The following is a 60,948-nucleotide window of genomic DNA, read 5'->3' as shown; positions in this document are numbered from 1 at the left end:
CGTACCGACGAGGGAGCAGAAGCTGCAAATCCTTCACTCGTGCGTTGGCACCGCCATCTACACGCTCATCGAGGACACGACCGACTACGACACGGCCATGGACCTGCTCAAAGGACACTTCATCCGGCCGGTAAATCAGGTCTACGCTCGGCACTTACTAACCACAAGGCAGCAGATCCCTGGTGAGTCACTGGATGATATTTACCATGCCCTCCTCGTACTGGGGAGGAACTGCGGCTGCCCACAAGTGTCTGCAAATGAGCACACGGAACTCCTCATCCGAGACGCCTTTTGTGGTGAATGTAATATATATATGTATATATGATAATTCACACTGTCTTTGTAAGCGCAGTAGCGCTATCATACCACTAGGGGGAGTAGCTCTGGGAGTACTCAGGAACTTGTACTGGGCTCCACCCTTGGCTCCGCCCACGACTCCTCCCCCTAGTGCAGCTGTATAAATACCCTTGTCCAGAGTCAGCCTGAGTTCACTAAGAGTTCATCAACGGGTAACAGGCTGGCTCTGAAGTAAGTCGATTAAAGCCTAGATTCATATCGGAAACACGTGTCTGGTGAATTGATGGTTCCATCACCTTTGTTGCAGGCATGCTGTCCCCACAGATCCGCCAGAGACTATTAGAAAGAGAAACCTTGAGCCTCACGGAGGCACGGCCCCTTGCTCCCTCCCTAGATGTCGCGAACAGAAACGCACGCTCATATGCCCCCGACCGCATGGCGACCCCCTGGGCAGCGTGGAACTCAGCGTCTCTCTCCCCCATGGACCCGGACTCCCCCCAGGCCTGCGTCGCAGGGCGCCCCGAAAAACCCGCAGGGCCCCGCTGCTATTTTTGCGGCCAGGCAAAACACCCCCGACAACATTGCCCAGCCCGTTCTGCAACCTGCAAGGGTTGCGGGAAGAAAGGCCATCTGCCAGGCCAAGGCGGTCACTGCGGTTCCGGGCAGCGACCGCGGGACTCCCCCTTCTCTCTCTCCAGGGGCCCCGTGCAGCCCGCGGACCTCGCTGCCCCCATCCCCCAACGCCACTTTTGATCTCCGGGTGCCGCCATTTTATGCCTCCGACGCCACGTGCGACCCCCGGGTGCCACCATTTTGGACCTCCGCGCCAAGTGCGGGGGGATGGGTGCCACCACTTTGTTCACCCCCACCATGTGCGACCGACGGGCGCCGCCATCTTGGATCGGCTCCGAGGACCCCGCGGGTGACTACTCACTGCCCGATGAAGACTGCGACTATCTGCCATGACTTGCTTCAGTCACTCTGGACCAGTCTCGACCCCGCACCCTCTCTACGGGAACAACAAGGATACTGCTCAACGGGCACGAGACGACCTGCCTGCTGGACTCTGGGAGCACGGAGAGTTTTGTCCACCCCACCACGGTAAGACGCAGCGCTCTCCCTGTCTACCCGGTCAAGCAAAAAATCGCCCTGGCCTCTGGCTCCCATTCAGTGCAGATCACGGGGTGTTGTATAGCAGACCTCACGGTCCAGGGGAGGGAGTTTAAAAATTACAGACTCTACGTCCTCCCCCACCTCTGCGCGGCCGCACTCCTGGGGTTAGACTTCCAATGTAACCTCCAGAGTCTAACATAAAAATTCGGTACCTATGCCTCCCCTCACTGCCTGCAGCCTTGCGACCCTCAAGGTCGATCCCCCGTCCTTGTTTGCAAACCTCACCCCGGATTGCAAACCTGTCGCCACCAGGAGCCGACGGTACAGAACCCAGGACCGGACCTTCATCAGGTCCGAGGTCCAGCGGCTTCTGAAGGAAGGGGTTATCGAGGCTAGCAACAGCCCGTGGCGAGCACACGTTCTGGTGGTAAAGACCGGAGAGAAGAATAGGATGGTCATAGACTACAGTCAGACCATCAACAGGTTTACGCAGCTGGAAACGTACCCTCTCCCCTGTATATCCGACCTGGTCAACAGGATCGTGCAGTACAAGGTCTTCTCCACGGTGGACCTCATGTCTGCCTACCACCAGCTCCCCATCCGTGCAAGCGATCGCAAGCACACTGCGTTCGAAGCGGACGGGCGGCTCTACCACTTTTTAAGGGTTCCCTTCGGTGTCACAAACGGGGTCTCGGTCTTCCAAAGGGAGATGGACCGAATAGTCGACCGATACGGTTTACAGGCAACCTTCTCGTATCTCGATAATGTAACCATCTGCGGCCACGATCAGCAGGACCACGACACCAATCTCCGCAAATTCCTCCAAACCGCAAAGCTCCTGAATCTGACTCACAACAAGGACAAATGCGTGTATCGCACCGGCCGCCTAGCCATCCTCGGCTACGTAGTGCGAAATGGAGTGATAGGCCCCGACCCCGAACGCATGCGCCCCCTGATGGAGCTCCCCCTCCCCCACTGCTCCAAGACCCTGAAGCGCTGCTCGGTTTCTTCTCATATTACGGCCAGTGGGTTCCCAACTACGCTGACAAAGCCCGTCCCCTCATACAAACAGCCACGCTCCCCTTGTCAATGGAGGCCCGCCAGGCCTTCAGCCGCATCAAAGCGGATATTGCAAAGGCCACGATGTGCGCTATCGACAAGTCCCTCCCCTTCCAGGTCGAGAGCGACGCGTCCGATGTCGCCCTGGCAGCCACCCACAACCAAGCGGGCAGACCCGTGGCCTTCTTCTCCCGTACCCTCCATGCTTCCGAAATCTGCCACTCCTTGGTCGAGAAGGAAGCTCAGGCCATAGTAGGAGCTGTGCGACACTGGAGGCACTATCCGGCCGGCAGGAGGTTTACCCTCCTCACAGACCAACGGTCAGTAGCTTTCATGTTTGACAATGCACAGTGGGGCAAGATAAAGAACGACAAGATCTTGTGGTGGAGGATCGAGTTGTCCACCTACAACTACGACATCTTGTATCGTCCTGGGAAGCTAAACGAGCCTCCCGACGCCCTGTCCCGTGGCACCTGTGCCAACGCACAAATGGACCGCCTTCGAGCCCTCCACGCAGACCTCTGCCACCCGGAGGTCACCCGCTTCTTTCACTTTGTAAAGACCTACAGCCTGCCCTACTCCATCGAGGAGGTCAGGACAGTCACTAGGAACTGCCACATCTGCGCGGAGTGCAAGCCGCACTTCTACCGCCCCGAAAAAGCGCATCTGATAAAGGCTTCCCGTCCCTTTGAACGCCTCAGCATGGACTTCAAGGGTCCCCTCCCCTCTACCAACCACAACACGTACTTCCTCAACGTGATTGACGAGTAGTCCCGCTTCCCATTCGCCATCCCCTGCCCCGACATGACCACACCCACCATCATTAAAGTCCTCCACACCATTTTCTCCCTGTTCGGATTCCCCACTTACAATCACAGCTATAGAGGGTCCTCCTTTATGAGCGACGAAAACTGCATCAATTCCTGCTCAGCAAGGGCATTGCCTCAAGCAGGATGACCAGTTACAACCCCCGGGGTAACGGACAGGTCGAGAGGGAGAATGGTACGGTCTGGAAAACCGTCCTACTGGCCCTACGGTCCAGAAATCTCCCAGTCCCCCGCTGGCAAGAGGTCCTCCCAGACGCCCTCCACTCAATCCGGTCACGACTTTGCACATCTACCAATCAAACGCCTCATGAACGCCTTCTTGTCTTCCCCAGGAAGTCTTCCTCAGGGAACCGGCTCCCGACCTGGCTGGCTACCCCCGGGCCCATCCTGCTCTGGAAACACATGCGGGCGCACAAGTAGGACCCGTTGGTCGGGAGGGTCCAGCTGCTCCACGCTAACCCGCAATACGCGTATGTGGAGTACCCCGACGGCCGACAGGACATGGTCTCCCTACGAGACTGGAAATTGTTGCAAGTTTCTCTTTGAATCCACTAATTGCTTGACTGTTTCACAGTTAAGCCTACTCTTAGCCAACAATGCTCTGCCAAATAGAGTAGAAAAATTTCCGTGGACAACGTGAAGAGGCAACTTCGCTGTCTGCCCATTTGCTTCTACTTTCACTATAATGCACCTGTTCAATGGCACAATCTCTTTAATATACATCCTTAGGATCACATAGGTCCTTAGGTTTTACAGGCAGATGCTTCAGCTTTTGATGACAAATTGTCTCAGGTAATATTGATACTGCTGCATCCATATCCACTTCCATTTTAATTTCATGACATTCAAATTTTGGATAGGTCCAAAAATGTTGTTGATCTCCCTGCACAGACAAAACACCTACCATTCGCCTCGCTGTAGCTCAGTTTCTCTATCTTTTGATTGATCTTGAGCTTCATCCACAAATTTGTAGATATGACTTGAATGTTTACTTGTATTGTTCTTCTTGCACTTTCCTGATGTAAAAGAAGTTTGGCCCTTCGTATCACAGTTCTTGCAAGTATTTGATGTACTCCAGCATTCCCCCACTGAGTTTCCAACATGTGTAAGATGGTGACTTGGTTGCACCTTTGCAGCCCTGTACCTTGAGGTATCCTTTTTGTGGATCTTTGCTCCATAGATGTGGCAACTTCCACAACAGCTTTCAGAGTTAAATCACTGACAGTACGCACATTAAAGCCTATCTCGAAGAGTATCATCAAGCGTTGTACAAATTTACATTATTTAGCTAATCTCCTTAAAGTTCTGTAAACTATAAAATGGTTTCATCTTCTTGTCTAAGGTGGTGGAATCAGAACCTTTCTGCAATCAATAATGGTTGAGGAGAGAAATGTCTTCTAAAATTTTCATTAAGGACTTGTCTCCTGGTTTTGCTGGGTGAACGTGATTCTGCAGCAACATAAACATTTTACAGCCAACTATTGTGGTAGTATGGCGAGAGAGATCATATTACCGGAGAGCCAGGCTGCCATTGGTACAGCAGACCCGCTGCCCATTGGTCCAGGCAAGTCATGTGCCTCTCTGCCAATTGGTTGTGGCGGGTCATGTGACTCCCCGCCGATTGGCTGATAGGTTGGTAGCTCCGCCTACAAGGCGGGGTATAAGAGCTCGTGTTGGCTGGCAGTCGGCCTTTCTCTGTACGACCACTGCCGGGCTCACATCTAGCGTATTAAAGCCTGTTGTTTGGAACTTCACTACGACTCGAGTCCAATTGATGGTGCATCAATTTAATACGCTAGACTTTGAAAATGGAACTACGGATTAAACCAGAATGCCTCCGGCTCAGCCCGCATGCTGCAATAAAGTGTCAGTAACTTTTAAACATTGGCTGACATGCTTCAACAGCTACCTCTCTACTACTGAAAATCAACCAACAAGGAGCAGAAGGAGCAGAAACTCCACATCCTCCACTCATGCGTGGGCACCGCCGTTTACTCGATGATAGAGGACGAACTGGACTATGATGTCGCCATGGATCTCCTAAAAGGACACTTCATCAGGCCAGTAAACCAGGTCTACGCACGGCACCTCCTGGCAACAAGGCAACAATTCCCCGGTGAGTCCCTCAATGAATTCTATCGGGGCCTCATTGTCCTGGGGAGAAACTGCGCCTGCCCTCGGGTCACTGCTGCGGAGCACACCAAACTCTTGATTAGGGATGCCTTTGTGGCGGGCATGCAGTCACCCCAAATACGTCAGAGACTGTTAGTGAAGGACGCTCTCAACCTCACTGAGGCACGGACCCTTGCATCCTCTTTGGAGGTCGCTGACCGCAACGCGTGCGCATATGCCCCCGGCCGCACGGCAGCCCCTTGGGCAGCGTGGCACACCCCACTCGCCCCCGCCGACTCAGACCCCCAGACCTGCGCTGCAGGATGCCCAGACAAGCCCACGGGCCCCCGCTGCTATTTCTGCGGGCAGGCCAAGCACCCCTGCCCGCGCTGCCCGGCCCGCACCGCAGTCTGCAAGAGCTGTGGCAAAAAGGGCCATTTCGCAGCCGTCTGCCTCTCCAAGTTGGTCGCTGCCGTTCCAGACAGCAACCGCGGGGCACCCCCCCTGCACTGCTCTAGGGCCCCGTGCGGCCCGCGGACCTCGCTGCCTCCACCCCCCCACCGCCACGAGTGATCCATGGCCGCCGCTATTTTGGGCCTCCGACGCCACGTGCGAGCCCTGGGCGCCGCCATTTTGGGCCCCCGACTCCACGTGTGACCCCAGGGTGCCGCCATCTTGTTCATCCCCCACCACGTGCGGCTGATGGGCGCCGCAATCTTGGATTGGCACGGAGGACCCCGCAAGCGATTACTCCGTCCTGGATGATGACTCCGCGTTCTTGCCACGACTCGCCTCGGTGATATGGCCCCGCACACTTTCCACGGCGACCACACAGATCCACCTCAACGGTCGCGAAACAAGCTGCCTACTGGACTCCGGGAGTACAGAGAGTTTCGTCCACCCCGACACGGTAAGGCGCTGCGCGCTCCCCATTCTCCCAGTAAAGCACAAAATAGCTCTGGCATCTGGTTCGCACTCTGTCCAAATCACCGGGTGCTGCGTAGCGGACCTCACGGTCCAGGGGAGGGTTCTTAAAAATTATAAATTCCTCGTCCTCCCCCGCCTCTGAGCACCGGCAGTTCTTGGACTGGATTTTCAGTGCAACCTGCAGAGCCTAACTTTTAAATTCGGTGGCCCTATTCCCCCCCTTACTGTTTGCAGCCTCGCGTCCCTCAAGGTCGACCCCCCTTCCTTGTTTGCGAACCTCACCCCGGATTGCAAACCCATCGCCACCAGGAGCAGACGGTACAGTGCCCAGGACCGGACCTTCATCAGGTCTGAGGCCCAAAGGCTTCTGAAGGAAGGAATCATAGAGGCGAGCAACAGTCCCTGGCGAGCACAAGTGCTGGTGGTTAAGACTGGGGAGAAAAACCGTATGGTCATCGATTACAGTCAGACCATCAACAGGTTTACGCAGCTGGACGCGTATCCTCTCCCCCGTATCTCCGACCTGGTTAACAGGATCGCGCAGTACAAAGTCTTTTCTATGGTGGACCTTAAGTCCACCTACCACCAGCTCCCCATCCGCACGAGTGACCGAACGTACACTGCGTTCGAAGCGGATGGGCGACTCTACCACTTTTTAAGGGTTCCCTTTGGTGTCACGAATGGGGTCTCGGTCTTCCAAAGGGAGATGGACCGAATGGTTGACCAATACGATTTACGAACCACCTTCCCGTATCTCGACAATGTCAGCATCTGCGGCCATGACCAGCAGGACCACGACACAAACCTCTGTAAATTCCTCCGAACCGCAAAACTCCTTAACCTCACGTATAATAAGGATATGTGCGTGTTTAGCACTGATCGTCTAGCCATCCTCGGCTACGTAGTGCGTAACGGAATGATAGGCCCCGACCCTGAACGCATGCGCCCCCTTATGGAACTCCCCCTTCCCAACTCCCTCAAAGCCCTCAAACGCTGTCTGGGCTTCTTTTCTTATTATGCCCAGTGGGTCCCTAACTACGCCGACAAAGCTCGCCCCCTCATCCAATCCAACACGTTCCCCCTGTCGATGGAGGCCCGCCAGGCCTTTAGCCGCATCAAAACTGACATTGCGAAGGCCACGATGCGTGCTGTCGACGAGTCCCTCCCATTCCAGGTCGAGAGCGACGCGTCTGATGTAGCTCTGGCAGCCACCCTCAACCAAGCGGGCAGACCCGTGACCTTTTTCTCCCGGACCCTCCACGCTTCCGAAATCCGCCATTCCTCGGTGGAAAAGGAGGCACAGGCCATAGTAGAAGCTGTGCGACATTGGAGGCACTATCTGGCCGGCAGGAGGTTCACCCTCCTCACAGACCAACGGTCAGTGGCCTTTATGTTTGATAATGCACAGAGGGGCAAGATCAAGAACGACAAGATCTTGCGGTGACGGATCGGGTTGTCCACGTATAACTACGATATCTTGTATCGTCCTGGGAAGCTCAACAAGCCTCCTGATGCCCTATCCCGCGGTACCTGCGCCAACGTGCAGACAGACCGCCTCCGCACCCTCCACGTGTACCTCTGCCATCCAGGGGTAACCCGCTTCTTTCATTTCATTAAGACCCGCAACCTGCCCTACTCCATCGAGGAGGTCAGGACTGTGGCCAGGGATTGCCACATTTGCGCAGAGTGCAAACCGCACTTTTACCGCCCCGAGCAGGCGCATCTGGTAAAGGCTTCCCGCCCCTTTGAATGTCTCAGCATGGACTTCAAGTCTCCCCTCCCCTCCAACAACCGCAACATATACTTTTTAAATGTGATTGACGAGTACTCCCGCTTCCCGTTCGCCATCCCCTGCCCCGACATGACCACTTCAACTGTCATCAAAGCCCTCCACTCCATTTTCTCCCTGTTCGGTTACCCCGCGTACATCCACAACGACCGGGGGTCCTCCTTTATGAGTGACGAACTGCGTCAATTCCTGCTCAGTAGGGGCATCGCCTCTAGCAGTACGACCAGTTATAACCCCCGGGGTAACGGTCAGGTCGAGAGGGAGAACGGTACGGTCTGGAAGACCGTCCTACTGGCCCTGCGGTCCAGGTGTCTCCCAGTCTCCCACTGGCAAGAGGTTCTCCCAGATGCCCTTGCACTCTATTTTGTCCCCCGCTTCTTTCTCCACAAGGGGTGAATGTGGTAGTATGGCTAGAGAAATCATATTACCGGAGAACCAGGCTGTCATTGGTACAGCAGCCTCGCTGCCCATTGGCCCAGGCAAGTCATGTGCCTCTCTGCCAATTGGTTGTGGCTGGTCATGTGACTCCCCACCGATTGGCTGAGAGGTTGGTAGCTCCGCCTACAAGGCGGGGTATAAGAGCTCGTGTTGGCTGGCAGTCGGCCTTTCTCTGTACGACCACTGCCGGGCTCACATCTAGCGTATTAAAGCCTGTTGTTTGGAACTTCACTACGACTCGAGTCCAATTGATGGTGCATCAATTATTAACAGAGAAGCGTTGCAACCTTTAGGTCCTCCGGTGTCTGATTAGCTATTGACAACAATTGGAATCTTTGTTCATATGAATTCAATGTTTCATAATCCTCATTACAGATGTCCATGGTGCCCGTTTCCCCCACCATTTTTGGAACCCAGCTCTTACAGGCTACACTTCCTCCGTTCCGACTGCGTTGGAAAGTCTGGCACAATGAAACCTTTGAACAAGCGACTAGGAAACCTTTCCCTTTTTTGCCTGAGTATTTTGACTCTGCAAACGAGTAGTGGCCCGCGCAGAGATGATCTACTTCGAAACCCCCTTTCCCCACAGCCCATGTAGCTTTGCAAAGAAGCAGTCCCTGCAGCCCAGACTCCACTCACTTCAATGCAAGCAAGACCTCCCCGACTGTCGGTCTTCTTATTTACAGTTGCTGTTGAAAACTTTTGTTAAAAATGGGTGGCATGGTGGCACAGTGGTTCGCACTGCTGCCTCACAGCTCCAGGGACCCAGGTTCAATTCCGGCCTCAGGTCACTGTCTGTGGGGAGTCTGCACATTCTCCCCATGTCTGCGTGGTTTTCCTCCAGGTCCTCTGGATTCCTCCCACTGTCCAAAGATGTGCAGGTAAGGTGGATTGGCCATGCTAAATTTCCCATAGTGTCCAAAAATGTTAGGTGGGGTTACTGGGTTACGGGGATAGGGTGGAGGTGTGGGGTTAGGTGGGATGCTATTTCCAAGGGCTGGTGCAATAGACTGAATGGCCTCCTTCGGCACTGCAAATTCTATGAAAACGTCACATCAGCAGCAGTGCTTCACCCTATGTCTGCATTTGTGTTCCCAATGCCGTCTCACAATGAGTCAACAAAATCTTCTATCCAGTGATTTTTCCGCCTCAATTCTCGGTGCCTGTTTTCCCTCCTATAATATTTCTTTGTTGCCACAAAGAGAAAAGGTAAGAACTGCCCACACTCTGGATTCTTGTAAAACAAGATGAGGGGTTTATTAAAGGTGTTGCTAAATACAATCAAGATGGTGTTCTGCTCAAAGCCTGCGCTTTGATGCACGTGACACAGAATCAAAACGAACGTTTTCCCAGATACATAACAGAAAGACGCATATTTTGGGTATTTACCCAGTGTGGAAATGATGAGGCCCTATTTTCCATCAAACATTTGCAGCTACAGCAGCAGCAAAACTGCTGAAAAACATAATGAAAACATAAGCTGAACAAATCCAAAAGCATCATGGGATATGTACCATGGCCTCCCTGCAACACTGCAATGTAAGCAGGGAGCCACCTGCTGGCAGCAGTCAGTAAACACAACAGCATTGTATCGTTTCACAAAAATAACCAAGTGGGGCTTTGTGTACATGACCGAGAGCTTCAGATCTCCTACCATAGGAAAATGTTTTGCATTAAGAAAGTTACAGCACCATCTGCTGATAGATGAGGGCACAGGAATTTCTGCAAAGGAACCGATGATTTGATAATTCCTCATCTGTGTGGGAGCTCAGCAGCCATCGATTGAGTTGCTGAGCAATGCAGAACAAGATGATTCTGGCCCAATTCCAAGACTTTGCTGAGTCAAGATGGGGGTGACAAGTGGGCATTGCTATTGGCTGTAATACTCGACAGACTTGAACAGCTTGGTTCATTAATCAACCAGATGGGTTTCTGCAACAGTCTGATGGTTTCATGGTCTCCAGAACTAATACTGTTTTTTTTATTTCCAGATTTATTTAATTAAGTGAACCTACATTCCTTAGCTACCATGGTGGGATTTGAACTCATGTCTCCAGATCAGTAGTCCAGGCCTCTGGATCATTGATCCATTAACGTAACCACTATGCTATCGTAGCTATATTTAAAAGCCCTTGAATGTGTTCTTTTTTTAAAAAATTAGAGTACCCAATTCATTTTTTCCAATTAAGGGGCAATTTTGCGTGGTCAATCCACCACTCTGGACATCTGGCTGAAACCCACACAAACACGGGGAGAATGTGCAAACTCCACATGGACAGTGTCCCAGAGCCGGGATCGAACCTGGGACCTCGGCGGCATGAGGCAGCAGTGCTAACCACTGTGCCACCGTGCTGCCCCTTGAATCTGTTCTGAACAACTTCATGTGTTTGCCCCTCAGGTACTGATGTAAATTCCACTACAATCAATTCTATAATATTTAAAAAGCATATTGTTACTTTAGAGCCAAGCATTGTTTATTAACCTATCCACAACATTAAGGCTTGAGTGGCAAGTAACATTCATGCCACACAAGTGCCAGGTTCCACCCCCAACAAGAAAAGGTCCACTTCCCTTTGACAGTCAATGACAATACCCTTCTTTGAATCCTCCACCACCATCAAGCTGGAGGTTACTAGTAACCAGAAAGTTAGTTTGATCAGCCACATAAACGTAAGAGCAAGCCAGAGGCTGGGAATTCTGCAGCGTATGACTCATTTCCTGAGTCCCCATAGCCTTTCCACAATCCACAAGGCACAAGTCAGATGTGTGATAGAATATTCTCCACTTGCCTGGACGAGTGCAGCTCCAAAAAGACTCAAGAAGCTTAACAACGGGCAGCACGGTGGTGCAGTGGGCCAGCCCTGCTGCCTCACGGCGCCGAGGTCCCAGGTTCAATCCCGGCTCTGGGTCACTGTCCATGTGGAGTTTGCACATTCTCCCCATGTTTGCATGGGTTTCGTCCCCACAACCCAAAGATGAGCAGGCTAGGTGGATTGGCCACGCTAAATTGCCCCTTAATTGGAAAAAATGAATTGGGTACTCTAAATTTATTTTTAAAAAAGAAGCTTAACAACATCCAGGGCAAAGCAGCCCGTTTGATTGCCGACTAAGAAAGCACAACAGCGCCTATACTTCCTCAGGAAACTAAGGAAATTCGGCATGTCCATATTGACTTACCAATTTTTACAGATGCACCATAGAAAGTATCCTATCTGATATGCGGAAGCTCCGGAGGAGGGATTGCTGGGGGAGAGGCGTAGCCTTCAGGCCAGGTTCGACCTATTGACTACCAGAAAGGCGGAAGCTCAGTGGATGAAAGCACAGGGGGCGGTGTATGAATATGGGGAGAAGGCGAGCAGGATGCCGGCACACCAGCTCCGAAAGCGAGACACAGCCAGGGAGATTGGGGGAGTGATGTATAGAGTTGGGAAGGTGGTGCGGAGGGGGGTAGACGTTAATGGGGTCTTTAGGGACTTTTATGGGGAACTGTACCAGTCTGAACCCCCGGTGGAGGGGGGGGGGGGGGGGGGGGGGGGAATGGGGCGCTTCTTGGACAAGCTGCGATTTCCGAGGGTGGAGGAGGGGCAGGTGGAGGGACTGGGGGCGCCGATTGAGCTGGAGGAGCTGGTTAAAGGGATGGGGAGTATGCAGTCGGGGAAGGCGCCGGGGCCGGATGGGTTTCCGGCCAAATTTTATAAAAAGTTATGCAGACCTGTTGGGCCCCCTGTTGGTCCGGACCTTTAACGAGGCAAGGGAGGGGGGGTCTTTGCCCCCAACTATGTCACGGGCGCTGATTTCCTTGATCCTGAAGCGGGACAAGGACCCTCTGCAGTGTGGGTCATATAGGCCGATCTCGCTGCTAAATGTAGACGCTAAGCTGCTGGCAAAGATCTTAGCCACAAGAATGGAGGATTGTGTGCCGGGGGTCATTCACGAGGACCAGACAGGGTTTGTGAAGGGAAGGCAGTTGAATACTAATATACGAAGGCTCCTCAACGTTATTATGATGCCGGCTGTGGAAGGGGAGGCGGAGATAGTGGTGGTATTAGATGCGGAGAAGGTCTTTGATAGGGTTGAGTGGGGGTATCTGTGGGAGGTGTTGGAAAGGTTTGGGTTTGGGGAGGGGTTTGTCCGTTGGGTGAGGTTGCTTTATGAGGCCCCGATGGCGAGTGTAGCGATGAATAGGAGGAGGTTGGAGTACTTTCGGCTGTACCGGGGGACGAGACAGGGGTGTCCCCTGTCCCCCTTGCTCTTTGCGTTGGCAATTAAGCCCCTGGCCATGGCTTTGAGGGAGTCAGGGAACTGGAGGGGCCTGGTGCGGGGTGGGGAGGAGCATCGAATGTCACTTTATGCGGACAACCTGTTGCTGTATGTGGCGGACCCGGTGGAGGGGTGATGAGGATTCTCAGCGAATTTGGGGGCTTCTCTGGATATAAGCTGAACCTGGGCAAGAGCGAGTTGTTCGTGGTGCACCCGGGGGATTAGGAGGAGAGGATTGGTAGGCTCCCACTGAAGCAGGCAGGGAAGAGCTTCAGGTACCTAGGGGTCCAGGTGGCTGGGAGCTGGGGGGCCCTGCACAAGCTCAACCTCACAAGGTTGGTGGAGCAGATGGAGGAGGAGTTCAAAAGGTGGGATATGTTACCGCTGTCACTGGCGGGGAGGGTGCAGTCCGTTAAGATGATGGTGCTCCCGAGGTTTTTGTTCCTGTTCCAGTGCCTTCCAATCCTTATCCCGAAGGCCTTTTTTAGGAGAGTTAACAGGAGTATTACGGGATTTATGTGGGCGCATGGGACTCCGAGGGTGAGAAGGGTGTTCTTGGAACGGGGCTGGGATGGGGGAGGTTGGCGCTGCCCAACGTATGTGGGTACTATTGGGCTGCCAACGCAGTGATGGTGCGTAAGTGGGTAATGGACGGGGAAGGGGCAGCATGGAAGAGGATGGAGATGGCGTCCTGTGTGGGCACGAGCCTGGAGGCGCTGGTAACGGCGCCGTTGTCGCTCCCTCCAACGAGGTATACCACGAGCCCGGTGGTGGCGGCTACCCTCAAAATTTGGGGGCAATGGAGACGGCATAGTGGAGAAGTGAGGGGCTCGATGGAGGCCCCGATACGGGGGAACCATCAGTTTGTTCCAGGGAGCATTGATGGCGGATTTCTGGGCTGGCACAGGGTAGGGGTTAGGAGGTTGAGGGACCTGTTTGTGGAGGGGAGGTTTGCGAGCTTGGGGGAGTTAGAGGGGAAGTTTGGGCTCCCCCCGGGGAACATGTTTCGGTACATGCGGGTTAGGGCATTTGCCAGGCGGCAGGTGGAGGGGTTCCCCTTGTTGCCCCCACGTGGGGTACGGGACAGGGTGCTCTCGGGGGTGTGGGTTGCAGGAGGGAGGATTTTGGACATATACCGGGTAATGCAGGAGGTAGATGAGGCCTCGGTGGAGGAACTGAAGGGTAAATGGGAAGAGGAGCTGGGTGAGGAGATTGAGGAGGGGATGTGGGCGGATGCCCTGGAGAGAGTGAATTCCTCCTCTTCCTGTGTGAGGCTTAGCCTCATACAGTTCAAGATGCTGCATAGGGCCCACATGACTGGGACGAGGATGAGTAGGTTTTTCGGGGGCGAAGACAGGTGTGCTAGGTGCTGGGGGAGCCCAGCGAACCCATATGTTTTGGGCATGCCCAGCACTGGGGGAGTTTTGGAAGGGGGTAGCAAGGACGGTGTCGAGGGTGGTGGGATCCAGGGTCAAGCCAGGCTGGGCACTCGAAATTTTTGGGGTTGCAGTGGAGCCGGGAGTGCAGGAGGCGAAAGATGCAGATGTCCTTGCCTTTGCGTCCCTAGTAGCCCGGCGGAGGATTCTTCTTCAGTGGTAGGATGCGAGGCCCCCAAGCGTGGAGGCCTGGATCAATGATATGGCGGGGTTCATTAAATTGTTAGAAGGTGAAATTTGCCCTGAGGGGATCAGTACAGGGGTTCTTTATGCGGTGGCAGCCTCCTGGCGGAACGGTAGGGAAATAGGCCGGCAGCAGCAGCAACCCGGGGGGGGGGGAGGTTTGGTTCGGTGGGAGGGAGAATTGTGTACATGGGTTTGTTGGATGTGGCGGGTGTTATCTCTTTCCTTTTTGTTGTTTGCTTTTTTTTGTTTTTGTAGTTGTTTTTGTAGTTGGGTGGTTGTTGTTCTTGGGTTCTTACCATGGTTGTTTTGTTCATATTGTTTTGTTGTTTATATTTTGTGAAAATCTTAATAAAAATTATTAAAAAAAAAAAAGAAAGTATCCTATCTGGCTGCATTACTGCCTGGTATGGCAACTGCTCGGCCCAAGACCGCAAGAAACTTCAGAGAGTCGTGAACACAGCCAGTCCATCACGTCAACCCACCTCCCATCCATTAACTCTGTCTCCACCTCCCACTATCTGGGAAAAGCAAACTCAAAGACCCCTCCCACCTGGGTTATTCTTTCTACCAACCTCTTCCATCGGGCAGAAGATACAAAAGTCTGAGAACATGCACTAACATATTGAAAAACAGCTTCTTACCCGCTGTTACCAGTCTCCTGAATGTCCGTTTTATGGTCTAAACTGATTTCTCTATTCATCTTCTTTACTGTTGAAGCATTATATTCTGCATGCATCACCCAATGTATGTGTCTATGTATTTCCATTGTGTATTATCATTATGTCCTATGTTTTTCATGTATGGAATGATCTGTCTAGACTGTACGCAGAACAAAACTTTTCACTGTAACTGGGTACACGTGACAATAAATCTAAATTAAATCAAATCAAATCAACCCCATCCATTGCTTTAAATATTGAATGTCACCATCACCAGTCAATCATAGAAGTAGCATGTTGCAGCATCTCGGCAAGGCTTCTTCAACATCACTTTCTAAACCCCTGTCAGAGCAGCAAAAACATGGGAACACCATCACCTGCAAGTTTGCCTCCAAGCCACACATCATCCTGATTATGAAGTATGCTGCCATTTCTTCACAATCATCGTCTCATAAGCCTGGAAGTCCTCTGTTGGTGTAGCTACACCATATAGACTGCAGCGGTTCAAGGTTGCCAGGACAATTAGAGATGGGCAGTAAGTGCTGGCCTAGCATGCAGTGAACTCATCCTGTGACTGGATAAAAAGTAACACAAATCAAGGTGGACTGTTTTTTCCAGGGCTACAGATGTGCAACAGCATAACTTGAATTACCCAAAGTGTACACTATAAAATCAGCAATCTGATTTTGTGAAGCTCATCATTTGAAAAGATATCAATGATATTGAAAAGATTATGATGGAAAGGTAATAAATTGGAAATCAAATTTCATTGTGCAAGATGTGAATGACAAATTACTGATTTCAAAGTAAAGGTGGCCTGCCCTTCACCGGCGTACTCCTTTTCTGGCAGACTTGGTGTACTGGAATAGCATTTACGGTTTCAGTGATGTGGAACCACACCATTCAATGCAGATAGATGTGAAATTACAGAATGTAAAGAAGATACATTGCAGTTCGACCAGCTGTGGATTTCCATGTTTATGTTAAAAACTTCCAGAGTTTTCTTCCCACTAATTACACATTCCTATATATTCAACTGCTGTGTCACAATGCAATGAGTGCAGGGAATGGTGAAGAAAGTTGTTTGTGGGAAGGAACACCTGTGCAACATTTTTCTGGCCTTTTCCCAATGGTTGGTACATTCCTGTAATATCAGATGATTGAACCAAAAAGCAATTGTACGGAATGGCAATGCTACCCGCTGCATCTGGTGATATAAATGCATTGACTAGTGTACAACCCCAACATAGAGCTGAAACCGTGAAAGCTATCACAATGCACCAAGTCTGCCATTAAAGGGCCACTGTGCCCAATGGTGCCAGTTCCCACCAGGTGATTTTGTGCATCCTATGTATCCACAGTAGAACTGGCCTTTTTGACATAGCTAACATCATATTGCTGGTGATCAGAACAGTACACTTAGTATAAACACTTATTGTAGGCGAATGGTAGCACAGTGGGTAACACTGTTGCTTCACAACGCCAGGGTCCCTGGTTTGATTCCCGGCTTGGGTCACTGTCTGTGTGGAGTCTGCATGTTCTTCCTGTCTGTGTGGGTTTCCTACGGGTGCTCTGGTTCCCTCCCACAACTTCCAAAAGACATGCTGTTAGGTGAACTGGATATTCTGAATTCTCCCCGTGTCCCTGGACAGGTGCCGGAATTTGGCGACTCGGGGCTTTTCACAGTAACTTCACTGCAGTCATAATGTAAACCCACTTGTGACAATAAAGGTTATTATTAATGTTCTGGGGAGTAATAAATTTGGAGTTCTCAATAGCGCAATTTAATTAACTGCCTATTGTTAGAGGATGTGAAGCATGGCGTGGGAAGAGAATATCAACAGTTCATGAAGGTTTTTCATGTTGGTCAAGAGCTGTTCACAGTTAAGTTTGGAAAACATTGGAGTCTCTCACAGGTGTTCATGGTGTCAGGCTTCATTTTGCATTGATAAATAATACTAGTGTCTCTTGGGAGAACAGAGCTCAAATGTCAAGTGTGTCTTAAGTATGAACCTAAACCATCTTCATATCTAAGATGAGGTGCCACCGTGCTTCATGTTTAGACTTTGTTGCACAGAATGACTCTGGCTGTGGGTGAGCTCAGCCAGGAGCCAATTCCCCTTTAAAACAGAGGCCGCCCTGCTGTGTTCGCGCGAGATCGCCGCGCGCTCTCTCTCTGTCCCAGCGAGGGTGGGGGAGGTCGGACTTGGAGCAATGGCGGCGGAGCGACCGATCCCTCAGCTGATGGAAAGCTTCAAGCCGGCCGGTGCCGGGGACGGCTCCGCCGGCAGCGGGGCAGTACAAAAGATCATCGAAGGAAACAGCGAGCTCTTCACGGACACGCACTGCAAAGTGTGCAACGCCGTGCTGATCTCAGAGTCCCAGAGACTGGCGCATTACCAGAGCAAGAAACATGCTAACAAAGTGCGCCGCTACGAGGAGCTCCATCAAGATGGTGAACCAGTCGCCAAAATAATAAAGAAGGACCCCACTGGCAGCAGCAATGGAGAAGTGGATCGAAACAAGTACTGCCCGCTGTGTAATATGACCTTTACGTCGCCAGTTGTGGCCCAGTCGCATTACCAAGGGAAAAACCATGCAAAAACTCTGAAATTGAAGCTGAAAGAAGAAGAAAAAACCCCAGAATCCGCTGCTGCCCCTAAGGCAAAGAAAGAAATTGCCCCAACTTCTGCTGTGCAGCCCAATGCTGAGCCTGGGAGCAGTGACCCTGACAAGTACTGTAGCCTCTGCCAAGCTTTTTTCAACCAGCCTGCTATTGCCAAACAACACTATGTGGGTAAAAGACACAAGAAACGTGAGACAAAAGCAAAGTTGTTGGAACAACTGGGACAAATTGGTTATAACTCTGCTGCTGCTGCTGCTGCTGATAAAGGCTACCCCTGTAACACCTGTAACATTGTTCTGAACTCAATAGAACAGTTTCAGGCACACATCCAGGGAATCAAACACCAGAACCAGTTGAAACCTAATGAATTTACTGCAGAAGATGATGAAGGGGGGTTTGAACGTTTTGAAGAAGATGTCATCTAACAATACAGTACTGGCATGGTGCTCTCCCTGTCAGTGAATGTTACTCAGTGTGGAGACCTATTGGCCCATGGTCATGTTTGGATCTGCATACTGGTCAGCGAAACACTTCTACTGATACAGCAGCCCATAATTCTGAGCTCTAGGGCCCAATATGTTTTGTTTTCATTTGTTAAGTTTTGTGCAAATAGCTGAAGAGATCGAGAGAAAAGAACTAAGTTTCGAGCAGTGACTGGTGCTTTTCGTCACTTGTTTAACTGTTGACATGCCTACCTGGCTCAGTACATTGTTAACCGAACTGAGAAACTTGTACCCGTCTCTTACTACCGTTTGATTCTTAAGCTCAGCAGTTAAGTTGGTAGATGTTTAGGAAAATATGTGAAAGTTCGATACAAATGAACAGTTGCAAATATTTGCCACGTAACTAGTTTGGTAGTCTTTTAATTGCAGCCTGGGTAAGATGACAAACATTGCTTGTAAATCATTGCACTGATGTCCCATAATTCGATGGTCATTCTTACACTAACCCATTTAAGTGAGCTAGAATTGACAGTTTATACAGTCTGTCTGCAACATGAAGTTTAGCTGGTTGAGGCACTGAATTGTGAATGAGATGCAAACTTTTTAATACGTGGGACTGAGCCTGAATGTCATCTCTTCCACATATTTAGAAATTACTAATTCAGATACTATGTATATGATTGCAGCATAAATCCTGCTCAAGAAATCTCTGATTGTGTCTCATTGCTGTATTTTATTATTAAATGGTCACTCTGAATTGGTGTGACTGATAACTAGTGTATCACACAAAAAATAATAATTGTACCTAAAACTTTATATGGCCATTACAAACTGGTATCCCATATGTTTAACAAAACTTTTGCTTTGATTTATGATACAATTGGGAATGTTTCAGTGAAGCATCTTGTAAAGGTGTATGTGGCAAATGTCTGGAAAGGCAATATCTGGCACCTACTGTAACATTTAACATGGATAACTAGTTTATTGCTAGCTCCTCACACTTTAAATTTTATTTGAATAGGCCAATTTGTTGTGCACAGAAACAAAGACTACAGTTCAAAACTTTTTACCTTGTTTGTTGATAAATTGGGTTTATTTTGATGTTCCTCCAAGATTCCCCCCAGCTCAACAATCCTTTAAATTGCAGGCAGTCCCTAAGTCACACTTGAGTGCTGCATACATTTTATCTTGATCACTCTTTAGAGTGTGAATGAAATGAAAATGGGTGACTTATTGAGAAAATGGGGAGAAACCTGCAGGTTAATAAATGTTAATGTTTAGAATACCATAAAACAAAAGTCTGTTTGGTGTGTTCTGGCACTATATTTTATTGTGTATGTTTGTGAATTTTCTTTTTAAAACAAAATAACACCCTCCATTGGGGAACATAAGGGAAACTGATTTAATTGTCATTGTGACCGAAAACAACTGCACTGAACCATGTGCAGACCTCATGCAAGGGTGGACCCAGGATCTTGGCTTACCCTTCCACACTTCTATGATTTTGGTGTCTGTTTTAAATTGTCTTTTTTTTGCTTCAGCTACTTTTTAGTTGAATTTCACAAGATTTGTTGAAAAATCTGTGACCCTTGACAATTTTTGTACTTTCACTCTCCTCGTGCACAATAAATGTAGAATTAGTTTCCCTAAATTTTAAAAATTATTTCCAGGATCCATTAAAACACAATGATCTATTAAAAATATGGGGTGGCATATTCAGCCCACACCATGTGGCATATTTTCCGGCGGTGGAGACGGCTTGACACTGGCCTCTGGGAGGATATTTCCATTCCTTCAATGCCTACGGTGTTTTGCATGGCTCGCACCCTCCACTGCCAGGGAACCCGCAGCGCGGGTGATCATTGGTGGGACTACAAGATCCTGCTGGCGGGAAGGGCTTGAAAATTTCATCCCGCACAGATTTATTTCCCAACCCCTGCTGCTAAGATTTTTCAAGATTATTGGAAAGGTTTCGGGACATAGAAACCCTCCACGTGACCATTCTGCCATATGATCAACTTGATACCTGGTTGAAAATCCAAGAATGGCCGATAGACATTAATTAATTGACCATGCTACTGCCCTTTTTAACAAAGACCAAAGAAAAGAACAGCACAGGAAGAGGCCCTTGGGCCCTCCAAGCCTGCGCCGACCATGCTGCCCATCTAAACTAAAATCTTCTACACTTCCTGGGTCCGTGTCCCTCTATTCCCATCCTTTTCATGTGTTTGTCAAGATGCCCCTTAAACGTCACACTCGTCCCTGCTTCCACCACCTCCTCCAGCAGTGAGTTCCAGGCACCCACTACCCTCTGTGTAAAAAAAAAAAAACCCCCAACCTCGTACATCTCTAAACCTTGCCCCTCGCACCTTAAACCTATGCCTCCTAGTAATTGACCCCTCTACCCTGGAAAAAAGTCTCTTGACTATCCACTCTGTCTATGTCCCTCATAATTTTGCAGCCCTCTATCGGGTCACACCTCGACCTCCATCGTTCCAGTGAGAACAAACAGCTTATTCAACCTCTCATAGCTAATGCCCTCCATACCAGGCAACATCCTGGTAAATGTCTTCTGCACCCTCTAAAGCCTCCACACCCTTCTGGTAGTGTGGCGACCAGAATTGAACACTACACTCCCAAGTGTGGCCTAACTAAGGTTCTATATAGCTGCAACATGGCTTGCCAATGTTTATACTCAATGCCTAGGCCAATGAAGGCAAGCATGCCGTATGCCTTCTTGACTACCTTCTCCACCTGTGTTGCCCCTTTCAGTGACCTGTGGACCTGCACATCTAGATATCTCTGACTCAATACTCTTGAGGGTTCTACCATTCACTGCATATTCCCTACCTGTATCAGACCTTCCAAAATGCATTACCTCGCATTTGCCCAGATTAAACTCCATCTGCCATCTCTCCGCCCAAGTCTAAATCCTGCTGTATCCTCGGACAGTCCTTATCGCTATCCGCAATTCTACCAACCTTTGTGTCGTCCGCAAACTTACTAATCAGACCAGTTACAATTTCCTCTAAATCATTTATTTGTACTAGGAACAGCAAAGGTCCCAGCACTGATTCCTGCGGAACACCACTAGTCACAGCCCTCCAATCAGAAAAGCACCCTTCCATTGCTGCTCTCAACCTATGACCGAGCCAGTTATGTATCCATCTTGCCAACTCACCTCTGATCCCGTGTGACTTCACCTTTTGCACCAGTCTACCATGAGGGACCTTATCAAAGGCCTTACTGAAGTCCATATAGACAACATCCACTGCCCTACCTGCATCAATCGTCTTTGTGACCTCTTTGAATAATTCTATCAAGTTAAACCATGCTGCCTCTCGCTAATACGATGCTTCCAAATGGGAGTAGAACCTGTCTCGAAGAATTCTCTCCAGTAATTTCCCTACCACTAACGTAAGGCTCACCGGCCTGTAGTTCCCTGGATTATCCTTGCTACCCTTCTGAAACAAAGGAACAACATTGGCTACTCTCCAGTCCTCCGGGACATCGCCTGAAGACAGAGGATCCAAAGATTTCTGTCAAGGCCTCAGCAATTTCCTCTCTTGCCTCCTTCAGTATTCTGGGGTAGATCCCATCAGACCCTGGGGTCCTATCCACCTTAATATTTTTCAAGACTCCCAACACCTTTTTGGATCTCAATGTGACCCAGGCTATCTACACACCCTTCTCCAGACGTTTTTTACAAATATTTTCACCAGGGTATGTGCAAGGTTTTATAATAACAATAACAGCGACATAAACATGGTTTGATAAACACACCCCATCACAATCTTCACACACCCCAACCACAAAACAACAGTCCGGCCCTGTTCCCCCCCCCCCCCCACCCCCCCCCCCCCCCCCATTTGGAATTCTGCTTCTGCTGACGTTTTAATTTTCCCCGAAAAAGTCGACGAACGACTGCCACCTCCGGGTGAACCCAACCATTGACCCTCTTAAGGCAAACTTTATCTTTTCGAGACTGAGAAACCCAGCCATGTCACTAACCCAGGTCTCTACACTTTGGGGCTTCGAGTCCCTCCACGTTAACAAGATCTGTCTCCGGGCTACAAGGGAAGCAAAAGGCCAATACGTCGTCCTCTTTCGCCCCCTGAACTCCCGGCTCTTCCGACACTCCAGAGATCACCACCTGCGGACTCGGCACCACCCGTGTTTTGAGTACTGTGGACATTGCCTCTGCGAAACCCTCTAAGCTTCGGGCAGGCCCAAAACATGTGGACATGATTTGCTGGGCTTCCCGCGCACCTCGCACACCTGTCCTCTACCCCAAAAAACCTGCTCATCCGGGCCAATGCCATGTGTGCCCGGCGGACTACCTTAAATTGTATTAGGCTAAGCCTGGCACATGTTGAGGATGTATTAACCCTGCTGAGGGCATCCGCCCACAGACCCACCTCTATCTCTGCTCCTAGCTCATCTTCCCACTTGCCCATAAGCTCCTCCACTGGGGTTTCCTCCGCAACCAAAGGTTCCTGGTAAATATCTGATACCTTCCCCTCTCCCACCCAGGTACTGGAGACGACTGTCCTGTATCACCCATGGCGGCAGCAGCGGGAAGGCCTGAACCTGCCTTCTCAAGAAGTCTCGCACCTACAAATACCTAAACCCATTCCCTGCTGGCAATTCAAATTTATCCTCCAGGGCTTTCAAGCTGGGGAAGCTGCCGTCTATAAATAGATTCCCCAATCCTCCTCATTCCTGACCTTTGCCATCTCTGGAACCCACCATCCAGCCTACCCGGCACAAACCGATGGTCATTATAAGTCGGGGTCCAAACCGATGCTCTCTCCACTCTTATATCTCCTCCACTGCTCCCAGATTCTCAGAGCCGCCACCAACACCGGACTTTTGGAATATCGGGCCGGCAAGAACGGAAGAGGTGATGTTATCAGTGCTCCCAAACTTGTGTCTTTACATGACGCCGGCTCCATTCGCTCCCATACCGACCCCTCCCCCACTTTCTAATCATGGCTATATTAGCCGCCCATTAGTAATTGCAAAAATTCGGCAGCGTCAACCCACCCTCCCCCCGACTACGCTCCAGCAACACTTTCTTCACTCGCGGGGTTTTACCCATCCACACAAAGCCCAAAATAACCTTATTCTCCCGCTAGAAAAAGGCCCTCAGGATGAAGATGGGGAGGCACTGAAAGACAAACAGAAATCTGGGGAGGACCGTCATTTTCACAGTCTGTACCATCCCCGCCAGTGACAGCGGGAGCATGTCCCATCTCTTAAAGTCACCTTCCATTTGTTCTATGAGCCGGGATACTAACTTAGAACATAGAACATTACAGCGCAGTACAGGCCCTTCGGCCCTCGATGTTGCGCCGTCCTGTGAAACCCCTCTAAAGTCCCTCTACACTATTCCCTTATCGTCCATATGCCTATCCAATGACCATTTAAATGCGTTTAATGTTGGCGAGTCCACTACTGTTGCAGGCAGGGCATTCCACTCCCTTACTACTCTCTGAGTAAAGAATCTACCTCTGACATCTGTCCTATATCTATCTCCCCTCAATTTAAAGCTATGTTCCCTCGTACTGGACATCACCATCCGAGGAAAAAGGCTCTCAATGTCCACCCTATTTAATCCTCTGATCATCGTGTATGCCTCAATTAAGTCAACTCTTAACCTTCTCTCTAACGAAAACAGCCTCAAGTCCTTCAGCCTTTCCTCATAAGATCTTCCCTCCATACCAGGCAACATCCTTGTAAATCTCCTCTGTACCCGTTCCAATGCTTCCAAACCCTTCCTATAATGTGGCGACCAGAACTGCACGCAATACTCCAAATGCGGCCGCACCAGAGTTTTGTACAACTGCAACATGACCTCATGGCTCTGAAACTCAATTCCTCTACCAATAAAAGCTAACACACCATACGCCTTCTTAACAACCCTCTCAACCTGGGTGGCAACTTTCAGGGATTTATGGACATGGACACCGAGATCTCTCTGTTCATCCACACTACCAAGAATCTTACCATTAGCCCAGTACTCTTTCTTCCTGTTATTCCTGCCAAAATGAATCACCTCACACATTTCTGCATTAAACTCCATTTGCCAACTGTCAGCCCAGCTCTGCAGCTTATCTATGTCCCTCTGTAACTTGTAACATCCTTCTGCACTGTCCACAACGCCACCAACTTTAGTGTCATCTGCAAATTTACTCACCCATCCTTCTACGCCCTCCTCCAGGTCATTTATAAAAATGACAAACAGCAGCAGCCCCAGAACAGATCCTTGTGGTCACTAGTAACTGGACACCAGTCAGAATATTTCCCATCAACCACCACCCTTTGTCTTCTATCAGCTAGCCAATTTCTGATCCAAAATGCTAAATCACTAAACTGCTAAATAATAACTTGTGCAGTGCCTCCCATTCCCGGGCCATCTGGATTCCCAGATATCGAAAACTCCTTCCTACCATTCTAAACGGCAGCTCTCCCATTCTCTTCTCCTGCCCTCTTGCCTGGATCGCAAACATCTCGCTTTTCCCCAAATCCCGAAAAATTACCAAATTCCTCAAGGATCCGCATAACTTCCCCGATCCCCTCCAGCGCGTCTGAAATATACAAGAGCGGGTCATCTACGTAAAGCGAGACCCGGTGCTCGCCCCCCCCCCCCCCCCCCCCCCCCCCCCCCCCCGCCCCCGAACCATCCTTTCCAGTTCCTTGAGGCTCTTAACGCCATGGCCAATGACTCTATGGCCAGAGCAAACAGTAGCGGGGAGAGGGGGCACCCTTGCCTCGTCCCTCAGTGGAGTTTAAAGTACCCTGACCTCAGCCAGTTCCTACGCACACTCGAGCCTTGTAGAGCAACCGCACCAAGTCAGTGAAGCCCTCACCAAACCCAAACCTTCCCAACGTCTTCCACAGGTAATCCCACTCCACCCGATCAAAAGCCTTCTCCGTATCCGTCCATCTCCCCTCCTTCTGAGGGCATCATAATGACATTTAAAAGCCTTCAAACATTGGCTTGAATTGCCTGCTCTTTACAAATCCCATATGGTCTTCCCCATCGCCCCTGGGGCACAATTCTCTATCCTTGTGGCCAGTATCTTAGCCAGCTGTTTGGCGTCTACATTCAGTAGAGAAATTGGCCTGTATAACCCGCATTGCTCCGGTTCCTTCTCCCGTTTCAGGATCAATTAAATCGAGGCCTGTGACATTGAGGGGGAGGACTCCCTTCTCTCTTGCTTCATTAAATGTCCTCACCAGCAGTGGGCTCAATATCTCTGAAAACCTGTTATAGAATTCCACCGGGTAGCCATCCCAGCCTTCTCGTCCTGACAAATGCCTCCTTTGACTGACTTGCTATGAAGCAATAGTGTGGACATTATCCATTTGATCAACCTTTTTCAAAGATGATTTTTCCCAGTTAGTGCTTCAAAACCACCACCTATCAAATGGCACCATTTATGGGAGTAAACTAATTGAAGCTGTTTATGATGCAATGTGTAGCTGAGATATTGACAGGTCCTGGGAACGATGTTTCCAATGTATAGATAAAAGCAAAATACTCCGGATACTGGAAAATGAAACAAAAACAGAAAATGCCGGAAAAACTGTGCGTCAGCTCTGATGAAGAGTCATCCAAACTCAAAACGTTAGCTTTATTCTCTCTCCACAGATGCTGTCAGACCCACGGAGATTTTCCAGCCTTTTCTGTTTATGTCCAGTGTATATATCATTTACAATTACACTGACATTACTTCAGTGAGCTTCTCTCAGTTCATGCACCAGAGAATATGGGCAGAGAACTGAATTCAGAATGTGAGACTTTATTGAGGGTGCTTTAATATTTTCATCACTGTTTTAGTCATCAATTCATTTTTTTTCAGTTTGTTTACTCATTTGGCTCCTCGCTGCAGTATGGGTTTATCAGCTAAAGAAAACACACAGGTTCTAGAGATTTCTTGACAAAAGTGGATTTTTAAATGTGTTGCTTGGTGATCCCAATCATTGGATTAGATTTGGATTGGATTTGTTTATTGTCACGTGTGTACCAAGGTACAGTATAAAGTATTTATCTGCGAGCAGCTCAACAGACCATTAAGTACATGGGAAGAAAAGGGAACAAAAGAAAATACATTTTAGGGTAACACAAAGTATACAATGTAACTACATAAGCACCAGCATCGGATGAAGCATACAGGGTGTAGTGTTAATGAGGTCAGTCCATAAGAGGGTCATTTAGGAGTCTGGTAACAGCGGGGAACAAGCTGTTTCTGAGTCTGTTTGTGCGTGTTCTCAGACTTTTGTATCTCCTGCCCGATGGAAGAAGTTGGAAAAGTGAGTAAGCCGAGTGGGAGGGGTCTTTGATTATGCTGTCCGCTTTCCCCAGGCAGCAGGAGGTGTAAATGGAGTCAGTGGATGGGAGGCAGGTTCTGGACTGGGCGGTGTTCACGACTCTCTGAAGTTCCTTGCGGTCCTGGGCCCAGCAGTTGCCATACCAGGGTGTGATGCAGCCAGATAGGATGCTTTCTACAGAGAGCCAAGGGAGCCAATTTGTGAGCCAAGGGAGTCATTGCGTGATTCATGTGTGTAATCGTTGGGACATCCTACCCAGTCCTTCTATGCTCTCTCTCTCTTCCAAGTTGCTCCTCGAAATAATGATCAGTCTTTAGGAATAAACAGTAGAACTCAATCCTACACATATCATTTGCCACCTTTTCTGGAATTGATACCCTCCCATTTCACACTGCAACCTAAGCTAAACGTTCCACATTAATTGCAAGTTCCCAGCTAGAATGCAAAGAAATATTTCGAAAACTCAATGACTGGCAGACAGTTAACAGAATGGATCCAGTTTTACAGCCGTATACATCACATATGACATAAAAGTTTTGCTCCAGATATAAATACCCACCAGCCATTTAGTTGTGAGGGAAATAGGTTTCCTGGAGTATTTTGCAAATCTATCCAAATTTAACACTTTAGGCAGTTCCCCACTACTTTCTCAAGGGCAATTAGGGAAGGGCAATCGCTAGAGATGCCCACATCCCTTGAAGGAAAAAATAAAATGTAGGACGCATTCAATATCATGGAAAATGTGACATTATCCCAAATTATTCTTGGAAAATATTGTTGTGTGGAAAGGAATGTTGTTATGCTTCAGGAAATGGATAATTGCTCCATAGATAAGCTGATGGAATGAGTAGTGTTTATATTTTTTGCTGTTGTCTGTGGTGTATTTGCCATAGTCTCTTCAAATGATTGGAATCTCTGATGTATTCATAGCTGTGATTAGCTCTGACAGTAATAGAACACCCTCCCTCCCCGACTCTGATTACTTTGCAGATTAAAAAAATAAAGTGCAGGACATGATTATTCAAGTCTACTTCCTTCACAAAGCTTTTCTTTGGTTCTATTCAATCCTTTTAGTCTTCTGGAGAAAGGTATTGCAGCTATACAAAGTCAGCTAAAACTCCCATACATATACCTAGCCTGAGAGATCACATTTGACATTGTTGATCAGCTGTCTTTGTGACAGGTACAGGTACAGGAGACAATATCATCCATAGAATCCCTATAGTGCAGAAGAAGGCCATTTGGCCCATCGAGTCTACAAAGATCCTCCGAAAGAGCACGTTCCCTAAGCCCATTCCCCTGCCATATCCTGCAAAGCGTTGTGACACTAAGGATCAATTTATCATGGCCCATCTACCTAACCCGCACATCTTTGGACTGTGGGAGGAAACCGGAGCACCCGGAGGAAACCCACGCAGACACAGGGAGAACGTGCAGACGCCACACAGACAGTCACCCAAGGCCGGAATTGAACTCGGGTCCCTGGTGATGTGAGGCAGCAGTGCTAACCAGTGTGCCACCATGCCACCTATCTGCACTCATCCTTCAGACTCCTCATCCAAGCCTAGCTAGATGTTATTCTAGCCCTTTGTTCAAAGGTGTCAACTGTTGGAGCTTTAGTTACTTTATTGGCAGGTCTATTGTAATGAAGCGAGGGATCTTTTTAATCATGGGCCTTGCTCAAAGCTTCTTAATTTAATGCTTGAACTCGTGTTTTGCACTCACAGTACTTCAAATAATCCTGCCTCTCGCTTTCATTCTTATCCGTTTCTTTCAGCGATCAGTTCAAATCTTTTTTTTAAATAAATTTAGAGTACCCAATTAATGTTTTCCAATTAAGGGGCAATTTAGCATGGCCAATCCACCTACCCTGCAGATCTTTGGGTTGTGGGGGTGAAACCCACGCAAACACGGGGAGAATGTGCAAACTCCACACAGACAGTGACCCAGAGCCGGGATCGAACCTGGGACCTCAGCGCCGTGAGACAGCAGTGCTAACCACTGCGATCGGTTCAAATCTCAGCCCCTTTCTTCACAAATACAACTGCATCTCCAAAGCAGGTTCTTTCTATGTTTTTTTCCCCAACACACGTTTTAGAAGTTTGTATGACCAAATTTGCACACAACCTTCCAGATGTTTCAACATCATTAACGTGGAAACGTTTGGATTGTTTTGTTCCATCTGATGGAATGTCCTTGAGACAGATTTAAATTCAAAAATTTAGAGTATGAATTCATTTTTTTTCAATTAAGGAGCAATTTAGCATATCCACTCCCCTCCCTGTACATTGGTCCCTGTTTCTCCAACACAAAATTAGTGTTTTTACATAGAATTACATAGAATTGAAAGTGCAGAAGGAGGCCATTCAGCCCATCGAGTCTGCACCGGCTTTTGGAAAGAGCACCCTACCCAAGGTCAACACCTCCACCCTATCCCCATAACCCAGTAACCCCACCCAACACTAAGGGCAATTTTGGATACTAAGGGCAATTTATCATGGCCAATCCACCTAACCTGCACATCTTTGGACTGTGGGAGGAAACCGGAGCACCCGGAGGAAACCCACGCACACACGGGGAGGATGTGCAGACTCCGCACAGACAGTGACCCAAGCCGGAATCGAACCTGGGACCCTGGAGCTGTGAAGCAATTGTGCTATCCACAATGCTACTGTTTGGTCTTGTATATATTTTTTACTGTTTTAATGAAAAGATATGGTCAATCCATCTTGAATGGCTGCAGCTGCTCTCTGTCTCTTGCTGAGTGCTGTTTCCAATGCTGGTTGTTGCTGAGTTACCTGCAGGAAGGAGAGAGGAAGGAAGGAGGGTGAGAGAGAGCGAAGGGAAGGAAAAATAACAACAGGAAGGTGGCTATAAAAACATGGTGGGAGTAAAGCTCCTTTGGACTGGAGCTTTGTTTGCAGGGCCCCTCCCAGGCTGAGGGCCCGGCCCTGCCCAGTTCTCCCAACTGTCAGGCCTTCCTCATTCCATCTGGTGAACTTGTTCTGGGACAGGGTATCGAGTGGTTGCTGGGCCCCTCCCGGGCTGAAGACCCCATACACCAGCAGGGAGGAGATTGGTTCCATTGGGTGGAGTCTCAGGAGTCTCTCACCTCGGCACCATTCCATCTACGGTGCCCACCTTCATGTGTGGCTGACCTCCCCCCACTGTGTCTCTTGTTCTCTCTCCCCTTCCTTGCCTCACTCCCCTGATCACCTTTCTAGGGGGAGAGTACATCATTCCACCTCGCTCTTCCACTAACACCACCCCCTTCCCACTAACTATTTCGTCAATTAAATTCCAACTCAACAAAGCCCACATTCGGGTGAGTGTGGCACTAGTCCTAATGGCCACTCCACCTTCGCCAGTGGCGTTGCCGACCAGAGCTAACTATGCGGGGGTGGTGGCCTCTTTGGCCTCCACCTCTCCTGCAGCCCCGACACCCTTCCGGTTGCTGACCCGAAAGCTGGGCGTAAAGTACTACGCTCACCCCACCATCACCATTTAAGTGTGCATTCGCACGAAGGAGGGGCAATGCGAGGTTGGAGGTTTCTTTGACACAGGCCACACCCCGCAAGCGGCAGCACCCCTTGGAGGGGGGGGGGGGGGGGGGGGAGAGAATCATCATGACATCATCGTGCGGAGATGGTGGCACCCTAACCCCTGCCCCTCAACATTACACCGTGCCCCCGGAACACATTAGATAGAGTCCATTATCTTTCGACCTCTGAGCTGTCGCAACCCCCGAGCAGGACGCCTCAGGGCCGGGTGCAAGCGAGACCCCCGAGGGCTCGTTCTGCCCGGTGCCATTTTGCACCCCAGAGGCGATCCTTTTCACAACACCGGAGGGCTGTGGCGGCTCCCTGACCTCAGGGTTATTGAGCCGTGGTGGTGAGGTGAGCTCCCCCCCCCCCCCTCCCATCCCAGCCTCCGACGTTGGGTGTCCCCATCTCGACCCCGGAGCTTTTTGCGGAACTGTACCCGGGTCTATCCGGTGGCCCGGCGTCGCAAGAGGACGGGGGGGGTGGGGGGGGGGGGGGTGGGGCTCTGAGCCGCGACCTCCCTCTGGCCTGATACCCCGAGAGGAACCCATCTGGCGATGATCCGGGAGGTGGGATCAAGGCAGATCCAGGGCTGGTTGGTGGGACCGTGCCATCCGCCACACTCAATGTGACAGAGGACTCGGTCCCAGGCGGCGACTGCCTGGATGAGGACAGGGGTGGGGGGCATGGCGGATGATTTTGGGTCCATCTGCAACGAGGCGGTGGACTCCCTTGTGCCCCGAGGGGAATTCCGGGATTTTCTGCCTGCAAATTGTGGTCGCCGAAACCGAGTGCAGCTAGCCCTTGATCGGTGGTCGGTCAGAATGCTGCTCATCAGATCTTCCCACGCCTAGGTTAAAGAGGCGGGAGACGCAGGCGCCACGGAGCAGCGCTGGCAGAAATCATTCCTCGCCGGACGCTGGTTCCAGAACCTCTCGGTCCTCTGGGACGGGAAGTATGTGGCTTGCTTCCTGCAAGGAACCCACACCGCTCCGGGAGACAAAGCCACGTGGCTCCTGGAGTGGCGAGGGCGGGTCTACATGAGTCAACTAACCTCATGTTTAGGTGAGGTGGCTATCTTGTTGGCCCCACATTTTCTCTGGAGATCTTGGGGGTCAAGGAGCCAGTGCCAGGCTGGTTGCTGCACCTGACGGTCCGTGAGGGGGTCGAGGTACTTCACTTTGGGAATGTCTATGCTCCCCAGGCTGGCCAGCAACAGACGACTTTCTTCGAACAAGCGTCCACTCACCTTGGCACCATCGCCACGGGTGAGTGCATTGTCTCTGGGGGAGGAGGGGGGAATTTTAATTGCACCCTCAGGACAAAGGACCGCCTCGGTAGCCACTGCAGCTCTCGTGTGCTGGTGAAGTTAAGGAACCTGGTGGGTTCTTTGGTGGACGTCTGGTGGCTCTCCATCCTGACTCCAGCGTCTTCACTTTTGTGAGGCCTGGGGTTGGAGCGTCCGGAATCGACCGCCTCTACATTTCGATGGCATACCTGCCCTGTGTCCCGACAGCCTCTGTGCAGCAGGTGCCGTGCTTGGACCACTGACTGGTGTGGGCGGGGCTCGCCCTATCTCGCGCTCAATCGCGGTCCGCGTACAGGTATTTCAACAACCTGCTACTGGAGGACGAGCGGTTCCTGAGCTCGTTTCGTCACTTCTGGACCAGCTGGAGAAGGAAGCGGGGAGGCTTCCCCTCCTTGAGGCTATGGTGGGACGTGGGCAAGACTGACATGCGGGCTGAAGTGGTTAATAACCTGTCCACACCAAAGAGTTGAGTCAAGTCCATTTATTGGCAAAACCTTTTGGGAGATGAGCCGGCACTCCACAGCGCTCGCAGTCACCTTTTTAATTTCACAGCCGCAGTTAGCCTTTTTTATACATGTTCCTCATTAGCTTGAAGGGGTTACATACATGACCAATTAGGTCCACCTAGCAACAATTATCTTCCAATCACATTCCTCTGAAAACATTGGCTAATTGATGTCCACAACTCCTTGTTTTCAGTTACAAGAATACAGGTGTCTCAACAGGAAACGGTTAGTTTGTTGCACTTCGGTATCAACACTTTTCAGAATTTTCCAATCACATTAGTGCAAGCTGCACCAGATCTTCGCAGAATCCCAATTACATTATTGCAATCATAATTAAAACAGAGGGACCCTTAATTTTAACTTCTCCATGTACAACCCTTAATTTTAACTTCTCCATGTACAACCCTTAATTTTAACTTCTCCATGTACAATTTTTACCTTAACAGTACCTTCTGTCAGGAGTATGCGAAGGGGTCGACAAAGAGACGGAAATCCAGGGTCGAGCAGTTGGAAAAGGATATGCTCGACCTGGAGTCACGTCTCGGTCAGCCCGATGAGGACCCAACCCTGCAGCTGGTGAACAGACAGAAGGGTGCGCTGCAGGACCTGCAACTTGTTGGGTCCCGGTGCGCGTATATGAGGTCGCGGATCCAGACCCTCACAGACACGGACCACAGCTCCCCCTTCTTCTACTCGCTGGAAAAAAGGCGCAAGATCGGTCAGCAGTTCCTTACGCTGCTGGCTGACAACGGGTCCCTCGTCTCAGATCCGGAGGAGGTTCGGGCCCACATTTGAAGCTTCCACAGAGCCCTCTTCTCTCCGGATCCGTCCAGCGAGATTGCTTGCAGAGTTTTGTGGGAGGACCTCAGATTGGTCCAGAGGACACCGGGAGGCTTGATATCCCTATAAGCCTGGGGAAGCTGGGAGTTCTTCAGGGCGTTCTGGGATGTCCTGGGGAGTGACTATGCGGGGGTCCTGAGGGAAAGTATCGTGACCGGGGAGATGCCCCTCTCATGGCGCAGAGCCACCATTACCTTGCTGCCAAAGAGGGGTCATCCCCGCCATCTTAAAAACTGGCGTCCGGTCTCCCTCCTCAGCACGGATTACAAAATTTTCGCCAAGGCGACGTGTTTGCGCCTTCGCACCGTGCTGGACAACATGATCCACCCTGGCCAATCCTACATGGTCCTGGGCCACACGATCTACAACAACACCCATCTGGTCCGGGTTCTAGTCCATAATTTCCAGAGGGCTGGTATGTCGAGAACCTTCCTTTTCCTTAATCAGGAGAAGGCGTTCGACAGGGTGGATCACAAATATTTATTCGGGACTCTGCAAGCATTCGGGTTCGAGACCCAATTTGTCGCCTGGATCAGACTTCTGTACACTGCCACGGGGTGTCTCATTTTGGTTAACGGGTCCCTGACCGTGGCCCTTCGCTTTGAGAGAGGAGTATGTCAGGGCTGCCCTTTGTCTGGTCAACTTTATTCTATTTGCGTGGAGCCATTCCTGCGCCTCCTGCGGAGGAGGCTGTCAGGACTGCTTCTGCGCCATCTGGGCATGGGGGTGGTCCTCTTGGCTTACGCTGATGACGTGCTCCTCATGTTCACCGACCCTGCTGACCTGCGGAGGATGTGAGAGTGCCAGGCTGTGTACTCCGGCGCGTCCTCTGCTAGGATCAACTGGGCCAAATGTTTTGGACTCCTGGTCGGTCTGTGGCAGATGGACCCCCTCCCAGAGGAGCTCAGGCCTTTCACCTGGAGCAGGACCCGCTTCCTCTACTTGGGAGTCCATCTTTGCCCGGCTGAGAAATCCTGGCTGGCTAACTGGCAGGAGCTGGAGATCAAGGTCACCGCTCGCTTGAGACGCTGGACAAGACTGCTGAGTGCTGTCTTACAGGCGTCGAGTTCTCGTCATAAACCAGTTGATAGCCACCATGTTGTGGTACCGGCTGGTCACTTTGACCCCTCCCCCTGACTTTGTCACGAAGATCAAGAGAATGCTTGTAGAGTGCTTCTGGGACAAGAGACTGCACTGGGTCGCTGCTGAGGTTCTGAACCTCCCGCTTAGGGAGGGTAGCCAGGCGCTGGTGTGCCTTCGCACCCAGGTGGCGACCTTCAGACCCTGCAGCAATACCTTTACGTTGAGGCCCCTCCACAATGGCCCTGGCGACGCATTTCTTCAGCCAGGTGCAGGGCCTGAATTATGACGTGCAACTCCTGTTCATAGATCTGCAGGGTCTTCATTACCCTCTGCAGGCGCTGCCCGTCTTTGACCAGGACCTGCTCAAAGTCTGGAACATGGTTGCCTCGTGCCACAGCTCCCCCCATCACGAGTAGATGCTGTCGTCAGGGAGCCGCTGCTCAGGAATCCGGACCTCCACCAATGCCATTTCGAGTGGCTGGCAGAGGAGCGAGCTGTGGCTGCTGGGGTGACCATGACTTAGCACAAAGTGCGGCGGTGAGCGTCCAGCTAGCAGCCAATGCCATCTGCGACCTCAAAACGGTTGTGCTTGGACCCGATGGTACTCGTGGTTTGGAGGACGTGCAGGCGTGCGGTGGTATCCCGTCTGGAAGAACCCCTGCCCGGACGGAATTCCACATTGGCCCCAGACCCCGAAACCTCCCTTGGAGTTGATGCCCCACAATCCTAGCCACCTCGCAGAAATGCCCTCTGTGCCTTTTCGCACTGCACGGAGGGGGTTTCCTGTAAGGGTTGCTGCTGCACACCGTTCACCTCCTTACCCTCATCCGTCATCCTGACATGTCACGGCGTGTCTTGTTGCCATCCGGCAAGGGAGGTCTCTACTGGAGGTCCCTCTATGGAGGAGTCCTCCCCCTCAATCTTGGGGACCTGGGGTGGAGGATGTTGCATACAGATGTGCTGTACAATGACCGGTTGAACTATTTCACGGACTCCCAAGAAGCCTGCTATTTTTGCAGCCTTGTGGAGTCTGTGGACCATGTCTATGTTACATGTTTTAGGCTGCACTCCCTTTTTAGTTTTCTAACCAATCTTTTGCTGAAGCTTTGTTTACACTTAAGCCCCACACTCCTGATCTACGGGCACCCGGTGCGGAGAGGGGCGGGGAAGGCGGAGGACCTCCTTGTGAACCTGCTCCTGGGCCTTCAGCATGTCAGGGAGAACAATCAGAGGTGACAGCGGAGGACAAGCTGCTCTACGTAAGAGGAGAAGAGCACTCAGTAGAAGGCTATATTTACCAAATGTCTTCCAAGAGTAATTCTCCTAATCTCAGTGAGGAAGTGCGTGTGTGACATCTCTGTTTCACCAGCAAGCAGATCTGCATCTTCAGATTAAGGTGAGGTTGGCATTGTGAGAGCTAGCAGTGACTATGGTGATGAACATCTTTTCATTGAACTCCTTCCAGGCTGGAGCAGACGACACCTCCCACTTCTCATTGATCGCTCTCCACTGTTGGATAAGGGAGATAACTGACAGTCTGAATATAGACAGGAAGGGGCTGTTATTGTATTCTCTCTTGTGAAGGGAAGGATGTGGTGTTGGGGTCCGCTTTGACTAGGTTTCCTCATGGTGCAGGATACCATTGGCTGTGTACATATCACATTGTGCATGCCATATGTAAATTTAAAAACCTACTGCAATCGCAAAAAGTTCAACTCCCTGAGTATTCATCTGGTGTGTGACCATATTCAGCACATCATGCAGATAAATGCCCATTGCCCAGTATCCTGGCAGTAGTTGTGATGTTTATATTCTGTGGAAGTTCGCTGTACCTGAAGAATCCTGCTTTGGCATCACGGAGTAGGCTCTACAGTCCTGAGTATATTAACAGCAAAACTTTTTCAACTATTCATAACTGTGTACATATGCACAGTAGAGGGTACAGGTATGGAGATGACTCCATCCTGGGTCTTTACCCATCGCTGTCCATCTCTAGACTAACCCTTGTTCTGGGTAATGTGCCTCCCTACATCACTCTGTGGCTGGTACTGTACTCAGTCCCACATTAACCACATGTGTACCAGACCATACTACACCTTCCCCAAGTCTTTATCCCATGGATATAAAGTTCATTTAGTTTACTTCAATCTTGCATTGTGTCCATAAGTTTTGTGCATTGATCTTATTGTTAAAGTCTTAGTGCTATTCCAACATTGTTGTTATTATTGTATTAATATTAGCAATATTCTCACTATACCATCTCCACTATTCAAAAGTCCTTGAAGTTAAAGGATTAGGTGGTCTGGAGGTCCTGTAAACCTCCCATATCTTGTTCGCCATTCTGTTGGGAGAGTGGCAGGATCTGGTTGGTCTAGCTCTTGTTATTGGCTGGAGGTTGGACTGGTTTTTTGGTTGTGGTTTCATCCGTTCCTTCCATTGCTTGACACTTCACATCTGACTGGTTTAGTGATGCATGGTTGCCGTTACTATTTAGAAAAAATGTTTTTATTGGGTTTTGTATATGATATAAGTACAAATATATACACAAAACAAAACACAAAGGAAGTAGGAAACACGTAACAGGAAACGGGGGTCTTCCCCCCCCTTCTATTTTTTTTTCTTTTTGCAAAACATCAAAACAAGGTGGAGCGGGCACTCGGGAGGTGCCTCTGATGCTATTTACATTTCTTGGTGCAGTTGCCTCGGCCATTGTTCGTTCCTTCTCCCCGTTTTTCCTTACTTTCTCTCTCGCCTTGCTGTCGTTCTTGTGGCCGTTGTCTTCCCCTGTGCTCTTCCCCTGTTTGTGTTCCCTTATCTTTACCCCATCTGGCTCAACTCTATTGTTCTCCCCCCAACACCGCCCCCCCCCCCCCCCCCCCACCCTCCCTCTCCCCTTCTCTGCTAGCCCCTTTCCGATAGGTCGGACAGCCAGTCTGCTGCTGACCGCCAGCCGAGCAGGATTCTACGGTGGGCGATCAGGGAGGCAAAAGCAAGGGCGTGTACCTCCTCCCCATGAAGAGATCTGGCTGGTCTGATACCCTGAAGACTGCCGCACTCGGACATGTCTCCACCCTAATCCCAACCACTTTGGACATTGCCTTGAAGAAGGCTGTCCAGTACCCAGCAAGTCTGGGGCAAGACCAGAACATGTGGGTGTGGTTGGTTGGGCCTCCTTGGTACCGTTCGCATCTGTCCTCCACCTCCTGAAAGAACCCACTTATTCGCGTTCTTATTAAGTGGGCTCTATGTACCACTTTTAGTTGCTTTAGTTTGAGCCTTGTGCATGTGGAGGTGGAATTGACCCTGTGCAGTGCTTCGCTCCAGAATCCTCACCCTATTTCGAACCCCAAGCCTTCCTCGCATTTCCTCCTCGTCGAGTCCAGTTCGGTGTCGGTGCTCTCTAGCAGTCTTTCCTACATGTCACTCCAGTTCCCTCTGCCTAAAAAATCTGCATTCAGTAGTACTTTTTGAATTGTCTGTCGTGGTGGTCATGGGTATATCATTGCCTTCTTCCGTAGGAAGTTTTTAAGCTTCGGGTATTTGATTTGATTTGATTTGATTTATTGTCACATGTACCGAAGTACAGTGAAAAGTATTTTTCTGCGCGGAGGGAACGTACACAGTGCGTACATAGTAGACAAAGAGAATAATCAACAGAGAACATTGACAAATGGTACATCGGCAAACAGTGATTGATTACAGTGCGGAACAAGGGGCCAAACAAATCAAAGTGCCTGAGTTTGTTGTCCTTTGCCAGCTGGAATTCCTCTGTCAGTTTGTTCAGTGTTGTAATCCTACTGTCAGTGTTCCCCCCGTCCTGTCTCCACCTTTTAAAGGTGGCGTCAGTGAGTGCTGGTGTGAACCGATGGTTATTGCAGATGGAGATTTGTCGGACATTTCGGTCAGGCCAAATTGCTGCCGTAGTTAGTTCCAAGTCTGGATGGTGGATACCGCCACTGGGCTGCTGGAGTGTTTCTTGGGTGGGGATGGGAGTGCCGCCATGGCGAGGACCTGGAGAGGAGGCCTCCTCTGCATGCGCACACACTCAGCTTCTGGCTCCTTTATCCATCCCATCACTCTTTCCACTGTCGCTGCCCAGTGTTAGTATTGTAGGTTTGGGAGGGCTAACCATCCCCTGGATTTTGTTTCCTTTAGGACCTTCTTTGGGATCGTAGCATTCTCTCCACCCCCCCCCCCCCCCCCCCCCCCCCCCATACAAACACTACAATTAATTTGTCCAGTGAGTTAAAAAAAAGCCCTGGGGGATATAGATCGGAATGGATCTAAGTAGGAACAGGTACCTGGGCAGTACGTTCATTTTGATTGTCTGTACTCTCCCTGTCAGGGTGTTGCACGTTCTGGGTGAGTGTGCTTAACACTCAATTTGGCTCTGTTTCGTTACTTAGCTTTGGAGTCGCCAGGTATCGTTAAGATACCACCACAAGTTTCAAGGTCAAGTTCAAAGCAATAAAACCATGCACCAATTAGTAAGTTCAAACAAGACACGTTTATTATATTACAGTAATCTACTAATCATGCATATAAAACTACAAGACCAGGCTAATCCTACCACTAATAGGCCAGATACTTATCTGGATAAGGAGACTGCCGGATCAGGGAACAACGGCTTCTAGCTTTGTCCTGGGTCCGCGTGCGTTGTGACTTACTTGCTGGCGGCTGCTGTCCAGACCTCTCCTCCTCAAGGTTCTTCTGCTGCAACGGTGTTCTGCTGGGAGGGCTGGCTGGTCAAGGAGAGGCTGGCAGAGAGAGAGAGCTGGGGTCGCGTTCTCTGTCTTATACTCCTCTCAAGGTCTTGCGCCCACCTGGGCGGACCCTCTATACTCTCGCAATCGATTGGGTCTCTTCCCAATCGATTGATTTGAATTCCCCAATAACGGGGCAGTACCTCGATCACTGGGGCGGTTCTTGGGACTTATTGTTTTGGGCTTCTTTGGCGCTGAAAAGTCTGGCCTTCCATTGAATGTATCGATCTGTGTTTAACTTGTTTCCATTGTATCTGGAGATCGCCCGGTATCGCCTCATTAGTATGCTAACTGTTTCTTTTCATAGTGCTGTCTGGTTTCTGCAGCAGTCAAAACTGGTTTCTGCAGTAGTCTGAATATACAAAGTATACAAATATACAAAAGTATACAAATATACACTCCAGTCCAAAGATGTGCGGGTTAGGTGGATTGGCCATGCTAAATTGCCCGTAGTGTCCTGAAAAGTAAGGTTACGGGGGGGGGGTTGTTGGGTTACGGGTATAGGGTGGATACGTGGGTTTGAGTAGGGTGATCATTGCTCGGCACAACATCAAGGGCCGAAGGGCCTGTTCTGTGCTGTACTTTTCTATGTTCTATGTTCTATACAAGCGCTTTGCAAGCTGCTTGCTTTTACAACATGTCCAATTTCCCTGCATTCCTTGCAATCTTCCATTTTGTGTTGGGCAGTGGTCACCCCAGGTGGCTACAAGGGAGAGTGGGAGTGTATTCCACCTCTGCAGGTCCTTTTTGACTTCCTCCGTCAGACTGGTCAGGTTCCATTTGTGGAACCCCGTCCACCATGGGTTATTTGAATCCCCAGGTAGCGGAATTTGTGTTGGGCTTGTTTAAATGGCAGTCCTACCACTGCTGCCCCTCCCCCTTTCGGGTTCACCAGGTAGATCAAGCTTTTGCTCATGTTGAATTTGTAGCCCGAGGAGGCACCAAACTCTTTCAGGAGCGTGATGATTCCTTCCATACTGCTTTGTGGGTCCAAGATGTAGAGGAACAGGTCATCCGCATAGAGCGAGACTCTATGCTCTCTGCCTCCTCTTTGGATCCCCCTCCAGTTCTTTGCTGTCAGAGTGCAATCTCTGGTGGTTCGATCGCTCGGGCGAACAGCATCGGGAACAATGGGCATCCCTGCCTGGTGCCCCTGTGCAGCTGGAAGCACTGGGAGCTGGTGTTGTTTGTCGTACACTTGCCATGGGAGCGTTGTATAAGAGTTTCACCCACAAGGTGAAACCTGTTCCGAGCCCGAACTGCTCCACTACCTCCATTCGACCCAGTCGAAGGCCTTTTCTGTGTCCAGCGAGACAATCACTTCAGATGTTCTCTCCCCGGATGGGGTCATGATCATGTTCAGCAGGCACCTGATGTTCGATGTTAGCTGTATACCTTTCACAAAACCAGTTTGATCCCCTGCGACCACGTTTGGTACACAGTTGTCCAGTCTTTTGGCCAATATTTTGGTGTCTATGTTGAGTAATGAGATGGGTCTGTATGGACCGCACTATATTGGGTCTTTGTCTTTCTTAGGTATCAGTGAGATTGGGGCCTGTGCTAGTGTAGATGGCAGTGTGCTCATGACCAGCGAGTCTGTGAACATCTCCCTCAGGTGCGGGGCCAGTGCTGTCACAAATCTTTTGTAAAAGTCCGCCAGGAACCCGTCCGCTCCTGGCGCCTTCCCCGCCTACATTGAGCTAATACTCTCCATGATCTCTCCCAGTTCTAGTGGTGCTTCCAGGCCCCGCTTTCTGTCCTCCCTGACGACTGGCATGTCCAGTCCATCGAGGAACTGTTTCATCCCCGAGCCCCCTGCTGAGGGCTCTGAGGTGTCCATTCCCAGTAAAAGGCCTCGAAGATTTTGTTAACCTTGTCTGGGTGTGTTTCCAATGCGCCTCGGTTACCGCTAATTTGCGCGACCTCTCAAGTGGCTGCCTGCTTTCTCAGCTGGTACCCGAGCAGGCAGCTGGATTTGTCTCCGTATTCATGTAGGGTCGCCCGTGTCTGGCGGAGTTGGTGCACTGTTCTCATCGTGGAGAGCAGGTCAAAGTCCATTTGTAGCTTTTTCCTCTCCGCCAGGAGCTCTATGGTTGGGGCCTCGGGGTATTCACGGTCTACCTCCAATATGGAGTTGACCAGCTGCTGCCTAGCTGCCCGCTCCTCTCTGTCTTCTAGCACTATAAAGGTGATAATTTCCCCTCTAATGAAGGCCTTTAGAGCCTCCCAAAACATGGTGTGTGAGACACCCCCGTTTTGGTTGTTTTTCATATATTCAGCTATGGCCTGTGATACTCTCTTGCTAAAGGCCTTGTCGGCCAGTAGGACAGTGTCCAACCTCCATGTGGGGCGTTGGGCACTGGTTGCTGTTACTATTGATTGTTTCTTGCGGGATGGATGAAAATGGTACTCATCTGCTTGGCGGTTTCTTTTCTTCTTCTGTTTTGGGGCTTTTGGAAAGCTCTCTTGAGGTTGAGGAAGGGCATTCCTGGAGCAAGAAGATGATTGAGTAGCATGCTCATCTGTTCTTTTGTTGATAATACAAGACTGCTACATGGTTCCAATGTCCCTTGTGGTTCTGGCACGCTGGCTGGAAGTTGCCGTGTGTGCACAGGTGTGTCTACCAACTGTACCATCGTCGTAATTGGAAGTAGAGGCTCCTCAGACTGTTAATCATTTTCTGGTACTACTTCTATCAAAGCTGCCATGGCAATCTTGTGTGGTAAATTGATCTGAACATTGAAGACTTTCCAGAACCTGGAATAATGTTGGACAAACCTACTATGTAAAAAGAGACAAGGTCGCTGATCAAAGCAGAGTCTGAATACTCTTTAGTGTTTCAGGACTCTAGATCGTGCTGTTCTTACTGGATAACGAAAGTGGCAATCTTGATTTCTGCCATCTGGAGGCGATCTAGAGTCACACAAGCATCCCTGCTCAGACGAGAGAACGGCTGATTCTGGACACAACATCAGCCCAAAGATCAGTTTTGTTGTCATACCTCAATGGTTCACGGATCCTGCTAATGACCAGAAGTCAGACTCCCCCTGCTCCATGAAGTGGAGTGTCCCATCGTTCAAATCCAAAGGTCTTGGAGCCATGGGACTGGATTCTCCGATACTGGGGCTATTCCCCTATGTCGGCGTGGAAACGGTGGCGTTTTATGCCGGACAAACTGGCGCAAAACGGCCACTGATTCCCCGTTTTGCTGGGGGCTAGCAGGATGACAGTGCAGAGCACCTGGCTCTAGCTGCCGATATGCCCCAGAGAATTGCCAGGTCAATGGCCGCGCATGCGCATGGCAGTGGGGTGCAGCGGCCGCGCCGTGCTACATGGCGGCAGCCGCTCGTGGACCCGGCCCGCAAAATAGTCCCCAACTTTGGCAGGTGTGCGGCCCTGACCACCCTCCCTCCCCCCCCTCCCCCACAGTGCCCCAGCACCAAATAATGTCCCCCCCCTGCCCGCAGATCGGCCCTACCCCGACTGTTGTGGTGCTGGACTGGGTCCACAGCCATCATGCCGAATTCCCAATGGGTGAGACCATGAGAGACCCACGCCATCGGGAACTCGGCCGGTCGAGAGCATCGGGGGGAAATCTATCTTACTGTGGGAGAATTTTGGACTCAGCATCAGACAGATCAGAATTCAATTCCTCTCTCCAAAGTTTTTGACCCAACTGCCTCTCTGATGCTTTCAAAATGTTCCTCTGCCTTCCGTGGCTCCACCCAACAATGACCTCATCTCCGCAAGCTGGAAAACAATTCGGGCCAGATTCTCCGATTCTGAGGCGAAATGCGGAAGATCTGTGGCATTTTACGTGGAAAATATTGGTGGTGCTCCCTCACCGATCCTGCAACCAATGACGGGCTAGCAGCCACGTCATGTAAAACTCCCGGCCTCCACGAAATAAAGGGCCGGAGAATGGCCGGGTCCGTGGCCGCGCATGCACACGGTGATGACTTGCAGCGGTCGCGCTGTACAACATGGCGCTGGCTGTGTGTGGACCTGACCTGCCAGATAGTGCCGCCCTGGCCACACCCCACCGACCCCCCAGACCTCGCAGAAGCCCCCGCACCCCCCACCCGGCCAGCATCACGGCTTCTGCCCGACTGTGGCGGCACTGGATGAGTCCGCAGCTGCCATGGCGGGTTCCCGCACGGCTGAGACCATGGGTAACCATCGGTAGAGGCCTTCAGTTGAATCACTGAGGCCATCCCTACGACATGCAGCACGCGCCGCGATGACGCTGTTGTGGAGGGGGCGGAGCATACAAAACCTAGATCAAACAGGCGCCGCCCCCAATTTCAAAAGGGATTCTCTACCCGATCATCAATGGGGAATGGAGAATCCCGCCCTTTACCTCTCCAGGCTGCAAAGCACGTTAATTCCCCAGGGATTTCCGCAGGCAAACCATTATACATTAGCACGTACTGAAAAGCACAATCCTTAGTCAATTTCACCTGCTGGCAACTAAAGCCACGCGGGCCCTGCAGAACAGAATTCTTTTTAAACAAAAACATTCGAACCCCAGGCTTTTAACCCTTGAAATTGCCCAACTACATTGGTAATACAATTTACCTAACATCTTCCAATCATCACAACTGGCTGCATGACAGTTGTGCTCGATTTTTCAGCACACACAAGTCCTTATCCCTATGTATCCTTTAAGTTACAAACAGTGTCAATATCTGAGCTGATGGCTGTCAATGTGAAATTCAGTGTGGACACATTTTCATCAAGAGGCTACTGTTGCTCTTCTACCTGTTGCTCTTTGATCAATAGCTGACTGGGTGCAGGCCTTGGATGTCTGAATGGAGAAAGACACAAGAGTTATGTTGTGTAGGGAGGACCAAAAAAAAGCGATACTTATAACATCTGTGGTTTGTAAATGGAGATTATGGGATGAGAGGGAGCGGGATGTGAGGAAGAGAATTAGGTAGGAGGATATCATCACCCCCGATAATTCCAGTCCCACCACTCGCTATAACCCCAGAAATAGCTACACCCACAATGGCGACCACCATCTCCTCCAAAAGGATAGGAATAGGCAGCCAGGCCTTTTCTAATTCTGTTTGCTTCTGCTGCCTCCAGCTTTGACTCATCTTGTCCTGAAAGAGGGAGGGAAGTATGCCTGTAAGTGTGATGCACTGTGCTTGGCAGATGTGACTGTCATGGTTGAATAACTGATAAGGCTTGCAAGTTGTGAGATGTGGGTGTGAAACTAAGTGTGGGAGGGTAAGATAAAGTTAAGAATGTTAGCTTAGAGTCCTGACTGGTAGAGATTGATGGTATGTGGGTAATGGGAGTGTGGTGCACTGAGCACTGTGTCAGGCGGGCGCTGCAGTTGGTGGGATATGGAACATGAAGATGCCTTTATTGAGCTTGACCACTTTGGTGTTAATTAGCAGGCAGCACAAAGTTGACATGCTGCTTACATCCTGAAAAATGGAGACAAGTTATTCCCACAACCCTTATATACAGCCCCCTATCATAATCTCGGTGCCGGCTATTCAATCTCCTCTCATGGACCATGTATACTCTCCCCTTGTACAACAAAGGGTGTCAGGATATGCCCAGCAACTACAGGCTAGTCATCTTCACCTTGGTGGAGGAGAAGCTTTTAGAAACACTAATTCAGGACAAAATTAACAGTCACTTGTGTTGTGGATGGGAGAGAGGCGGTGGGATCATTTTTCCCCTATTTCTCACCTCTCGGCTGACCACAACAAGATATATTTTGAGAAAGTATGTTTTAAAACTTTTGAGTGTGGTGAATTTAAGAATAGGCACAAACAGGCTTTCTGGCTAGTGTAAATCAAAAGGAAGTGTAAACATTTATTTACGCAACACCCAAAAAGTGAATGCATCAGAAAACCCACACCCACAAACACACAGGCACACATGAAAAGATGATTCACAGAGATGAAACATGCACTCAGGTTATTAACAGAGTAAAATGACATAAGTCAGAAGTCCTGCCGCTGACAGGCCTTTCCCGCCGGCGTGGTTTAAACCACCTCTGGTACCGGCAGCATTGGCGGTGCGGGTGGGCTCCAGGGTCCTGGGGAGGGGGAGCGCGGGGCGATCTGACCCAGGGGGGGTGCCCCCACGGTGGCCTGGCCCGCGATCGGGGCCCACCGATCGGCGGGCGGGCCTGTGCCGTGGGGACACTCTTTTTCTTCTGCCCCCGCCATGGCCTTCACCATGGCTGGGGCGGATGAGACCCCCTCCCCTGCGCATGCGCCGGTATGATGTCAGCAGCTGACGCTCCGGCGCATGCGTGGACTTACGCCGTCCGACGAAGTCCTTTCGGCCCCGGCTGGCGTGGTGTCAAAGGCCGGCCATGCCAGCCGGCCGAGTGGAAACCACTCCGGCGCGGGCCTAGCCCCTAAAGGTGTGGAGAATTCTTCCCCTTTGGGGCGACCCGATGCCAGAGTGGTTCACGCCACTCCGACACGCTGGGACCCCCCGCCCCGCTGGGTAGGGGAGAATCCCGGCTAGGTCTCTGGTTTTAGAAATGGACAGACAAATCAAAGATGGCTCAGCATGTAAAGTCAGTCACTGGCTGAATTGCTGGTGGATGTTACTGAGGAGACAATGGAAGGACACCCTGTTTCTGGACTAGGACACATCAAAAGCACAAAGGCCATACAGAAATTAATTGTCATATCCTGTGGAGATAATGGGAGCTGATTATAATCTCAGCAGGAATTATATCCTGTGAACAATATTCCAGACCGGTTTGTGGATTTTAGCCTTCCAGGAAAATAGAAAGACTGGGACAAAAAACAACCTTGGGTGATTGTCTGTGTGGAGTTTGCAGGTTCTCCCCAAGCAGGTTAGATGGGTTGGCATGCATAATTGCCCCTTAGTGTCGAAAGTTGCTCAGCGGTAGCAGCGAGAGCAGTAAGCAGGGGTCTGTCGGGAAGGTACGTTTCCCGCTTTAAAAACTTACCTTTCAGGAGAAGCGGCCTTCAGTTGTTCAGTGGTAGCAGCGAGAGAAGTAACCAGGGGTCTGTTGGGAAGGCGTTTGATAAGGTTCCCCACGGTAGGCTATTGCATAAAATACAGAGGCATGAGATTCAGGCTGATTTAGCAGTTTGGATCTGAAATTGGCTTGCTATAAGAAGACAGAGGGTGGTGGTTGATGGGTAATGTTCAGCCTGGAGTTCAGTTACTAGCAGTGTACCACAAGGATCTGTTTTGGGGCCACTGCTGTTTGTCATTTTTATAAATGACCTGGAGGGGGGCGTAGAAGCATGGGTGAGTAAATTTGCAGATGACACTAAAGTCGGTGGAGTTGTGGACAGTGCGGAAGGATGTTGCAGGTTACAGAGGGACATAGATAAGCTGCAGAGCTGGGCTGACAGATGTCAAATGGAGTTTAATGCAGAAATGTGTGAGGTGATTCATTTTGGAAGGAGTAACAGGAAGACAGAGTACTGGGCTAATGGTAAGATTCTTGGTAGTGTGGATGAACAGAGAGATCTCGGTGTCCATGTACATAGATCCCTGAAAGTTGCCACCCAGGTTGATAGGGTTGTTAAGAAGGCGTACGGTGTGTTAGCTTTTATTGGCAGAGGGATTGAGTTTCGGAGCCATGAGGTCATGTTGCAGCTGTACAAAACTCTAGCATGGCCGCATTTGGAGTATTGCATGCAATTCAGGTCGCCGCATTATAGGAAGGGTGTGGAAGCATTGGAAAGGGTGCAGACGAGATTTACCAGGATGTTGCCTGGTGTGGAGGGAAGATCTTATGAGGAAAGGCTGAGGGACTTGAGGCTGTTTTCGTTAGAGAGAAGAAGGTTAAGAGACGCCTTAATTGAGGCATACAAGGTGATCAGAGGATTAGATAGGGTGGACAGTGAGAGCCTTTTTCCTCGGATGGTGATGGATAGCACGAGGGGGCATAGCTTTAAATTGAGGGGAGATAGATATAGGACAGATGTCAGAGGTAGGTTCTTTACTCAGAGAGTAGTAAGGGTGTGAAATAACCTGCCTGCAACAGTAGTGGACTCGCCAACATTAAGGGCATTTAAATGGTCATTGGATAAACATATGGATGATAAGGGAATAGTGTAGATGGGCTTTAGAGTGGTTTCACAGGTCGGCGCAACATCGAGGGCCGAAGGGCCTGTACTGCGCTGTAATGTTCTATGTTCTATGTTGAAGATGTAGGTGTTGTTGGGGGGATAAGGCAGGGGAATGGGCCTAGAAAGGGTTCTCTTTTGGTGAGTTAGTACAGACTCAATGGGCTGAATGGCCTCCTTCTGTACTGTAGGGATTTGATGATTCCATGCATCACAGAAATTGGAAAAGGAAACAGGGGAGCTTCTCAGCTTAACTACAGAACACCGCAATCTGGAAACCAACTGTTCACCTGTAGAAGTCAGCGCTATTGGAATCATGAAGCACAATGGCTGCAGTGTTCCATCATCTACTCCTCACAGCCAAGTCAAAGACTGATTTGTGTATTTTTTTAAGATTTTGTTTGGACTCAATTTTGAGTTTGAACCTCTGTGAGTGTATATGCACGTGCTTAATCATTTTCCTTGGTTTAGTAACTAATAAGCTCACTCTATCTTTAACTCAATAAATCCTAGTTAAATTGGCTCCTTTTAAAACATATTGAGACTGGGAAAAGATAATCGCAAGGGAAAGGATCCTGTTTAAATTAATCTTGGTGTGACCAACGAGGGAGTTGGATTAAGAAAGGGAGCCAGTACATCGCTCCTCACCCGGAACATACAATTTGGAGGTATCCCCTCCGGAGGTTAACAAATTGAAGGACCTGGGCAGGGATTCTCCGATCCCGCACTGGGTCGGAGAATCGTCGGGGGGGGGGGGGGGTTTGGGGTTGCCGCTGTGACGGTTGGGTGCCGTTGAAAGCACTCCTCCCCCAGCGATTCTCCGCGCCTCGACAGGTCGCGTGCCCACCAAGTTCAGCCGGGTCCCGCTGGCATGGATTACGCATTGTCCTACCCGGCGGGACCTCGGAGTTCTGGCTGCGGGGGCTGTCCTGGTGGTGGGGCGGGGGGATCCGACTCCGGGGGGGGGGGGGGGGTGGCCTCCATGGTGGCAAGGCCCATGATTGGGGCCTACAGCGGGGGCCTACCAGGCCTCGTGAGGGCAACTCATGTGCATGCACGGACCCGCGTCAGCCGTGGCGCGACGGCTTTCGAGCACTGGAGCAGCGGACACCACTCTGGCACTGTACTAGCCCCCTAGGAAGGGGTGAATGCCTGGGCCTGGAGGCCCTCTGACGCCGGAGTCTCTAGCACCACTTTTGACTCTGGCGTCAGAACTTGGCTGCATATCGGAGAATCCCGGCTCTGGTCTAGGACAGCAAATGTGGAAATGTTGCCTGAGGACTGGTCATAACAATAAAAATGTGACCATTTGTCCTTGCTGCATCAGAGCTGCTTCCAGAGCCATTGGCTGGTGTCACACAGCAAGGTGACTTCAACATTGTACTACAACACTGGTGTTGTCATCATAAGTTGTTTGATTTTCGTGACTGCTGTTTCTTGTTCTGTTCCCCAATACCGCAGCACCTCCTTGGCAGTGAGCTTACATAATGGTTCACACTCTGTTGACAAATTAGGCAAAACTTTAGCTAAATAGTTCAAAATTCCAACAAATCATTGCATTGGTTTCACATCTGTTGATTGCTGCATTACTGTTACGGTACTCACTTCGTCAGGATCCACGTGAAGACCTTTGGCTATCAAAATATGGTCAAATACTTGACTTCACGCATCTTCAGTTGCAATTTTTTCTTGTCCAGCTTCAGGTTCATCTGTTGAACTTTCTCCAGCAGTCGTATTAAATTCTGATAATGGTCAGCTATTGTTTATTCCATTGTGTCTTCATAGACCAGTAAATTATCTACTATAATTTTCATCCCCAGAGGATCACTGACTACTTCACGTTGTCAGTGTTGATACTGTTCTGGAGGCATGAAAATGCCAAACAACATGGAAGCCACCTAGATCTCCTGAACAGCATCCAGAATGTCATTGGATAGTGGTTGCTTTCATCCGGCTTCCCTTTTCAGTAGCCATCCCTCATATCTCGGGCAGTGATTGTATTTGCCTGAGCAGGTCGTGGCAAAATTCCTTCAATAGTTGGCATGGGATAGTGAGAACTCTTCAACATTTTATTTAGATCCTTTGGGTCTAAAAGAATATTCCCAGATTTTCAGGTTGTTTCTCAGCTGCCCTGCTGCTAATCCAGTCTATGGAGTTATCACCTTTTTGATTACTCCCTTCTTTTGCAACTCTCCTATTTTGTCTTTTAGGCTAGGCTCGAGGGTAACTGGGACTCTTCTTGGGCAGATACTTGGGGCAAAATTCTCCGCACCCGCGGAAAGTCGGCAAACGGTCGTAAAAATCGGGACCGTTTTACGACGGTCGCGAAGGCTTCATTTCCCGACCGATTCACTTCCTGGAAATGGGCTAGCAGCGCGGCCGCGTCAATTACGTGCGTGATGACGACGGAACGCGACGACGACACGAACCCGCCCATGTGACGCCGCCCGACGCCGTAAAAAGGCGCGGGCGACCACAGAATCTGTCGGGCAGGATGTCGGAGCCTAGGCGAGCTGCACCTCGCTTTATTGATGCAGACGTCGAGGCGCTGCTCGATGCCGTGGAGCAGAGGAGGGGCATCATCCGCCCGCGGAGAGGGCATCGCCAACCTGCCAGCACGGTACGCCAGGCCTGGCGTGACGTGGCTGCTGCCGTCAGTGCTGTGGGGCAGACCCCTCGCTCAGCAGAGCAGTGCCGAAAGAAGCTACATGACCTCACCAGGTCTGCCAGGGTAAGTGCCATGAGGGTGCCCCCTAGTCACAACCATCCCTCCCCCTTAACTGCCCGGGGGGGGGGGGGGAGAGGGATTGGGGCAGAGTTATTTGAGGGTGGTTCACAAAGTTGTCACAGACCCAGCGCTCTGGCCCCGAGGAGAGATGCAATCATCTGATGACAACTTGCCCCCCCCCCAAACTGTGCCAGTATCAGAACGGACTTCTGAGACCTACCGTTTTGTAATGATCTACCTATGTTTCCTCCCCCAACAGGCCAAGGCCGGTCATAACCACCGTGAGCGGCACAAGACTGGAGGGGGTTCGCCCAACATGCACCCCCTCAGCACCTTTGAACAGAGGGCACTGGACCTTGTTGGGGGGTCTGCCACCCGCGATATCGCGCAATGCGAGGTTGGCGGAACTGCAGCAAGTGAGACAACCCTCCCTGACAAACACCCTCCCCCCCCCCCCCCATCCTCTGTCCCTTCACACACCCTGCCCACTGGGACACCTCCCCATCCTCTGTCCCTTCACACACCCTGCCCACTGGGACCGTCCAGCGGCCTGCCGAGCAAATCGAAATAACCCGTCTCATTCTCTTCCCTAGGACGTGATGCCGAACGACCAGGGCCGTCTGGCTGCAGACGGAGACACGAATCTGCCGCCACCTCACCCGGGGCCTCACAACAGAGGGTGCCCGATCAGCGGGCAGCCCTATCTGCCCCAACCCAATCTGCGGACCAGGACGCACAGAGGGTTCGAGGTCCACCACCACCACCAGAAATGGCCAGGGACAACCCTCCTGTCGCTGAGCGGCCCCACACCCTGGACGAGGACCTAACCATTGAGAGCGTCGGGCTTGCGGCACTGCTTTCTCCCACCACTTCCATCATCCCAGAGATACACACCCCGGCGGGCCTATTTAGTGATGAGTCTCCTGGGGCACAGTCTGGTTGTCACATCACAGATGAGCAGGTACAGCAGGTGGAGGTCGGAGCAACAGAGGGCCCGGACTCGCGGAGGCCAGACCAGGCCCAGGATGCAGCTGGCTCCCAGACGTTTTCGGAGTTCCTGGAGTTTCTCAACCCACCCGCACAGCCGATGCCTCAGGAAACCCAGGGAAACAATGACGGGATGAGGGCTTCCTTCCAGACTCTGCAGACGCTGTTAGAGGAGTCGATCCGCGTCCAAGAGCAGGGAGTGGTGCCGCTCATGGCAGAGACCCAGTCCGACACCGCACGGGTGGCATCCGCGGTGGAGGCAATGGGTCAGGTTATGCAAGACGTTGGGATTAATGTGCACGCGTCATCCTCGGCCCTGGACAGGGTTGCCCTCTCACAGGCAGCAATGTGCCAGAGCCAAACCGACATTGCCGGCGCCCTGCGGGCCATGGCCGAGTCTCAGCAGGTCATTGGCCAGTCGCAGCAGTCAGTCGCCGAGAGCATCAACCGCCTGACACATGTGCTGGATGGCGTCGTGCACAATCAGGTTGAGATCGCACAGTCCCTGGCGGGAATGTCTAACTCCCTGGACTCCGTCTCTGCAAACCTTCGGATCCTGGTGGATACCGTTGCAGGCCTCCAGGACTGGCAGCGCCAGGTGTCGGTGGTGCGACGGGGAACCTCCCCGCTCGCACCTCTGTCCCAAAGTGAGGCCCGGGGGCCACCGGGCTCCCCGAGGGAGGAGGAGGTTTCGGGGCCCGTCCCATTAACTCCATCACGGGACGTCCCGGAATTCTCGGCCTCCCCCCGTCCCATCCCTGGTGCATCGGGTGGGCAGCAGGCAGAGCAGGGTGGCACAATGTCACCCGAGACGCCCGCAGAGCAGCCTGGCCCATCAAGGCCGGGTCGCCCCAGGAAACGCTTGGCCAAGGAGAAACGAGTCGAGGGGGGCGATTCGTAGCAATCCTCCTCCACTCCTGCTGTATCATCTGGGGATTCACTTAGACGTAGTGGTAGGGCCCGTAAGGCAACTAAGATAGACACTGAGTAAGTTGGCACGGGTGAAGGGCACAGTTTAGTTGTAGGGGTAGGGCACCTGTAAATAATTGTTAATATTAAACACACTGTTCCACCTTACTTGTAATACCGTGTGATTGTTCCACAGCCACAGGAATCGTGATGGTGACCGAGTGTCGCTGGGGGTGGCGGGTGGTGAAACCTCGGTGCCGGGTGTGCAGTCCCTGCCCCTACCCCCCTCCCACAGCTAGCCCACGCGGGCACGTGATGGAGTGTCAGTGACGAACTCAGCGGCCACCAAGGTGGATGGTTCAGCTATTGCCATGGGTCAGACTCTCTCTAACGATTCTGAGCTCACAGCTCTTCGCAGAGCGGGCTGTCATCATTCCACATGGCACTGATCACACCCGCTGACACAGCCATCAATGTTGTGCCATTCCGTCTGTACCCAGTGATAAGCGTCATGTCGAAGTGGAGCAGTGTACACTGAGGGGGGGGGGGGGTTTGGTGGTGGCAGTTGTGTGGTGACCCTCTGCATGACTAGCGATGCAGGTGGTGGTTTGGTGTTCATCGGGGACGTCACATGCGATGCGTGAACCGTGCTGCCACCATGGCATCGCGTGCCCGCCGTCCTTGCCGGGTCCGTCGTGCCGCCTCCTGGACATCACCAGCACCTGGGTCGTGTCTGCGTGCTGCGCCCGCCACTCCGCCAGCGTCCTCCTCCTCCTCCTCCTCCTCCTCCTCCTCCTCCTCCTCCTCCTCTGTGCTGGCACCACTGCCACTAGCTTCTCTCTCCGCCTCCTGCAACAGGTCATCTCCCCTCTGCATCGCGATGTTGTGCAGCGCACAGCAGACCACTACAATGCGAGCGACCCTGTCGGCCTGGTACTGCAGGGCCCCTCCGGAGCGGTCCAGGCACCTGAATCTCATCTTCAGGAGGCCAAGGCAGCGCTCCACCACACCCCTGGTTGCTGCATGGGCCTCGTTGTATCGTGTTTCCGCATTGGTCTGAGGCCTCCGTATCGGCGTCATCAGCCAAGACCTCAGCGGATAACCCCTGTCACCTAGCAACCAGCCCCTCAGCCGGGGGGGACGTCCCTCAAACATCGCAGGTATGAACGACTGCGCCAGTATGTAGGAGTCATGCACACTCCCTGGGAACCTTGCACAGACGTTCATGAACCTCATGTGGGGGTCGCATACCACCTGGACATTAATGGAGTATGTCCCCCTCCTGTTTGTGAACACGTCCCTGTCCACAGCAGGCGGGCGCATGGGGACGTGAACACAGTCGATTGACCCCTGAACCCTCGGTATCCCGGCCACACTGGCAAATCCACGGGCTCGTGAGTCTTGACTTGCTCGGTCCTCGGGAAAGGTGATGTAGCGATCGGCGATGGCATAGAGGGCGTCGGTCACATCCCGGATGCACCTGTGCACCGATGACTGGGAGATCCCAGAGACGTCCCCGCTCGGAGACTGGAAGGAGCTGGTAGCATAGAAGTTCAGAGCGACCGTCACCTTGATGGCTACCGGGATCGCGTGTCCTCCCCCCGTTCCACGTGGGGCGAGGTGCGACAGGAGTTCGCAGATATGTATCACCGTCTGCCTACTCAGCCGGAGTCTTCTCCTGCAGGTGATGTCCGGCATTGTTAGGAAAGAGACCCGGACACGGTACACCCTCGGCTATGGTCGTCGCCTCTGACGCCGTGGCTGCACCCTCACTCTCTCCTCTTCCTCTTCCTCCTCCTCCTCCTCCTCCCCCCCCCCATGCTGCTCGACGACTGGCAACTCCTCGGCCCTTCCCTCTGCTGCTGCAGCTGGCCCTGCAGCCACTGCGGGTTGTGGGTGTGGATGCTGCTGCATCTCCAAATCCAGTAGAGCTGCCCCAACCACTGCGCAGAACATAGCCGTTCTGTTCCCATGCATCGTGCTAACCTACAGAAGGGTGGTGGGGGGCGGAGAAACGGGACATGTTAGACGGACGTTAGTCGACACCTCGGCAGCCGCCAGCCATGGGATACCAGTGTGTCCCGGTGGCCTGGTCGCGCTGCTGACACGCGGTCAGCCTAACCCCTGGTCACTTCCTGCATCCAACGGCCAGTAAACTATGTCCTCCTCACGGGTGCGTCAGTGGCCTGTGGCCGGAAGCCACAGGGGAACCAGCGGCCGTGTCCTCGTCACCTGCACACCATGGCATGGTGGCAGACATTTTGTTACGGGGTTGGACGGCTCACTCTCTACCTAAACCCCCCCCCCCTCCGTCGCCCCCCACTGCCTCCCCCGTCTCCCCCACTGCCCCCTCCGTCTCCCCCACTGCCTCCTCCGTCTCCCCCACTGCCCCCTCCATCTCCCCCACTGCATCCTCCGTCTCCCCCACTGCCCCCTCCGTCTCCCCCACTGCCCCCTCCGTCTCCCCCACTGCCCCCTCCGTCTCCCCCACTGCCCCCTCCGTCTCCCCCACTGCCCCCTCCGTCTCCCCCACTGCCCCCTCCGTCCCCCCCACCGCCCCCGTTCTGGACCCCCTCCCGTTCCCAGGGATGCCTTCCCCGTTGTGGCCAGACTCGAGCGGTGCGCTGAGCGGTGCGCTGAGCGGTGCGCAGAGTGGTGCCCTGACCTCCTCCAAGCAGTCGTCAGCCAGGCCGACTGGTTGACGAATTTAAAAAGCAGGTGTGTTTCACGACGTCCAAACAGGGCGCCATGACGTCGGGACTTCGGCCCATCCGGGCCGGTGAATAGCGGGGGGGCTCTCAGTGGCGATTCTGGTCGTGTCAGGGGCGGGAAGGAGGCGTTTGTCGGGAAACGCGACTCCGACAATTTGCGGGGTTCGGAGAATAGCGGGAGGGCGTCGGAACAGCGTCGCCGTAAAAATTTCCGACGCCCGCTATTCTCCGACCCGTCGTGAGTCCGGAGAATCTCGCCCTTGGTCTTACACTCTCATCTATTCCAAAATGATATTCTCCCAGTAGACACCCCAACCCTACAAACACATCCTTGTTCTCCTCTAAGATCTGCACTGCTGTCAATGATTTTGTGTGCTGTGACAGGTTGAGAATCTCTGTTGGCATGTTTAGGGTTACCAGTCCATGTTTTGGACTTGCTACAGCTGAAATCAGTGGCTGTTGTTTCCCATCTATGATCTGGAACTCTTGAGATCTTTCTTCTTGTCATGGTATTAAGGGTGAGATCCTGGCATGGATAGAGGATTGGCTGACTGGCAGAAGGCAAAGAGTGGGGATAAAGGGGTCTTTTTCAGGATGGCAGCCGGTGACTAGTGGTGTGCCTCAGGGGTCTGTGCTGGGGCCACAATTTTTTACAGTATTCATTAATGATCTGGAAGAAGGTACTGAAGGCACTTTTGCTAAGTTTGCAGATAATACAAAGATCTGCAGAGGGACAGGTAGTATTGAGGAAGCAAGGGGGCTGCAGAAGGACTTGGACAAGCTAGGAGAGTGGGCAATGAAGTGGCAAATGAAATACAATGTGGAAAAGTATGAGGTTATGCACTTTGGAAGGAGGAATCTAGGCACAGACTATTTTCTAAATGGGGAAATGCTTCGGAAAGCAGAAGCACAAAGGGACTTGGGAGTCCTTGTTCACGATTCTCTTAAGGTTAATATGCAGGTTCAGTCGGCAGTTAAGAAGGCAAATGCAATGTTAGCTTTTATGTCAAGAGGGCTAGAATATAAGACCAGGGATGTACTTCTGAGGCTGTATAAGGCTCTGGTCAGACCCCATTTGGAGTATTGTGAGCAGTTTTGGGCCCCATATCTAAGGAAGGGTGTGCTGGCCTTGGAAAGGGTCCAAAGGAGGTTCAAAAGAATGATCCCTGGAATGAAGAAATTGTCATATGAGGAACGTTTGAGGACTCTGGGTCTGTACTCATTGGTGTTGAGAAGGATGAGAGGGGATCTTATTGAAACATATAAGATACTGCGAGGCCTGGATAGAGTGGAAGTGGCGAGGATGTTTCCACTTGTAGGAAAATCTAGAAGCAGAGGACAGCATCTCAGTTTAAAGGGACAATCCTTTAAAACAGAGATGCGGGAATTTTTTCGGCCAGAGGGTGGTGAATCTGTGGAACTCTTTGCCGCAGAAGACTGTGGAGGCCAATTCACTGAGAGTCTTTAAGGCAGAGATAGATAGGTTCTTGATTAATAAGGGGATCAGGGGTTATGGGGAAAAGGCAGGAGAATGGGGATGAGAAAAATATCAGCCATGATTGAATGGCGGAGCAGACTCGATGGGCCAAGTGGCCTAATGCTGCTCCTATGTCTTATGGTCTTATGATCTTATGGTCATTGCATTGGGCTCTCAGATTAATTTGCCCTCTCGTTATGTGAATTGTACAATCATATAGCCTCAATCTTACTTTAAAGGGCTTTGTTTTCAGATTGTCATGTTGAGCCACTGCACAAAGATCTGTGAAGGTCTATCAACATGTGCACCAGTGCCTATCTGACATTTCTTATTCACTTTATACTCTCCCTCTCAGGTCATCATTGTAAGTCACAAACCATTTTGCACCTATATACTTGACTGAACCAACCTGTTGTGTCATATATAGCCCTTTATCAGACTCATCTGCTGAAATTTCTCCAGTGGCTTGGTCTGCTTTTTTCTGGCCAAGCACTTGTGTGCAAAATGATTCTCCTTCTTGCGGTTAAAATACTGCTTTGCTCATGCTGGGCAGTCCTTTTCATATGCATTCTGTGCTCCGCAGTATTTGTGTCCTGGCCTATGTCTGCTATTGCTCTGCTCTTTTAGCTTGGACTGTCTCTCAGCATAATGTATCTCCCTATCTGCCCTGCCATACATATGTTCCAGCTGACATTTCACAACTTACGCATTTCAAACAAAGTCTATGACTTTTTTTAGCATAAGTTTCTCATTTCCAGTCGACTTTCTCTCACTGAGGGGTCTTGCATGCCTAAAACTAATCCATATTTAATCGGCTTATCTTTTAGCTGTGCAAGTTCACATGATTCTGCCAGCTGCATTACTGACATTACATATCGTTCAATTGTCTTTTTTTCACTCTGAACTCCACTGTTGAATACATGATGTCCACATGTAACATACATTCGGGATACAAGATATGCAATTGAGGCATTCAAAATCTCTTCCATCTGTTTTCCCTGCTTGTCAGTTAGATTTAGGGCGGTGTACATTTTATATCAGTCCCTACCCAGTACAGGTAGTGTTAAATGTGTGGCTACTTATATTGGCTCAGATTTGTTAATTAAGTGTGTTACAATTTCATACTTGTGCCATTGTAAGTGGGAAAGCCACTAGTATCAGCATGCAATGTTACTGGAGATGGGATTGGAAAACATACTGCAGACATTTTCAGTCACTCAGTAATTATCTTGTGGCCTTGTTTGCATTCTTTTTGTCCTCTTTTCAACAGCTTTCTTGAGGATTTGAACCTATGTATTCCTGGGTTCTCAGCATCATTTCCAGGGTTTAAAAATCTTGCCACTATGTTTCATGTATAAGGACAGCAGAATTTCATTAGTGTCTTGACTCAATGAGGGTCTCTATTCAATTGCTCTTAACATGTCTGCCTCTGGAGGCAGCCTCATGGCCCAGTCACATGACTATGGAAAGTCAGATGTGTCAGTTGGACTGGTTAAATTTCAAAACCCAAACACTCATGGCCTGTTTTAAATGAGCAACATGGTGGCAGTGGGTAGCACGGTAGCATTGTGGATAGCACAATTGCTTCACAGCTCCAGGGTCCCAGGTTCGATTCCGGCTTGGGTCATTGTCTGTGCGGAGTCTGCACATCCTCCCCGTGTGTGCGTGAGTTTCCTCCGGGTGCTCCGGTTTCCCCCCACAGTCCAAAGATGTGCAGGTTAGGTGGATTGGCCATGCTAAATTGCCCTTAGTGTCCAAAATTGCCCTTAGTGTTGGGTGGGGTTACTGGGTTATGGGGATAGGGTGGAGGTGTTGACCTTGGGTAGGGTGCTCTTTCCAAGAGCTGGTGCAGACTCGATGGGCCAAATGGCCTCCTTCTGCACTGTAAATTCTATGAAATTTACTCATAAACAACAGTCCAAATTGGCAGGTTGGGCGGGGTTGCAAGGAGAGGGTGGGGGAGTGGGCTTAGGTTGGGTGCTTTTCAGAGGGTCGGTGCAGATTCGATGGGATGAATAGCTTCCTTCTGCACTGTAGGGATTCTATTCTATTCTAATAGAGTTACATTGAAGTTATTGCACAGGAACAGACCATTCACCCCAATTGGTCCCTGCTATTATTTATGCTTCACATGAGCTTCCACCAACCCTGCGTAATTCAATATCATCAGTCAAATCCTTCTATTCCTTTCACTGTCACATACTTATCTGGCTTCTACTTAAATGTATCTCTGCTATTCACCTCAACTCCTCCTTCCGGTAGCTTCATGTTCACTACTTCTTGGGTTAGTTTTATTTGGCATCACAATTTATCACCTTTTATACCAAAAACAGAAATCACAAGGTAGAGGTACAATTTATATATAAAATTTTGCAGTGACCTAATTGTTACATATTTTTAAAATCAGACTGCAGTCTTGTTGTTGTGCGAATGTTTTCCCAGAAATATTCCGACCTGAGCTGACCAAACAGTACAAATGTAGCAAATGGAACATCAGTGCAATCTATATTGACCTTCGACTTCAAATGTGGTTTGCAGACGGAGGAAAATAATTTATTGTTTGCGTTTCTCACAACTGGCAAGACAGTCAATAATAAACATTTCAAGCATGGTTGAGCTACCAGTGCAATATTATGTAATCCGCAACATCAAGAAATCTCCAGCAACCTCAGTCACATTTATTCAAATCTTTCATTAATTGACAGTTACAAATGTAAGGCTGGTGATCTCAGCCAACCCTTATAGCACTATTACAGAAAACAGAAGCTGACATTAAACTAGGGTTATAAAAAATGGTTAACCTTTGCATCCAGTTGGCATATGTACATAAGTTAATTATGAGGAAGGATGACAGGACAAAAAGAACATTTTACATGCCCTTCCAGATCAGTTGCATCTTGTCTGCATCTGAAATGCTTTTGAACTACAATTTGGAACAGATTTACATGAGAGATTCTAAATTTGATGTCTGGAAGTGTGTTCTCCTTTTATACTGTACATGTTTACTACCCACTATCAAAACTAGAATCTACATCTGTTAGCTGCAAATTGACAGAGTGCTGGTTGCAGATTTCATTTACCAACATTTGTTACTTTGATCCAATTGATTATATTATTATCATTGTTCCTGTCACATGCATACTTCAGCCTGTGGAAGCAGCCTGGCTAGGGCGATGATGAAAAGATTTCAGTTGTTAGGACTCCTTGTGATTATATTTTTCCATTTGACTTTTGTCGGAATGTTTGTTTGTGACTTTGGGCAGCAAAGGGAGGAAGGAGCATGAGGACAGGAAAATAGACAGTGAGTGAAGCCAGCTCCTACCAACCTGATTAAATAATAAAACTTACACTGGCACAAATCTAATATATATCTGAAGAGTGCACATCAATTTAAACATTCTACTTTGCCCAGAATGGGCTAGAAAAAATGACATGTATGTAAAAAAGATGATAAGGTCATTAATCTGCTACTTAAAAGTATATACAAACTACGGCAAATGCAAGGGCAGGAGTCCAAATCTAAATTGATTTCAAACTTGGTAAATATTGGTTATTTGGAAATATAATCTTCATTCGGGCTGAACTCAGGCCCATTTGGTATCACCTTTCCTGTAAATCATAATGAGATGGCTTATAATCAAGAGACATTTATTGATTTGTATGCATACAGTGTCATTTTAAAAATCGCCTTGAGGTTCCACACACACGAGCAGGGAAGATTGAGAAGGAAGATAGTTAGTCCTGTGAAGAAATAGGAAGGTTGGGCTATTCTAGTGGATGACTTCAATCAATCAGGTCTAAATTGGGCAAGGCTAAGTTGTTCAGAGTTGCAGTTGGTAATATAATGGGTGGGATTTTACGCCCCTCACCAGCCCCACCATGGCATGTTTTCCGGTGGCTGAGGCGGCTCGTCATTGGCTGCTGACGGGTTCTCCCCAAGACACTTTCAATCATTATGAGGCATCTATGCTGTTTTGCGTGGCTCTCACACTCCGCTGCAGTGGGACGCCATCAGCGGGACAAGAAGATCTCACCACTAGGAAGGGCCGGAAGATGCAGCCCAAGGTGTGACTGCCCTATGACACAGTTGCCAAAATCTTCTGTCCTCGTTCGCGGCTGGGATTTTCCAATGCCACTGGAAGTGAATGGAGTTTAGGCTGGAATGCCAAATTTTCCGTTATTTCTCAGCCACAGATGAGACCAGAGAATCCTGCTCCGTGTGTTCGCAAAGTCATGAGAGCCAGTACTTCCCTTGACCTGGTACTTTGCATTGCCTTGATATTGTACATAAAACAAGCACAATGTCACGCCTAGGGAACAGCAACCACAAAATCATTCAATACAACAAAAGGAGGGGTTCCAAATTGCTCAAATAAGAAGACAGGTATGTAAGTTTACATAAAAGTCAAACTTCCAAGAAATAAGACACCAACTGAACCGAGAGGTTTGGAGGAGGTTTTTTCTGGAATCCTTCAGTGAAGGTTAAATGGAACACCTTTAAAGGACAATAAATACACACCCAGAATCAGCAAGCTCAGACTAAACAAGCCTGACCCTCAATCAATTAACAACCAAACAAAAGTCAAATCAAGAAGAAAAATGGTTCTCTGCAAATCCCATAGGAAGAAAAAGGAAGGGGCTCAGTGTAGGATCAATAGAACAGACTGAAAGTTGTTAAAAGGGGTTTCAGTGGGGTAAGGAGAGTCCTTCTAAAATTTGCTAAAGACGAAGATACTAACAATAAGATAAAGTCTTGACTCTTTCAGCAGTAAGAGAAAAGCAGTGAAGAGGTATGAGCCATGGAAGATGCTAACCAGCTGGGAGGTTCAGCAACAGACATTTAGCATTCATAGTGATTGTTAACCCCAGGTTAAATTTTGAGCAGCATGCCCTTCCCAAGCAGAACTAGCCTGAGCAAAATTAGTGGGCTGGATTCTCTGTCGGCTGGATCCTCCATTTTCCTGGCAGCGCTCTCAACACGCAGATTTCCTGACAACGTGGGGGTGCCCACAATGGTAAACCCCAGTGGCTGGCTGCGGGACAGAGAATCCCATTGCTGGCGGGGGCACGTCGCACCAGGAAATTGGTGCTGCGGGACAGAGAATCCCATTGCTGGCGGGGGCACGTCGCACCAGGAAATTGGTGCTGCGGGACAGGGAATCCCATTGCTGGCGGGGGCACGTCGCACCAGGAAATTGGTGCTGCGGGACAGAGAATCCCATTGCTGGCGGGGGCACGTCGCACCAGGAAATTGGTGCTGCGGGACAGAGAATCCCATTGCTGGCGGGGGCACGTCGCACCAGGAAATTGGTGCTGCGGGACAGAGGATCCCATTGCTGGTGGGGGCACGTCGCACCAGGAAATTGGTGCTGCGGGACAGAGGATCCCATTGCTGGCGGGGGCACGTCGCACCAGGAAATTGGTGCTGTGGGACAGAGGATCCCATTGCTGGTGGGGGCACGTCGCACCAGGAAATTGGTGCAGTGGGACAGAG

The 60,948-nt window shown here is 50.5% G+C and overlaps 1 protein-coding gene across 2 annotated transcripts; it reads left to right on the top strand.

Moving 5' to 3' along the window:
* Positions 1 to 17,268: 17,268 nt before the first annotated feature.
* On the top strand, positions 17,269 to 19,234 carry LOC119964809 (zinc finger protein 346-like). Of its 2 annotated transcripts, XM_038794827.1 has the most exons (2): positions 17,269 to 18,084; positions 18,517 to 19,234. In XM_038794827.1, exons 1-2 carry the CDS (start codon positions 17,318 to 17,320, stop codon positions 18,548 to 18,550), a joined length of 801 nt encoding a protein of 266 aa, XP_038650755.1. In that variant the 5' UTR covers positions 17,269 to 17,317; the 3' UTR covers positions 18,551 to 19,234. The 2 variants fall into 2 exon arrangements, with proteins under 2 accessions (XP_038650755.1, XP_038650754.1); XM_038794826.1 differs by having other exon boundaries at positions 17,269 to 19,234.
* The last annotated feature ends 41,714 nt before the right edge of the window (positions 19,235 to 60,948 follow it).

This window comes from Scyliorhinus canicula, chromosome 4 (assembly GCF_902713615.1).
Source record: "Scyliorhinus canicula chromosome 4, sScyCan1.1, whole genome shotgun sequence".
In the NCBI taxonomy this organism is placed as follows: Eukaryota; Metazoa; Chordata; class Chondrichthyes; order Carcharhiniformes; family Scyliorhinidae; genus Scyliorhinus; species Scyliorhinus canicula.
The sequence above is the reverse complement of the archived record's forward strand: the minus strand, read 5'-3'. Positions and strand labels throughout refer to the sequence as shown.

Coding starts and splice junctions, on each gene's coding strand:
- LOC119964809 (XM_038794826.1), top strand. CDS start 17,318: ATGGCGGCGGAGCGACCGATCCCTCAGCTGATGGAAAGCTTCAAGCCG.